Here is a 72089-nt window from a genome sequence, read left to right as displayed (position 1 = left end):
CTTAAACATTAGCATGTCCTCATGCTAAACTCAAGGAGACCAAATAAATGAGTAGGGAAAGGCAAGACTTATGCAATGCAACCTATGAATGTGAATGCAACTAGATGCAAAGATGATTCTACCTACTTGGTGAAAGAGTAAATAAATCTTTCAAGACAAATATGAATCAAATTCCACTAATTCAAATCATACAGTGAAAACAAGTAAACTTGTAAGAAGATAGCTCATGAAAGCAGGGAACATAGAATCAAGCACTGAACCCTCACTGGTAGTGTATATCACTCTAATCTCTCAAGTGTCTAGGGTCAATCACTCTATTCTTCCCTAATCATGCTTTCTAAACTCTGTCCTTCATCTAACTAATCAACAAATATTTAGTATACCCATGCACACATCATGAGGTCTTTTCAAGGTTGTAATGGGGCCAAGGCAAATGTGAGGATATATGTATGGCTAAGTGAGCTATAAATTGAATCTTTGAGTAACCTGAGCTATCACCTAACATACATACATGCTATATAATTTCTAAAATCATGCCTAGCTACCCATAATTCCCACTTTTATATCACATACCCATGTCTCAACTTTTCTTTTGATTTGTGTCACATATGCATTGATCTTTTATTAACTTAACATTGGGGTAATTTTGTCCCCTTATTTATTTATTTATATTATATTTTTTTTCTTTTTTTCTTTTTTTTCTTTTTTTATAGAGACATAAAAACTAAAATAACATATCAATGCCTATGGAATTTTTTTTTAATTTTCTGTTTTACATGAGTAGATACCCAAATTTCCCAATATTCAAAATTAGCAACATAATACATTCCCTTTATTAACCCATGTTCCCACAGTTTCCCCACGCTTAGTTGATACATAATCTCTATCTTAAGCTAACCAAAGATTCAATCTGGGATTTTTACTTTTGTTTTTCTACCTAAGGCTAGTGATGTGGTTATAGAACAGAAGGGGATTAAAAGGCTCAAGGTGGCTAACAAGGGTGATGTAAAGGGTAGGCTTATTTGGGATAAGTGAGCTAAAATCAATTAATGGCCTCAATCATATGCAAACATGTAAATACACTAAATATTGGACATATAGAATGGAACAAAATAAAGATTGCAATCATAGAGAAGAAAAACACTCAAGAATAAAATTTTATGGTTAAATAATGTAATCATACAATTAAGCTCAAAATCTCACAGGTTGTGTGTTCTTTGGCTCAAAAACCATGTTTCAAATACAACTTCAAACAAATTTAACACGAAAAATTTTGATTATTAAATTAGTAAAAATTTTTCAAAAATAGGGTCTTAAAAAGAAATTTATTATTTCTCAATCAAGTAGAATATGCATAAAATCAAACAAATATGCAATTAAACATGCAAATGCAACAATGAACTAACAAATAAAATAAAACATTGGTGTTGAGAAGAGAATAGCTAACTCGCGGAGATCGGTATCGACCTCCCCACACTTAAAGATTGCACCATCCTCGGTGCATGCTAAGATGTGCAGGTGGACGTGTTGTTTCAACTGATGCTTCTCTCCAAAGATTGTGCAGATGGACTTGTCTTGTCTCCCCATGTAAACGTCTTCCGGTTCCCCTCCGGGTGGCCATCCTGAAAGAAAAAGGGAAGAAAAGTAACCCAGAAATAAAGATAAGAAAATAAATGAAGTATGGATGGGTTAATGCCAAATGATAAGGGTCTCATTTAGATGGAAGCTTCAACATGTACGTGAGAAAACAATAGAAGCCATGGCATGCCAGTGGTACAAAATGTACAACAATGGGGAAGAAAGTGGGTAATAAAAGACAATGTAAGTTCATGTCAGTGCAAAAGGAATACAGGTATCATAAAAGATTGACATTGACAGAAAAATAGCATCACCCAACATTGTAAAACAAGTCACTAAAAATTATACCAGAAAAGATGCAACAGTTAAATAAGAAAATCAACACCAAAGGAAAAAATAATAAATTTAGAAAAGAAAAGAAAAATATGCACTAAATTAAAATGCAATGAATGAAATATGCAAATAAAAAAATGAAAGATAAGAAGAATGAGAAAGGGAAAGAAGTGAGTAAGAAAGGAGGGAGGAAAAATTAGGATTGGGGAAGAAAAGATAAGATATTTAGCAAATTAGGATAAGTTGTGCAGCGCAAGCGACGCAGACGCGTGGGGCAAGCAGTCGCGTGACTTGCGTTTGAAGTTAATCGACACGGTCGCGTCGGTCACGCGGTCACGTGACACGTTTTATGCTACTGGCGCGAGGGCAGCCTCGCGCTCGCACAACTCTCTGTTCAAAATCTTATTTTGCCAAATTTTGGGTGACGCGATCGCGTGAGTGGCCAATATGGGGATATGACGCGGACGCGTGAGCCATACGTCCGCGTGGTAAGGTTGTGCTTTCAGCACCAGTCCAGCACCACTCCAGCATAACTTTTGGCTGTGCACCCTTTTCACGTCGATTTTCATGGCACGCGGCCGCGTGGGTGACGCGGTCGCGTTGGAGGCCAAAGTTCCCACATGATGCGGTTGCGTGAGCAACGCGGTCGCGTGGGGTCAAATTATGCTAAAGGCGCGCCTCCAGCCACGCTCTTGCGTGACTCTCTGTTCAATGTTTTTCTTCCCAACGCACTAGTGACGCGGACGCGTCGGCGACGCTGTCGCGTCCCGTGCGTTTTTTTTATGCAGTATGCAGAATGCAAAATACAATGAATGTCATGCAAAAATTGCAAGTTCAATAAAAATTCAAAAAACAACAGATTAAAATTAAAACTAAAAAGAGAACGATCATACCATGGTGGGTTGTCTCCCACCTAGCACTTTGGGTTAAAGTCCTTAAGTTGGACATTTGATGAGCTTCCTGCTAGGGTGGCTTGTGCTTGAATTCGTCCAGGAATCTCCACCAGTGTTTGGAATGCCAGCATCCTCCGGGGTCCCAAACTAAGCATGTAAAGCTTCTGAGCAGCTTCAAACATATTCTCAGGCTTTCGGGGTGACGATTGTCGGAATAGATTCCAGGATCCCAAATTCTACTTTTACACCTGTTTTTGTCTTGATCTACATCTTTCCAGCTGATAAACCCCAATTTTAGGGTTTATCTTGTATCGATTTCAGGGTTTTATCGACGATTCCACACACTTTTCATATGAAAATACACGGTTTTGTGTTTCTTCCCTAGTTTTTGCTTTATGGATGAAAACATGCTTATTTTGCACTAAACTAGATATATTTCTATTCTCCTATTGGTGCCATTCGATGCCATGACCTGTGTGTTAAGTGGTTTTAGAATATAGGGCATGGATGACCCGGAGGAGAGAAGGAATGTGGGTGCAAAAGAGGGGAGCATGAGAAATTGAGCCTTGGGAACTTCAGCAACGGCGCGTGCGCGTACTTGGCGCGCCCGCATGGATTGCGCAGCCAGAAGCTAAAGTCAGAAGCCAAGCTACGAGCCGGCACATGTAGCGGCTAAGCCATGACCACCAGGGACGCGCACGCGTACGTCACGCGTCCGCTCGAATTGCGAGATGCCCCAGTGGCGCGCGCGCGTACTTTGCGCGAGCGTGCCGATGCTCGAATATGATTTTTTTAAAGGGGTCACGTGACCTGGGCGTGGAGACAGTTGGAGATCCCATTTTGGGGAAGTGCCTTGGCAGGAAAAGCTTAAAGAGACCAGGGGTTGAAGGGTTAAGGGACTTTTAGCTCATTTTACATTTTTCTAGATTTTTCTCCTTGTGGTAGTTACACTCTTAGGTAGAGAGAGAGATTCCAAGCTCTTATTAAGGTTCATCTTCCTCAATTTCTGAATTCTCGATCACTCTTTGGTGAGATCTATTGCAATTATCAATTTACTTTATCCATATTATAGATCTTCTTCTCTAATCTCAATTAGTGCTTGTAATTGATCAATTCTCATAGATCCTAGATTCAACTTTGTAGTTTTGGATTCTATCAATTTCTTGAGAAGTTCATTTCTATTGTTGTTCTTTGATAATTGTTGTTAATTTCTTGCGTTGAAGTACTTTTAATTCTAATTTCTTCTCATTCTTACTATGTCTTTCATCCTTGCTCATCAAGTGTTTGATAAAATGCCAACACTAGTTATGGAATAAAAGTTTCTTACTTGGCATAGGGGTTTGGACCATTAGAGAAAGTTGAATAATTTATGTCAATTGTTGATTGGGAATTAGGAATTGCTAATTGACTTGGAGTGCACTAAAGCTAGATTTCCCTAGGGTAAAACTAGGACTTGTGACTCAAGTTAGTTAATCTCATTTGACTTTCCTCTATACCTAGGGGTTAACTAAATGAAGCAAAGCCTAATTGTTATCATCATTGAGGAAACTATAATGATAGAATTTCTAATGCCAACCCTAGGCCAAGTCTTCTAATATTGATAGTTTGCCATCTATTCTAGCTAAACATCTAAAAGAAGCATAACAAAGCTTCCTAATCAATAATATGCATTCTCTAGCAATTCCAAGGGAGAACGACTCGGGAGACTAGTACTCTCGGTTATAGATTGTAAGATTGTTTGATGCGAAGTTTTGAATGTCGATTAGACTATACTCACGATCATATCCATTATTGAATTCTAAATCGGCATGCTAAATTTCGTTTATCAAAATGGCGCCATTGCCGGGGTGTTGCTTAGTGTGCCATGCTATTGTTTAGAGTAAATATGTGTATATGTACATAGTGCATTTCATTGTGATTCTTTGTTCAAGTGACTAAACCCCCCATCATTACCATGAGTTTTACTTCTCCTTCATTGCATGACGCGTTCACAACCGAATCCGAGCTTAGTCCCATTTGATCCGGAAATAGAACGAACTTTGCTTCATATTAGACAAGCTCGGAAGCGGTTAAGTTTTGGGGAAGGTGAAAAGGTTTTCACCACCTTACCCACCTTACTAAAAGTAAACATTGAACCGTCACTCGAAGAAGGCAATAACCATTCTCCCATCAATATCACTAACAACTCTTCTTTTGCTTTAGGTACTAACACCATGGCCGCTCCGAGGAGAGTTACTATAAAGGAAGCGGGTGCACCAGATTATGTCCTTCAACCCCTTCATGTAACCCATCCCAACTTGAATGCAAACTTTGAACTCAAGACCGCTTTGATCAACCTCCTACCTAAGTTCCATGGACTTCCCGCACAAGACCCTATTCGACATCTCAAAGATTTTCATCGTATATGCTCAACAACTAGACGGGAAGGATCCGATGAGGTTGCTATATGGTTGTTTGCTTTCCCTTTCTCTCTTGCGGACAAGGCTAAAGAATGGTTCTACACTCTATCTAGTGAAGTCATTTCCGATTGGGACTTGCTTAGAAGAGGATTTTTGGATAAATTCTTGCCACCGGAAAAGATGGATAGGCTAAGGAAGGAAATGTCATGTATTGTACAAGGTGAAACGGAACCACTATACGAATATTGGGAATGGTTTCGTAAGCTACTAGACGCATGCCCTAATCACATGATTGACACTCAAGTGTTGCTTGGATACATATGTCAAGGGATGCGAGAACAAGATAGAACTCTCTTGGACACCTCTAGCAATGGTTCTTTGTCTAAATATAAAACAGCAGAGGAGGCATGGCAACTTATCATCGACTTAGCCGAATCCAATTAACATATGAGACGAAGAGTCAACCATCCAAAAACCGTGAATGAGGTATCAACTAGTAGCGAAACCACCGCTCTAACCAAATCCTTGAGCGAAATGACATCCATCTTGAAGCAACTCCAATTGAGCCAACAACAACCACAACAACCTCAACCATATCAACAACCTCCACCCCCTCAACAATACAATCAACAATTGGTCCCTCAGAAAGTGTGTGGCATTTGTTCATGCTAAATTTCGTTTATCCCCAGTCGGGTGGTGAGTAGTCTGAATTCTCACTGGTGTGACCAATCAACTTCCGAGATCCTTGCAATTGAGCTTGACACCAATCCTTGCACCTCAAATTGGAGTGTGAAACCTTATTGAATCTTGCATACCAACTCTGAGTGCGAGTCAATTCCCTTTTACTCTTAAAGCCGCAAAGAGCTCTAAGCTGGCCATCTGTTTCAAGCAGACCATATTCAAGTGGAAAAATAAAGATAAGAGTCAAGGATTTTACCCACTTAAAAGTCTGTGTTGGTTGGTAGTGGCCTTGGGATCGGTGTTTTTTGTGGTTCTGCAAGCTTTACTCCCTTGTGATCTACTGTGAATTCCTCCACTTCTTTGCAAATTTCTTCAACTTCAACCATGTCTTGATCAAAGTCATTGATATCTTCCTCATCACTTGAGTCATACATAGGAGGTTGAGAAAAGTCGACCTCTGCATCATATTCGAATTCACTTGGGGAAGATTCTTCAGTCTCAAAGAATTCACTTGCGGATGCAAGTTCGTTACTAAGAGAACTCGACTCGTGATCATCGTCATCAAGGAAACTTGGTTCTTGGGTTATTCCGTCCAGTACTTCATAAGATATCTGCATTGGAGGCTGCGCAACATCCTCTTTAGCATCAATTGTAACATCCTTGACGGAATTTTCCACAACTCTGGATTCAGGTGGCGGTTCGGCATCTCCTAAATCTTCAACCAACTCTTCTTCTTCTACCATGACAACTTCCTCTATTTGTTTCAGTACGAAGTTATGCTCTATGTTGTCCACTGGAGCGTCTCGTGTCTTCTTCACAACACATTCTTCATTAGATTCTCTACATGAAGCCATGGGAGTCTGTTGAGTGTCTGAACGTCTGGAAGATAATTGATTTATTGCTTACTCCAATTGATGAAGGGTTACATTAAATCGGTTTACTGGCGAACCTGTGATTCTGGCTTTGATGGATATATGCATGGTGTATGGGGGAGTGGTGGTTCTTGGGAGTAATTGGATTGGTGTTGTGGTGGATAAGGATCATATGGTGGCGAATGGTGAAAAGAAGCTTGTGAGTATGGTAGGTCGAGGTTGTGTTGAAAGGATGATCTCTGAGCATAGGGTGGGGCTTGTTGGTAGCTACAAGGCGGTCCACCATATCTATCAGCTTGGTATGCATTGTAGACTGGTCTCTGTCCATGATATCTAGGAGGATGTTGTTGCTTAAAGGGTTGATCAGATCCTCTTGGCTCCATCCATCTTTGATTGCCTAGACCTTGATGCATAGTCCTGTTATAGCTTCCATCCTTGCAACAAAATTAGAACCAAACTCAAAGCGAGAAGGGTGAGAATTTATAATAGCTATCAGAAATAAGAGGGAAGAGAAAAAACAAATAAACAAGTAAAAGAAAAATATTTTTTTTTTGAAAACTATTTACAATAACCAATAATAAGGCACACGTTTGCAATTCCCCGGCAACGGCGCCATTTTGAAGAACTGAAGATTGACGGTTTAGAAGTTATAGTAAACTCTCGTTGTAAGTATAGTTACTAAACCAAGCAATCAACCTTTCTTACAAACGTTTTGGTTGTCACAAGTAACAAACCCTTTTGAAATTGATAACCGAGTATTCAAACCTCGGGTCGTCTTCTCAAGGAATTGCAAGGAGGTATGTTCTTATTATTGGGTATGGGTTTTGTAAATTGGGGTTTTGAGAGTGAGGAACAAGTAAATTAAATGACAAATAAAATAAATAATTAACTATAAAATAAACTCTTGGCAAGATATGAAAATTCGGAAGTCCTATCCTAGTTACTCCTATAAGAATGGAAGTTAATCCCACTTAGTTAACCTTTGCATAAGCAAGGGAAAGTCAAGTGAACCAATTGGTTAGATTTTCCAAGTCCTAGCCAATTCCTAAGGAAAGACTAGAGTTAGTGGAATTCCAGTTAATTAGCCAACATAACAATCACTCATGAATAGTTGATAACTCAAGAGCTTCCAGTTAATCAATTAAAGCCAATAATATAAAAAGCTAAATTAAAATCATAAATATCTGGAATACCTCAAATAACATACATTCAAAGCAATAAAATCTAACATGGACAACATTCATAAGCCAAATGGGCAACATAAATCAAATACAAATAAAAGCATTAAAGTATCTCAAAGTAGAAGAGAAACATAAATCATTGAACCTGGTATGAAGAGACAATCCTAATCCTAATAGAAATCCTAATCCTAAATCCTCAGAGAGAGGTGAAAGCCTCTCTCTCTAAAAACTACATATATAACTAAAAATTATGAATTATGAAAATCCTTTTTTGAGTCTCCGCAAGTTCCTTGACTTTAATCTATGTTTCTGGGCTGAAAACTGGGTTGAAATGCGGCCCAGAATTTCTGCCAGCGAATTTTGTAATTCTGCAGATCGTGCACGTGACGCGTCCATGTCGTTTACACATTCGCGTCACTTAGAATTTCTCGTACCACACGTGCGCATCGTCCACGCTTTTGCATCGTTTGTGCAGCTTTCAATCTGCGCGGTCGCGTCAGGCACGCGAACGCGTCACTCTGTTTTTTTCCATTTCACGCGGTCGCGTGAGCCATGCGACCGCGTGACTTCTCGCTGGTCATCTCCTCAATTCCTTGTATTCCTTCCATTTTTGCATGCTTCCTCTTCATTCTCTAAGCCATTCCTGCCCTATGAAGCCTGAAACACTTAACACACAGATCAAGGCATCGAATGGTAATAAGAGAGGATTAAGATTAGCTAAATTAAGACCAAAGAAGCATGTTTTCAATCATAGAACTAAACTAGGAAGGAATTGTAAAATCATGCAAATCCTATGAATAAGTGGGTGAAAAGCTTGATAAAATCACTCAATTGAATACAATATAAACCATGAAATAGTGGTTTATCAGTGACACTCATCACCATTCTTAACCTATGAACGTGTGCCTGACAACCACCTCCGTTCTACATTAGATTGAATAAGTATCTCTTGGATTCCTTAATCAGAGTCTTCGTGGTATAAGCTAGAATCCATTGGCATCATCCTTGAAAATCCGGAAAGTCTAAACTTTGTCTATGGTATTCTGAGTAGGATTCAGGGATTGGATGACTGTGACGAGCTTCAAACTCACGAGTGTTGGGCGTAGTGACAGACGCAAAAGGATCAATGGATCCTATTCCAGCATGAGTGAGAACCGACAGATGATTAGCCGTGCAGTGATAGTGCACCTGGACCATTTTCATTAAGAGGCTGGATGGTAGCCATTGACAATGGTGATCCACCAACACACAGCTTGCCATAGAAGGAACCTTGCGTGCGTGAAGAAGATGACAGCAGAGATTCAGAAGACAAAGCATCTCCAAAAAACTTCAACACATTCTCCATTATTGCGTAACAATTACTAATTTCATGCTCTTTTACTTCTTACAATTGAAACTAAAGAACCCTATTGGTATCCTGACTAAGAATAATAAGATAACCATGCTTGCTTCAAGCCAACAATCTCCGTGGGATCGACCCTTACTCACGTAAGGTATTACTTGGACGTCCCAGTGCACTTGCTGGTTAGTTGTGCGGAATTACATAGTGTGAGTGTGATTTTCGTGCACAACTGGCTAGTTTGGAAAGTGCATCAGCTCGAGCATTCTGTTCCCGAGGTATATGGTGGACCTCATATTCCCCGAGTTGTCCAAGGTGTTCTCTGGTTTTGTCCAGGTATTTTTTCATGGTCAAGTCATTGGCTTAGTAGCTCCCTTTTATTTATGAAGTGACCACTTGTGAATCGCTGAAGATGATAAGCCTTTGAACTCCAACCTGCTTTGCTAGCCTCAAACCTGCCAATAATGCCTCATACTCAGCCTGATTATTAAAAGCAGGGAACTCGAATTTTAAGGAGAGTTCGATTTGGGTTCCATGAACACTTTCTATTATCACCTCTGCTTCACTCCCAGTCTTGTTGGAAGAGCCGTCTACGTAGAGGCTCCACTTTGTCAGAGTTCCCGGGGTGTCAGTATACTCGGCAATGAAGTAGGCCAGGTACTGTGATTTAATGACTATCCAAGCTTCGTATTGAAGATCGAACTCGGATAACTCACTTGCCCACTGTAGGAATCTTCCTGCTAAGTCTGTTTTATGTAGAATGCTTTTTATGGGCTGGTTGGTTCGAACCCTGATGGTGTGGGCCTGGAAGTTTGGGCAGAGGCATCGAGAGGTTAATATGAGGACGTAGGCAAACTTTTCTATCTTTTGATAGTTTAGTTTGTCCCCTTGTAGAGCCTTGCTAATGAAGTAGATGGGTTGTTGCTCACGATCGTCCTCTCTAACTAGTGCTGAGGCTATTGCCCGACTTCCTACTGCGAGATATAATATGAGTGCTTCTCCTTCCCGTGGTCGAGTAAGAATGGGTGGTTGCCCCAAGAATTTTTTGAAATCTTAGAAGGCTTGCTCGCATTCTACTGTCCATTCAAACCTCTTTCCTTTCCTTAGTGTTGCGTAGAAGGGGAGAGATCTTATGGCCGATCCGGCTAAAAATCTAGACAGGGTGGCCAATCTTCCGTTGAGCTGTTGGACCTCTTTGACACAGGTAAGACTTTTCATGTTTAGTATGGCCTGGCATTTATCCAGGTTCGACTCAATTACTCTTTGTGTGAACATGAAGCCTAAGAATTTGCCAACCTCTACTGCAAAGGTGCACTTTGCAGGATTGAGTTGCATAACATGCTTTCTTATGGTGTCGAACACTTCGGTGAGGTTGGACAGTAACGATTCCTCATTTTGTGTTTTTACCAACATGTTTTCTACATACACTGCCATTAGTTTCCCAATATGATCTGCGAAGACTTTGTTCATCAATCTTTGGTAGGTAGCTCCTACGTTTTTGTGTCCGAACGGCATGACGACATAACAGTAATTTGCTTTTGGGGTTAGGAATGAGGTCTTTTCTTGATTGGGAGGGTACATCGGGATTTCATTGTATCCTGAATAAGTATCCATGAAGGAGAGGTACTTGTATCCGGAGGAGGCATCTACTAGGGTGTCTATACTGGGTAATGGATAGGGATCCTTTGGGCAAGCTTTATTGAGATCGGTGTAGTCGGTGCACATCTGCCACTTTCCATTTGACTTTTTTACCATAATAACATTGGCTAGCCATGATGGGTATTTGAATTATTGTATGAATCCTGCCTCCAATAAGGCTTGTATCTATTCTTCCACAGCTTGGGATCTTTTCGGTTCGAGCTTCCTACGCTTCTGATGTACGGACCGAGATCCTGGGTATACATCCAGTTTGTGGCACATTAATTTGGGGTCTATGCTCGGCATGTCTGCGACCTTCCATGCAAAGAGGTCGGCATTATCCTTTAAGAACTGTATTAGAGGCTTCTTTACATCTCTTTTTAGGGTTGCCCCAATATTTGTTGTTTTGTCCAGGATATCTCTGATCTGGACTTCTTCGATCTCACCTTCAAGTTGTGGACAAAGTTCCTCGCGACCTCGAACTCCCCCGAGTTCGATAGTGTTGATTTCTTCTCCTTTGCCTCTAAGGTTCAAACTTTCATTGTAACAGCGTCACACAATTTTCTGGTCTCCTTTTATTGTGGCGATCCCTTCTGGAGTTGGAAACATTATGCATAGATGTAAAGTTGATACTACTGCGGCGAGCTAGTTCAGTGTTGTCCGACCTATTAGGGCGTTGTAATCTGAGCTTACATCGACTACGATGTAGTCTATGTTGAGGGTCCTTGACCGGGCTCCCTTTCCAAACGTCATGTGTAGTGAGATATTATCCAAGTGGATGGACTGGGGTGTCTCCTTGTCCGAACAGGCTGTTCGGATATGCTCTGAGCTCTTTATCTTTTAGGTCGAGCTTGTCGAAGGTGGATTTAAACAAGATATTGCGGAGCTTCCTTGGTCTATCAGTGTTCTGTAGAGATTTGCAATGGCCAATATGATAGTAATGACCATGGGATCATCGTGTCTCGGGACAATGCCTGCCGGTCTTCTTGTGTAAATGTAATGGTGGGGAGGTCGGATGAATTTTCTCCTTCCCCAACATGATATACTTCTTTAAGGTGCCTTTTGCAAGATGATCTAGAGATCCATCCTCCTGCGAATCTTCCATCTATCCTATGAACATGTCTCTCTGGGGTGTGAGGTGGTCGTTCAGCTTTCCCAACCTCTTCGTCCCTTCTTCTTTTTCTAGGTTCCTCCGCTTTGCTGGCTAAATACCGATCTAGTCGCCCTTCTCTTACCAACTTCTCTATGACGTTTTTAAATTCGAAGCACTCGTTGGTAGGGTGTTCATAGATTCGGTGGTATTCACAGTATTCTGTCCGACTACCCTCCTATTTTGGTTTTGATTGGGCGAGGCAGTGGGATCTTCTCAGTATGGCATACTTCTCGGTAAACGTCTACAAAAGACACCCGAAGAGGGGTGTAGTTGTGGTATTTTCTAGACTTCTCTCTGGGTTGATCTTCTTTCTTTTTGGACTCTTTATCCTTGTCCCGAAAGGAGTAGGAGAATCCGGGTTTTGAGGTCCCTCCTAGTCGAGAATTCTCCTCCATGTTGATATACTTTTCTGCCCATTCTTGTACCTCGTTTAGAGATGTTGGGTGCATTTTTTATATGGAATGACTGAAAGGTTCTTCTCGTAGGCCATTGATGAGACCCATAATAGCTGCTTCTGTTGGCAGACTTTGTATATCCAAACACGCTTTGTTGAATCTTTCCATGTAATTGTGAAGACTCTCCCGATCTCCTTGCTTGATCCCTAATAGGCTTGGGGCGTGTTTGGCTTTGTCCTTTTGGATGGAGAATCTGGCAAGAAACTTTTTGGCTAAGTCGTCAAAATTTGTGATGGATCTAGGAGGCAAACAATCGAACCACTTTATTGGTGTCTTTGTTAGGGTAGTTGGGAAGGCTTTGCATCGAATAGCATCCGAGGTGTTAGTGAGATACATTCTGCTTCTGAAATTGCTGAGGTGATGGCTTGGATCCGATGTGCCATCGTATGGGGGCATGTCAGGAGCTTTGAAGTTGTTTGGCACTTTAGCTTTCATGACCTCTTTGGTGAATGGGTCTTGATCTTTGTGGGGGCTATCTTCATGACTAGATCGAGTGGTTTTGGTTTTAAAGTCGGCTTCGAGCTTTAGGAGCTTGTCCTCTAGCTCTCGACGTCATCTTGTTTCTCTCCGGAGGTCTCTTTCAGCTCCCCGTTGATGTTCGGCCTCTTTTTTTGAGCTGTTTGAGGCGATCCTGCTGAGCTTGTAAAGCCTCTAGAATTTCTGTGTTTGGGGGTTACTTATCTGTGCCGTTTTAAGGTGTGTCTTTGGAGGTGGCGTCCGCATTTTTAGGCGGCATCCTATTTTCTAGATCGGAATTGTTGTTGACATGGTTGTCCGCCATGGTGATGGGATGACATTCAGGTTCCCCGGCAACGGCGCTAATGTTCTGAGGGTTACCTGAAACTGTAGGTCGATCTCGGATGAGATCTGCGGTAGCAGCCAGAGCTGTTGCGTCTGACTTGTTGGACTGGGTGGTGCTGCTGATCCTTCGTCACCGGAGGGTGGTGGTACCTGTAAGAGACTCCGATGCTTAAGTTAGCATGTGCTTTAGGCAGGTTTTTAGTAGAATCAGAGTATGAGTTATTTCTGGGTGCTCCAGTATATTTATAGTAGTGTGGAGTGACTTTTCTGGAGATAAGATAGTTATCTTATCTTATCTTATCTTTTGAGGGAAACCGTCCTTATCTTTCTAGGCTTTGGCTGCCTTTGGATTGGGCTGTGTTCCCTTGTTTGGGCCTGCTTTAGGCTCTTCTGATGATTTGGCCGAACTCTTTACAAAAGAGGTCGGGAAACCTGACCTGAGGAGGTCGGTCGTTTTGTCTTTTAATCAGCCCGGATTGCGTTGCTCAACCCAGGGTATGAACAACTAGTGACAAAGAGGATTCAATAGATTATTAAACAATTATTATTAACCAATTATAGTTTTGAAAAATAAAACCCAAAAGCTAGAAGCACAAGACAGAGGGGGAATCAGACCAGTGGAACCAAGCTGACACCGGCGATGCTGGAACAGAGATGTGCGATGGAAGAAGGAACGGCGACGGTGGAACAGATTGTGCTTCCAGAGCTGAAATGATAACGATGGTGGAGAGCTGCAACAACAACGACTCAAATCGTCAAAGCTCCAACTTGCGTCGGAGACGGGAGTCGTTCAGCTCCTTGACGGAAGTCACAGAGATAGCTTGCCGGCGTTGACAAGAAGGACGAAAGCGAGCAAAGGTGAAGGAAGGAAGATAGATGCGCCATTGCGTGGGTTGCTAGAGTTCATGGGTTGGGAGGGCAGTATAATCTCGCAATACACAATGGGGAAATGGGGGGTTTAATGCATCTAAACGGCTGTGTTTTACAATATTTATAATTTTAATTATTTACATAATGATTTTAAAAATATTAATTTAGTTAACAACAAAGAATAAGATTGCTTACTGAAATATTTAGCAGGTTCTATATTATGTATACCAATTAAAAATATAATAATATCAATTCAAAATTTGAAACTACAACAAATTAAAAATATAAATGATAAAAAATAAAACAAAAAAATTATTTTTACTAATAGAAAATAAAATCTAGAAGATATGAAATGAAATTAATTATTGACTTTTCGTTTACTTTCAATTACCAGTAAATTAGCGTTGTTATGAACATATGAAAACTTTAGAATAAGAAGCTTTTAATAATCTATATTTTTTTTCTTAAATTGAACATATTTTCTCTAGATCCTGAAAAAAATATACTAAAATAAAAAAGTTTTTAGGTAGAAAAATCTAATACTAACATAGTAAATAAAAAAACTTTTGAAAGATATTTATTAAAACCAGCATCAATTTTTTTAGCCAAAATTAAATACTTTGTTCTTTGAATTTCTTCAACTTGGTTTGAAATATGAAATGAACAACAAAATAAAAAAAATTAACATAATCGAAGTTAGGTTTTAATTAGCTGCATTGTTACTTTTCTTTGTCTTTGGTTTCCATTGGACATCATCACCAACTACAATATAATCATGATCATTTTCATAAATACCACAATCTCATCTCTCGTAATTAAGAACTGATTGGTTCCAATCAAATAAATCTGATCGAATTTCACACTAATTCAAACTAAGTTATATGAAATAATAAATATATACTTTAATAGATAAATTCATGATAGATTACAATACAGTCATTTTCATGAGACAAAAATGAACATACATGTAAATATATATGACAAGGTTTCAAGTAGTCCACAAATGATATTATCTTGTGCAAATTAGAAACATAAAATTTAAAATCTTTTATGAAACATTAAGAATAAAAAATACACTTTATGTAAAAATAAATCAATTAATTAAAGTTAGAATTAGAACCTTGAAAAAATGAAATAATATCGTTTTAAGTTTTATGTATTATTTTTACTATCTATAAAATTAGTGATTAATTAATGAAAATTTTAGGCAATATAAAATTTATGATCATACAAATTATGAAAATTAAAAGAAAAAATAATTAAAAAATTATAAAATATTTATCAATTTATAACTTATTTTCATTGTAAAATTTGTTTCAACCACCAATTCACAATAGTTCGTTTTCGAATATTAAAGAAATTGTATTTAATGGGTCAATTCGTGTCTTCATCGTAACTAACCTATATTTTGCCCCTTTCTTTTAATCCATCTAAGTATTATCAAAAAAATGAATAGGGTATATGCTGTGTGATCCAAATAAAATTCACTCATTAATCAATTATTACATATAAAAAACATATTTAGTATCTTATAAAATTTTTATTATGTAACTGTAAATAAGTACAGTATATTATATATTTAATTATTTTATTGAAAAAATAATTATTTAATTGAAAAATATATAATATATTTATGCATAAAAATATAATAACATAATAATTAATTTAATAATTTATTTTTATTGTATCAATTTTAGTAAGATGTCAAGTACTAACTCTATTGCTTACAATATTTATTATTTTAATTATTTACATAATGATTTTAAAATTTTAAATTAATTAACAGCAAAGAATAAGGTTACTTACTAAAATATTAAGCAGCTTCTATATTATGTACACCAATTAAAAATATAATAATATCAATTCAAAATTTGAAATTACAAGAAATTAAAAATATAAAGTATAAAAAATAAAACAAAAAACATATTTTTACTGATAGAAAATAAATTGCAGAAAATATGGAACGAAATTAATTATTGATAGAAAATAAATTGCAGAAAATATGGAACGAAATTAATTATTGATTTTTTGTGTCTTTTCAATTACCAGTAAATCAGCGTTGTCACGAACATACAAAAACTTCATAACAAGAAAAAAGAACAAATTTTCAGTTTTCTAAAGAAGGTTTTAACCATTTATATCTTTTTCTTACATTGAACATGTTTTCTCTAGTTTTTGAAAAAAATAGACTAAAATAAAAATTATTTTAAGTAGAGAAATCTAATATTAACATAGTAAATAAAAAACTTTTAAAAGATATTCATTAAAAACTACATCAATTATTTTAACCAAAATTTAATACTTTGTTCTTTGAATTTCTTGAACTTGATCTAAAATATGAGTTGAATAACAAAATAAAAAAATTAACATAATTGAAGTTAAATTTTAATTAGCTGCATTGTTGGTTCTCTTTGTCTTTGGTTTCCTTTGGACATCATGAGCAACTACAATATAATAATGATCATGTTCATGAATAATACAATCTGATTCCTCATAATTAAGAACTATAATCTCATTCCTCATAATTAAAAACTGGTTGGTACCAAACCAAATACTTCATATTTGTTTAGAGCAACTATACACACCATATAACAAAAGATTACAACGACTAAGTCAAAAATTCACCCACTACACATATTTTTAAATTTCAGAGCATGAAAAGCCTAAGCTCCAAAATACAATACATATCTGAAAATAACATCAAAAATTTTCAAACCAGCTAATGTACTACTTCTTAATTACAGAAACTCGAATCAGCTTATCCTCTTTCGAAACCATCTCAAACACACATGAATCTCTGGTTTTAAATTTGGGCAATTTCACAAAATCTTTCCATTTAGGACTAATTTTGTATTCTCGTTCTTTGCCTTTACTTTTTAAAACATGCATTTTAAACTTTGTAGTAATCTTTGATTCCTCAACAATGAACTTCCAATTTTTTTATCCTTCTAGCTCAAGTAGTAACTTAGCAAACTGATACGGAATATACTGTAAAAAATTAAAAATGAAAAATATATAAACAAATAAATAAAATTAATTCCCAAAAAAATATAGTAACTAATAAATATGATATATTGCAAGCTTACAATTCCATCAAACTTCACATCATGCTTAGTCAATATCTTGCAATGATGTAGAATAACATATATGCTTGTTTCAATGATAATTTATAAAAAAATGTAATCAAATTAAAAATCAAAACAATCAAACATGTAAAATGATGTTATACAAAATATTCTGAAATAGAAAGTTATTTTTTTACCTAATACATTTTGATTGTAATAAATTGAATTACCAATTACTTTATACAGAGAATGACAAAATCAAGAACTTATATAACACTAGGATAATATTATATGAACATATCCTTTCCTTTTTGTTTTTGATCTATTCTGGACACCACTTGTTGTTGAATTCTTCTTGATAATTCTTTGTATCTCAGGCCTACAAGTGCAATTAATAAAAAAGAAAAAAAATTCAGAAATAATTGAAGAAAAATAGACAACCAAAGAAGCAAATAGCAACATGATATTATACAACGTATTATAGACATATTTAAAAATAAATATATTAATAAATATAATAATTGAAATATAACATGTACAAAATTAACAATAATTAAAAAAACTGTAAATTCTAACCTTTTCATATTCTCATGCATCCCACTATCCTCTATACCAGAAGCAACATCATCCAATGCATCAAAGTAATTTAACCCTAACTTATCCTGGATAACTTTTGATAAAGATATCCCAATAATATTTTTTACATAGTGAGATTCATAAAAATTTATATAGATTGGATTATTTCGCTTATCTAGAGGAGCCATAAAAAATATTTCATTTGTGACATACATTAAACAAATCCTCACCATGCTTCTGAAATTATAGAAAGCAAGTAATTTCTCTACTTCAGGTGAAGATATCCAGATTCTTTTTCCTCAAGTTTTTATTTTAAGCTTGATGCAATTGTCACAGAGATCAATTAGGACAATTTCATGTTTCAATTCAGCACCATATCTAGCAATTATTCTCTCTCGAACCAACACATCATCCTTAAAAAAAACATTTATCACATGCATTTATTTTATCATGATAGATTTTACAAATTCAATTATATGTAATTTATTTATTTTTTTCATGGTTACTAAAAAAAAGCACAAATTATATATTAATTTAAATCTATACCCGTCTTTTGTATGCACCGAATGTAATGCTTGATTCTTTATCAAGTGGCCAATATTGTTTTGTGCCAAAGAAATGCCTAAATCAACTCCATTCAGAATGTTTATAACACAACAAAAAAATCATTAAAAGAAAACACATAATATACTATCTACCCTTTGCGATCACTTCTACATGCAACAACACTAATGTTGGGAGAACAATTTTTAAAAAACTTCTTTAGTTTATCTACAAACAAACAGAAAGAAAGGAACAACATTTACTTTTTATTAATGTAACTTTTTTATAACAAAAAATGTGATGATATTAGTAACAGTACATATGAGTTATTTCAAAAAATAGCATTCCACCTTCTCACAAAATATTTTTGACCTCCGCATAATCAGATTTAAAAAATCAACTTATGAACTCAATCTTTTGAAAACCCAGTACTTAATCAAGTTAATGAAAGGAAAGATACCAATAGAGAAAAGACATGCAAAAGAAGAAACAAGGAATAAAAGGTTGTTAGTTGGGAGTATAATGATTAGAGTAAAACTTCACCTCGTTGTAGTCTCAATCTATCAACAACCCAAAAATAAATAAAAAATGATGTCTATGAAGAAGCTACTGGAAACATTGTTATCAGACAAGTCGTAGGTGCTGGCATGCACTGTAGTCGACGACTCCATCGTAGGAGGTTATGTAGATTTACTGTTAAAAAGTTGCATCTTTAGATTTTTTTGGTTGAATGAGGTAAAAAGTTAGAGAGAGATGAAGAAGGGCCACCAAATTCACTTTTGTTTCCTTTTTCCTTTTTGAAGGGGTGAGGGTCCGTGGCGTTTGGTTTTCTTCATCTGCTTTTGGGTTTTCACTTACAAAGTAATTTTTTAATTTTTATCTAATTAAGAAGACATTTAATATAAGGATCAATTTTTTATACTTAATTCTTAATAAATCTTCTAATAATTATAATGGATAAAAAGGTGTTTTAAATATATGAATTATTTTTAACTTATAAAATAAAATTTTACATTTTTCACTTATCAAATAAGATTTTACATTTTATATTTTATATTTTAAATACAAAAGTGTATATATTAAAATTCGTTAAATATTCAAAGAAACATTGAAATTAATGATTAGCTAAAAAAGGTTTAAACCTTTTTTCCAATAATAATAATAATAATAACTAGAAATTTTACCACTTTCTTTATGTTGTATTGAATGTTAATTATAGATACCACTATTTTCTTTATATCTTCCAAAACTGTGCAAATATTAACCATGAATGCGAAATTTATAAAATTAAATATCATAATAATAACAATGTCACATATTACCCATACTAAATTGGATATATTTTATTTTTAGATTATATGATAATATATTATATTATTTAAAATTGAATTTAAAATACTTCTTCAAAAAATTAATTTTCTATTTTTTGATAAAAATACTATATCGACAATATTTGAATATTTCTAACCTTTTAATAGTATAATTATTATTTTCCATTGTAATACTATTATTACCATTATTATTATTATTATTATTATTATTATTATTATTGTTGTTGTTGTTGTTGTTGTTTTGGTACTACTAGTTTAAAAAAACATTTGTTTACAGATAATTATAATGATATATATAATCTTTTTCATTGTATAAGAATATATACACTATATTAATAATAAAAAATGACAAACGTAATTTTTTTATGAAGATAAAAAGATCTCAATTAATTTGATGCACCACCGAGAAATTAAAATAGTATTAAAATGATTCAGAATGAAAAGAAAACCTATCATTGGGAAAATTTAAAACATAGGTTATCAAATATTCAAAGAAACAAAAAAGAAAACAAAAACATGTCCAGTACAATAGAACACATAAACAAAAATATCTGCTTCTGCATGATAATAGATAAATAGCCATTTTTAAGTAGAAATTAAAATATCTTGATCTTCAACTGTATGTGTGATGATAAGTCATCTTATGCTAGTTTTTCAAGCATTTTTCACTTGTTTCATTAGGTTTTATGTACTTTCTTGCATTATAAGTAAGTGATTTGGAGTGAAATTGCATGGTTTTGTTGAATCAATCAACCATCTTTTATTTGACACTAAATTATGAGGTTTAAGCTAAAATTAATTGGTTTTTGAATGATTTATAAACCTTGTGAATTTGGTGATACTTTGATTGGTTGTTTTGATTACTTGTAGGTGAAGAAAAGAAAGAAACAAGGAAAGCGTGGCCTAAGGAAGAAGAAAAGCGTGGCGCATCAAGAAACCAAGGAGCAGCGCTCTCTTAGTGAGCACAACGCTCTATATTTGAGTGCTACTCAAATCCAAGAAAGCAAAGGACAAGGAATGCTGCGCTCTCTCACTTAACCGAGCGCTACAAAGAACTAAGGAAACAAGGCAAAAAGCATAGCGCTCGGTTAACTCAGGTAACCTTTTCGGGCTCCCCCCAAAGAAAAACAAAGTGAAAAACCAAGGAGTGGAGGCCACAAGGTTCGAACCTTGCACCTAAGGAACAAGAGAAGCGCTACATTCCATTGTTTCACCAAGAAAAATTGCTCCACATAGGCTTCACCAGGATTTGAACAAGGGACCTTGTGCATCCAAGCTTGAAGCGCTACTTTATAATGAAATTTGGTGAGCAAATTGCATCACCCATGGTTCAAATTGGGGGCTCATTCAACAAGCCTGGGGCGCTCAGTTCACTCAATTAACTGAGTGCTATGGAGTGTGACACGGCCAAGGATTGGTGCGCACATGTTTTGGCAAGGCCAAGGCTCGATCAAGGAAGCTTCTCCCAAGGCCATGGAGCACTGCGCTCCTTTACTTAACTGAGCGCTATCGAAGCTGGCACTAGGAAGCTCGGCACGCAACAGATTGGAAGGCCAAGGAAATAAGGGGGAGTGCTGCGCTCAATTAGTTAACCAAGCACTCTACTGGGAGCAGCACCCATGGTCCAAATTCAATTAAAATTCTATTTAAATTCAATTCTTCACCAAATTGAAAGGCCTAATCCAAATTCTGAAATTCAAAAATAGGAAGTGTATAAATAGAAGTTAGTGTGATTTAGAGAGGACATTTTTTTGGACACTTTTACTTTTCATTTTTCATTTTTGAGCTCATTTTAGATTTTAACTTTGGGTTTGGGAATTGGGATTGAGAATTGAATTCTCTTCTTCTTTGTTCTTACTTCTACACTCTTTACTCTTTGTTTTGAATCTTGGATTGAGAATTGAAGGAATTCTGTTTCACTCTTGATCTGAAATCTCTCTTTGTTTACTTTCTACATAATTTCAAGGAATTGTGATTTGGATCTAAGTTCTCTTTATTGCTTTCATCTCTATTTCTTCTGCAATTATTCTCTATTGGATCAAGGAAGGAATTGAGATCTAGACTTGTTTTCTAGTCTCATTTAGTCCCTGAGATATATTGCTTCTTCAAGTAATTTTTCTTTTCTGTTTGAGATCTGCTGTATTTCAATTCATCTTTTACTTCTCTGATTGATTGCTATTTACATTCTCTTGTTTAATTTTAAATTCCCAGCTCCCAGATCCTTTTACTCTTTCAGCAATTTTACATTTCTTGCGTTCTAAGATGCTGCCATTTACATTTTTTGCAATCTAAGTTTCAGTTATTTACATTACTTGTTCTTTAAGATTCAGCTCTTTTACTTCTTCTGCTCTTTAATTTACTGTCAGTTCTCCCTCTCCTTTTAAATTTCATGCAATTTAGCTTCTGTTGAATACAAATTACTCAAATCAACACTTGATTGCTTGACTAAATCAACCACCTAACTAAAATTTCTCAATCCTTCAATCCCTGTGGGATCGACCTCACTCATGTGAGTAATTACTACTTGACCCAGTACACTTGCCGGTGAGTTTTGTGTTGGATTGTTTTCCGCACATCAAGTTTTTGGCGCCGTTGCCGGGGATTGAATTAGATTGACAATGATTAAGGTGGTGGTGGTCTAGATTAAGCATTTTTTTTACTTTTCTTTATTTTTTTAACTAAGACACTAACTGTTTGAATCTTTGCTTAAGCTAACCATAACCTCACTCTAGCAATAGAGTGCAGTGTTCTTGATTTTTCTAGTTTTGTGTATTTCTTGTTTTTTGTTTGTATGACAGAGGCAAGAAGAGAGACCCCTAGTTTTTGTGAGGCTGACGAAAGAACTCTTAGGAGAATAAGAAGAGAAGCCATAGGAAAGGGAGTCATTGGTGAAGAAGCTTCTGAAGAGGAATATCAAGAAATGGAAGGGAATCCTTCTAACTCTAACCCACCAGAAGGAATAGCCAATAACAATCCACCTTAGAGAAGAGTTTTAGCTTCCTACATGTTTGCTAATCCAAGGCATTGTGGGAGTAGCATCCTTACCCCAAATTTCAATGCAAACAACGTTGAACTAAAGCCACAGCTCATCACTTTGGTACAAAATAATTGTTCCTATGGAGGAAGGCCACTTGAAGATCCAAACCAACACTTATCCACTTTTCTGAGGATTTGTGATACTGTCAAAACCAATGGTGTGCATCCTGACATTTACAAGCAGTTGCTATTTTCATTTTCCCTCAAAGACAAAGCTACTCAATGGTTGGAGACATTTTCAAGAGAGAGCATCAACAATTGGAAAGATCTAGTGAGCAAGTTCCTAGCCAAGTTCTATCCTCCCCAAAGGATCATCAGACTTAAAATAGAGGTCCAAACATTCACTCAGACAGATAGAGAGACATTATATGAAGCATGGGAGCGATACAAAGCTTTACTCAGGAAGTGTCCACTAGACATGTTCATTGAATGGGATAAGCTTCAAAACTTCTATGAAGGACTAACTTTGAAGGCTCAAGAAGCACTAGATCACTCAGCAGAAGGCTCCTTATAATTGATGAAGATTATAGAAGAGGCCCAGAATCTCATTGATATGGTGGCAAATAATCAATATTTCATTTCTCATCAGAGACAATGCCAACCATCACAAAGGAAAGGAGTGCTAGAGTTAGAAGGAGTGGACTCAATCCTAGCTCAAAACAAGATGATGCAGCAGCAAATTCAGCAATAGTTTGAGCAAATGGCTAAGAGGATTGATAGCCTCCAAGTTGCAGCAGTGAATACAAGCCAACCATAAACCACATGGGGGCAGAATGAAAAAAACCAAGAAGATCAGTAGCAGGAACAAATTCAATATGTGCACAACCAAGGTTCTGGATTAAGTGAAGTGTATGGTGACACTTACAATCCATCCTGGAAGAACCACCCAAACCTTAGAGATGGGGAGATAACCACAATCAAAACCAACAGCCATGGCAAAGAAATTCAAACCAAAATAATTTAAGAAACACAAACCACAACAACCAGCAGAATAATAACCAAAATCCATATAGAAAACCCCAAAACAACTACCCCAGTTCCAACCATTATCCATCCAATAACCAAACCACCAACCAAAACAATTATCATCCACCCTCAACAGCTCACAACCAACCACAAATCTCACAAGACTCTCAGAGAATCTCCAACTTGGAGATATTGATAGAAAAAATGATAAAACAGCAAGAACTTACAAACAAGAACAATGAAGCTTCCATAAGAAACATAGAAAGGCAGATTGGACAGCTTTCCAAGCAAGCTGTGATTGAAAGGCCAACAAGTTCACTCCCAAGTGACACCATTCCAAATCCAAAAGAAGGATGTAAAGCTATATAGCTAAGGAGTGGAAGGACCTTGGTGAATGACAAAGAAACAACCAAGAAGCCAAAGGAGAATAACAAAAAGCCAACAGAGAAAGAGGAAGCCAGCAACAAAGAAGTGACAGCAAGCAAGCAAACTTTAGAGAAGCTCAAAGAGAAAGATGACCAGCCACAAAACTTAAGAAAAGGGAAGGAAGCAATAGAAGGACCATCTCAAGGACAGAAGCAAGAGGAGAAGATTTTCACACCTCCCTTGCCATATTTTCAAAGGTTCAACAAGGAAACCAAGGATCAACACTTCCCCAAATTCCTTGAAATCTTCAAGAAATTGGAGATTAATATCCCTCTGGCTGAGGCATTAGAGCAGATGCCTCTATATGCAAAGTTCTTGAAGGAACTTATCAATAAAAAGGGAAGTTGGCATGAAAAGAAAACAGTGCTTCTCACTGAAGAATACAGTGCTGTGATTCAAAGGGGCATTCCAACAAAGCTTAAAGATCCAGGGAGTTTTGTAGTTTCATGTACCATAGGCAAGATGACCTTAGAGAAAGCTCTCTGTGATCTTGGTGCTAGTATCAATTTGATGCCCCTATCAATGATGAGAAAGCTTGCCATAGAAAAACTCAAACCTACCAGGATGTCTTTGGTAATGGCCGAAAGATCAATCAAGACACCCAATGGCATTGTGAAAAATCTATTGGTAAAGGTTAGAGAGTTTATTTTCCTAGCAGACTTTGTAATTTTGGACACAGAAGAGGCTGCTACAACTAAATGAATTGGATGAGTTTAGGCTAGAAGCTTATGAAAGTGCTAAGATATACAAGGAAAAAGCAAAAAGGTGGCATGACAAGAAGACCTCAAAGAAGACGTTCAAACCAACACAGCAAGTACTCTTATATAACTCCAGGCTTAAGGTTTTCCCTGGCAAGCTCAAATCCAAATGGACTAGTCCATACTTGGTGACAAAGGTTTTTCCTTATGGAAGCCTTGAATTACTAGATGAAGTAACAAAGAGTCATTTCATAGCAAATAGTCACAGGGCAAAGCATTATTTGGGAGGCCAATGGGACAAAGAAAAGGAGGTTCAAAACCTGAATTGAGCAAGAATGAAAGATGTCAAGCTAGTGACAATAAAGAAGCGCTTGTTGGGAGGCAACCCAACCTAAGGTAGTTTTCTTTTCTACTTATTTCAATAAAAAGGCTAATTAGTTTTATCTGTATTGCGAGGAGCTAAGTTTGGTGTTGCACACTGATAAACCACTATTTTATGGTTTATATTGTGTTTAATTATGTGGTTTTATCATGATCCTTACCCACTTATTCATTAATTTAGCATGCATTTATATTTCCTTCCTGAAATTATTACATGGTTGAAAACTGCTTCCTATAGACTTTTTTATTATGCATTTTAGTTCTCCTTTATCCCATTCGATGCCGTGATCTGTGTGTTAAGTGTTTCAGGCTTTATAGGGCATGGATGAGTTGGAGATTGGAAAGGAAGCTAGCAAAAATGGAAGGAACACAAGAAATTGAGGAGATAACCAGCGAGAAGTGACGTAGCCGCATGGCTCACGCGACCGTGCGGAATGGAAAAGCACAAGTGACGCGGAGGCATGGACGACGCGAACACGTGGCATGGAAAAACGCGAACGATGCGTCCGCATGGACGATGCGATCGCGTGACGTGCGCGATCTGCAGAATCTGTAGATTTCATTGGGAGTGATTTTGGGCCCTATTTTGACCCAGTTCTCGGCCCAGAACAGCAGACTAGAGCCAAAGAACATGCAGAAACCAGAGACAACATTCATTCTACACAGTTTTAGTTTTTAGATCTAGTTTTTACTCCTCCTCTAGGTTTTTCTCTCTATACATTGATAATCTTAGGATTTTAATTTTCTACCACTTTTTGCATTGGGATATTGAGAAAAGTTATTATCTCATCAAGACTTCGTCATTCTAGTTCGTTTTCTTTACTTGGCTTTACTCTTCCATATCTTTTGCTTTGTTAATTTTACCATTGGAATATTATTAGGATTTATTTAATACAAGGATTACTTTTATTTTATCTGATTATTTTGATTTTATTTACAATGTCTTTCTTTAATTCCTTTTCATATGTCATGAATTTTACATTCACAATGAGCGAGTAGTTCCCTAACTTGATGGGGAGTTGATTGAAAGGAACCAATTGAGTTGGAAGGATTGAAAGAAAAATTGTAATTGGGTTATTGTTGGCTTGCCCTCTAGTCACTAACACCAATCCCTTTTAAGTAAGTGGATTGCAACTTGTGAATGGGGATAGCATCCCAACTTGTTTAACTTTCCCTTACCTAGTAAGAGATAACTAAACAGGATAACCTTTAATTATCAATTAATCTAGAGAGAAATCCAACAATAGTGGAACTTCCAACCAATCAACTCCCAATCAAGGCTTTTATTTACATTATTCAAATTCTCCAATTTTATTTCTTGTTTACTGATGAACGGATAATTTATACGCTTTTTGGCATTGTTTTTAGTATGTTTTAGGTAGTTTTTATTATATTTTTATTAGTTTTTACTTAAAATTAACTTTTCTAGACTTTACTATGAGTTTGTATGTTTTTCTGTGATTTCAGATATTTTCTGGCTGAAATTGAGGGACCTGAGCAAAAATCTGATTCAGAGGCTGAAAAGGACTGCAGATGCTATTGGATTATGACTTCCCTGCACTCGAAGTGGATTTTCTGGAGCTACAAAAGCCCAATTGGTGCGCTCTTAACTGCGTTTGAAAGTAAACATCCTGGGCTTTCCAGCAATGTATAATAGTCCATACTTTGCCCGAGATTTGATGGCCCAAACAGGCGTTCCAAGTCAGCTCAAGAATTCTGGCGTAAAACGCCGGAACTGGCACAAGAATGGGAGTTAAACGCCCAAACTGGCATAAAAGCTGGCGTTTAACTCCAAGAAGAGTCTCTACACATGAAAGCTTCAATGTTCAGCCCAAGCACACACCAAGTGGGCCCGGAAGTGGATTTTTATGTCATTTACTCATCTTTGTAAACCCTAAGCTACTAGTTCTCTATAAATAAGACCTTTTGCTATTGTATTTTCATCTTTGGACGTCTAGTTCTTAGATTTGGCCATGCTTAGACCTTGTTTTTATGTATTTTCAACGGTGGAGTTTCTACACACCATAGATTAAGGTGTGGAGCTTTGCTGTACCTCGAGTATTAATGCAATTACTATTGTTCTTCTATTCAATTTAGCTTATTCTTGTTCTAAGATATCACTTGCTCCTCAACTTGATGAATGTGATGATCTGTGACACTCATCATCATTCTCACTTATGAACGTGTGCCTGACAACCACCTCCGTTCTACCTTAGATTGAGTGGATATCTCTTGGATTCCTTAATTAGAATCTTCGTGGTATAAGCTAGAATTGATGGCGGCATTCAAGAGAATCCGGAAGGTCTAAACCTTGTCTGTGGTATTCTGAGTAGGATTCAAGGATTGAATGACTGTGACAAGCTTCAAACTCGCGATTGTGGGGCGTTAGTGACAGACGCAAAAGAATCACTGGATTCTATTCCGACATGATCGAGAACCGACAGCTGAATAGCCGTGCTGTGACAGAGCGCGTTGAACATTTTCACTGAGAGGACGGGACTGTAGCCATTGACAACGGTGATGCCCAACATACAGCTTGCCATGAAAAGGAGTAAGAAGAATTGGATGAAGACAGTAGGAAAGCAGAGAGACAGAAGGGACAAAGCATCTTCATACGCTTATCTGAAATTCTCACCAATGAATTACATAAGTATCTCTATCTTTATGTTTTATTCATCTTTTAATCATTAATCCTCCATTACCATTTGAATCCGCCTGACTGAGATTTACAAGATGACCATAGCTTGCTTCATACCAACAATCTCCGTGGGATCAACCCTTACTCGCGTAAGGTTTATTACTTGGACGACCCAGTGCACTTGCTGGTTAGTTGTGCGAAGTTGTGATAAAGAGTTGAGATTGCAATTGAGCGTACCATGTTGATGGCGCCATTGATGATCACAATTTCATGCACCATGTTTTTGGCGCCGTTGCCGGGGATTGTTCGAGTTTGGACAACTGACGATTCATCTTGTTGCTTAGATTAGGTATTTTTCTTCAGAATTTTTAAGAATGAATTCTAGAGTTTCAAGGTGATGTTCTTATCATCACCAAAGCTGATTGATCTTCATTAATTTAGCTCTTGAATGTAATGACCTGCTGAAACTTGGCTAGCCATGTCTAATTTCTTTAGACTGAAGCTTTAGACTAACATTGCATGATTCCTGGAATTCTTATTAAAAATTTTGAATCTCTTTATTTTCTTTTCCATATAATTTTCGAAAAATCCAAAAAAATTACAAAATCATAAAAACCAAAAATATTTTATGTTTCTTGTTTGAGTCTAGTGTCTCATTTTAAGTTTGGTGTCAATTGCATGCATTCTTTGAATTCATTGATCTTCAAGTTGTTCTTAATGATTTCATTGCTCTGATCTTTAAATTCTCTTGTCTTGAGTGTTTTGTTGTTTCTCATATGCATTCTCAATTTGTTAGTGTCAGTAGTATACAAACTTCTAAGTTTGGTGTCTTGCATGCATTGTTTATTTGATCTTAGTTTCATTTTGATTATTCATCATTATTAAAAATCTAAAAATTTTTTTTTGTGTCTTTTCAAGTCAATAATACAGAGAATTGAAGATTCAAAACATACAGCAGAGGAATTACACAGAAAAAGCTGGGCGTTCAAAATGCCCAGTGAGGAAGGAAAACTGGCGTTTAAACGCCAGCCAGGGTGCCTGGCTGGGCATTTAACACCCAAAAGGGTAGCATTTTGGGTGTTAAACGCCCAGAATGGTATCCATTCTGGGCGTTTAACGCCAGGATGGCACAAGAGGGAAGATTTTGTTTTTAATTCAAATTTTTTTCAAGTTTCCATAATTTTTCAAAATCAAATCTTTTTCAAATCATATCTTTTCAATCATATATTTTCAAAATCAATTTCATTCAATTTTCAAAAATACTTGCTAAAAATTAATGATTTGATTCAACATTTCAAGTATGTTGCCTTTTCTATTGAGAAAGGTTTAAATGTTTGAATCATATCTTTTCTTGTTAACCAAGTCATTGATTTTAAAAATCAAATCTTTTTAAATTATTTTTCAATCATATCTTTTTAAAACTATAACTTTTCAATCATATCTTTTTAATCACATATTTTTGAAAATAGTTTTCAATCATATCTCTTTGATTTCCAATTTCAAAATCTTTTTCAAAATCACTTTATTTCCCTCCCAATCATATTTTTCGAAAATCATTCTTCAATTTTTCAAAATGTTTTTAAAATCTTTTTAATTTATTTTCAAAAATTTCTTCCCCTCTTCTCACATCCTTCTATTTATGGACTAACACTACTCCTCAATGCACAATTCGAACTCTATCTTTCTTGATAAGTTCAAATTCTTCTACCTCTTCCTTCTATTTTTCTTTTCCTCTGACACCTCAAGGAATCTCTATACTGTGACATAGAGGATTCCATTCTTTCTTGTTCTCTTCTCTTTCATATGAGCAGGAGCAAAGACAAAGGCATTCTTGTTGAAGCTGACCCTGAACCTGAAAGGACCTTGAAGCGAAAGCTAAGAGAAGCTAAAGCACAATTCTCTGTAGAGGACCTAACAGAAATCTTCAAAGAAGAAGACATGGCAGCCGAAAACAACAACAATGCAAACAATGCAAGGAAGGTGCTGGGTGACTTTACTGCACCTACTCCCGACTTCTATGGGAGAAGCATCTCTATCCCTGCCATTGGAGCAAACAACTTTGAGCTTAAGCCTCAATTAGTTTCTCTAATGCAACAGAATTGCAAGTTTCATGGACTTCCATTGGAAGATCCTCATCAGTTTTTAGCTGAGTTCTTGCAAATCTGTGACACTGTCAAGACTAATGGGGTTGACCCTGAGGTCTACAGACTTATGCTATTTCCTTTTGTTGTAAGAGACAGAGCTAGAATATGGTTGGACTCACAACCTAAAGAAAGCCTGAACTCTTGGGAAAAGCTAGTCAATGCCTTCTTGGCAAAGTTCTTTCCACCTAAAAAATTGAGTAAGCTTAGAGTGGAAGTCCGAACCTTCAGACAGAAGGAAGGTGAATCCCTCTATGAAGCTTGGGAAAGATACAAATAATTGATCAGAAAGTGTCCCTCTGACATGCTTTCTGAATGGAGCATCATAGGTATCTTCTATGATGGTCTGTCTGAACTGTCCAAGATGTCATTGGATAGCTCTGCTGGAGGATCTCTTCATCTGAAGAAGATGCCTGCAGAAGCTCAAGAACTCATTGAAATGGTTGCAAATAACCAATTCATGTACACTTCTGAAAGGAATCCTGTGAACAATGGGACGAATCAGAAGAAATGAGTTCTTGAGATTGATACTCTGAATGCCATACTGGCTCAAAACAAAATATTGACTCAGCAAGTCAATATGATTTCTCAAAGTCTGTCTGGAATGCAAGCTACACCAGGCAGTACTAAGGATGCTTCATCTGAAGAAGAAGCTTATGATTCTGAGAACCCATCAATGGAAGAGGTGAATTACATGGGAGAACCCTATGGAAACACCTATAATCCTTCATGGAGAAATCATCCAAATCTCTCATGGAAGGACCAACAGAGACCTCAACAAGGTTTCAACAACAACAATGGTGGAAGAAACAGGTTTAGCAATGGCAAGCCTTTTCCATCATCTTCTCAGCAACAGACAGAGAATTCTAAGCAGAGCCACTCTGACTTAGCAACCATGGTCTCTGATCTAATCAGAACCACTCAAAGTTTCATGACTGAAACAAGGTCCTCCATTAGAAACTTGGAGGCACAAGTGGGTCAGCTAAGTAAGAAAGTTACTGAACTCCCTCCTAGTACTCTTCCAAGCAATACAGAAGAGAATCCAAAAGGAGAGTGTAAGGCCATCAACATGGCCGAATTTGGAGAGGAGGAAGAGGCAGTGATCGCCACTGAGGAAGACCTCAATGGACGTCCACTGGCCTCCAATGAGTTCCCTAATGAGGAACCATGGGAATCTGAGGCTCACACTGAGACCATAGAGATTCCATTGGATTTACTTCTGCCATTCATGAGATCTGATGAGTATTCTTCCTCTGAAGAGGACGAAGATGTCACTGAAGAGCAAGTTGCTAAATACCTTGGAGCAATCATGAAGCTAAATGACAAGTTATTTGGTAATGAGACTTGGGAGGATGAACCCCCTTTGCTCACCAAAGAACTGGATGACTTGTCTAGGCAGAAATTACCTTAAAAGAGACAGGACCCTGGAAAGTTCTTAATACCTTGTACCATAGGCACCATGACCTTTGAAAAGGCTCTATGTGACCTAGGGTCAAGCATAAACCTCATGCCTCTCTCTGTAATGGAGAAGCTAGGGATCTTTGAGGTGCAAGCTGCAAAAATCTCACTAGAGATGGCAGACAATTCAAGAAAACAAGCTTATGGACTTGTAGAGGATGTTTTGGTAAAAGTTGAAAACCATTACATCCCTGCTGATTTCATAGTCCTAGAGACTGGGAAGTGCATGGGTGAATCCATCATCCTTGGCAGACCCTTCCTAGCCACAGCAAAGGCTGCGATTGATGTTGACAGAGGAGAATTGATCATTCAAGTGAATGAAGAATCCTTTGTGTTTAAGGCTCAAGGATATCCCTCTGTAACCATGGAGAGGAAGCATGAAGAGCTTATCTCAAAACAGAGTCAAACAAAGGCCCCACAGTCAAACTCTAAGTTTGGTGTTGGGAGGCCACAACCAACTTCTAAGTTTGGTGTTGAACCCCCACATTCAAACTCTAAGTTTGGTGTTGGGAGGTTCCAACATTGCTCTGAGTATCTGTGAGGCTCCATGAGGGCCCACTGTCAAGCTATTGACATTAAAGAAGCGCTTGTTGGGAGGCAACCCAATGTTATATTTATCTATTTTCCTTTGTTATTTTATGTTTTCTACAGGTTGATGATCATGGGAAGTCACAAAATCAATGGAAAAAGCAAAAATAGAATGAAAAATAGAAAGAAAAATAGCACACCTTGGAGGAAAACTTGCTGGCGTTTAAACGCCAGTAAGGGCAGCAAATGGGCGTTTAACGCCCAATCTGGCACCATTCTAGGCGTTTAACGCCAGAAAGGGGCACCAGACTGGCGTTAAACGCTAGGAAGGTGCAAGAAGCTGGTGTTAAAAGCTAGAAATGGGCACCAGCCCGGCGTTTAACACCAGAATTGGCAGAAGAAGCATTTTTGCTCGCCACTTGGTGCAGGGATGAATTTTCCTTGACATTCAGGATCTGTGGACCCCACAGGATCCCCACCTACCCCACCATTCTCTCTCTTCTTCACCCATTCAACAATCACTTCAACACCTCTTCTCCAAAAACCCCTCACCTATCAAATCCCACTATTCTCTTCACCACTCACATCCATCCTTCATAAAACCACACCTACCTCACCATTCAAATTCAAACCACTTTCCCTCCCAAACCCACCCATAATGGCCGAACCATACAACCCCTCTCCACTCCTATATAAACCCATATTCATTCCTTCATTTTCACACAACCTAAACACTACTTCTCCCCCTTGGCTGAACCACAAAGCCTCCTCTATCTCCTCTATTTCTTCTTCTTCTTTTGCTCGAGGACGAGAAAACCTTCTAAGTTTAGTGTGGTAAAAGCATTGCTTTTTGTTTTTCTATAACCATTTATGGCATCTAAGGCCAGAGAAACCTCTAGAAAGAGGAAAGGGAAGGCAAAAGCTTCCACCTCCGAGTCGTGGGAGATGGAGAGATTCATCTCAAGGGTGCATCAAGACCACTTCTATGAAGTTGTGGCCATGAAAAAGGTGATTGGTGCACGAATTTGTAATCCGTACAACTAACCAACAAGTGCACTGGGTCGTCCAAGTAATACCTTACGTGAGTAAGGGTCGATCCCAAGGAGATTATTGGTTTGAAGCAAGCTATGTTTATTTTATTAATCTTAGTCAAGATGCCAATAAGGTTATTTGGATTTAATTGTAAGAAGTAAAAGTATTTGGAATAAGGAATTGTTACTTTATTAATGAAGAATATGTTGGAGTTTTGGAGATGCCTTGTCCTCTGAATTTCTGCAATGTAATATTCAACTCAATTATTTGTAAAGTTTCATCCATGGCAAGCTGTATGTAGGGTGTCACCATTGTCAGTGGCTACTTCCCATCCTCTCAGTGAAAACGGTCCAGATGCTCTGTCACAGCACGGCTAATCAGCTGTTGGTTCTCGATCATGTTGGAATAGGATCCATTGATCCTTTTGCGTTTGTCATCACGCCCAGCAATCGCGAGGTTGAAGCTCGTCATAGCCATTCAATCCTTGAATCCTACTCGGAATACCACAGATAAGGTTTAGACTTTCCGGATCCTCAAGAATGGCCGCCATCAGTTCTAGCTTATACCACGAAGATTCTGATTAAGGAAGCTAAGAGATGCTCATTCAATCTAATGTAGAACGGAGGTGTTTGTCAGGCACACGTTCATGGGTTGAGGAAGGTGATGAGTGTCACTGATCATCAGCTCCTTCACAATTAAGCGCGAATGAACATCTTAGATAGGAACACACACACGTTTGAATGAAATAGAAACAATTGCATTAATTCATTGAGACGCTGCAGAGCTCCTCACCCCCAACAATGGAGTTTAGAGACTCATGCCGTCAAAGTGTATAAAATTCAGATCTGAAAATGTCATGAGGTACAAGGTAATCCTCTAAAAGTTGTTTAAATAGTAAACTAGTAACCTAGGTTTACAGAAATTAAGTGAACTAAGATAATTGGTGCATAAATCCACTTCTGGGGCCCACTTGGTGTGTACTGGGGCTGAGACTAAAGCTTCTCACGTGCTTGGGCTGTTTCTGGAGTTGAACGCCAGGTTGTGACGTGTTTTGGGCGTTGAACTCCAACTTGTAACCTGTTTCTAGCGCTGGATGCCAGACAGCAGCATGATACTGGCGTTGAACGCCAATTTACGTCATCTATCTTCGCGCAAAGTATGAACTATTATATATTGCTGGAAAGCCCTGGATGTCTACTTTCCAACTCCGTTAAGAGCGCGCCAATTGGACTCCAGTAGCTCCAAAAAATCTATTCCGAGTGCAGGGAGGTCAGGATCCAACAGCATCAGCAGTCCTTTTTCAGCCTGACTCAGATTTTTGCTCAGCTCCCTCAATTTCAGCCAGAAATTACCTGAAATCACAGAAAAATACAAAAAAATCATAGTAAAGTCCAGAAATATGATTTTTGCTTAAAAACTAATAAAATTCTATTAAAAACTAATTAAAACATACTAAAATCTACATGAAATTACCCCCAAAAAGCGTATAAAATATCCGCTCATCACAACACCAAACTTAAACTGTTGCTTGTCCTCAAGAAACTAGATAAATAAAATAGGATGAAAAGAATTTAAGAAGCAATAATATCTCAGAGTTTTAAGTGAAGCTCAGATTCTTATTAGATGAGCGGGGCTTGTAGCTTTTTGCTTCTGAACAGTTTTGGCATCTCACTTTATCCTTTGAAATTCAGAATGGTTGGCATCCATAGGAACTCAGAATTCAGATAGTATTATTGACTCTCCTAGTTTAGCATGTTGATTCTTGAACACAGCTACTTATTGAGTCTTGGCCGTGGCCCTAAGCATTTTGTTTTCCAGTATTACCACCGGATACATAAATGCCACAGACACATAACTGGGTGAACCTTTTCAGATTGTGACTTAGCTTTGCTAAAGTCCCCAATTAGAGGTGTCCAGAGTTCTTAAGCACAATCTTTTTGCTTTGGATCACGACTTTAACCACTCAGTCTCAAGCTTTTCACTTGGACTTGCATGCCACAAGCACATGGTTAGGGACAGCTTGATTTAGCCGCTTAGGCCTGGATTTATTTCCTTGGGTCCTCCTATCCATTAATGCTCAAAGCCTTGGATCCTTTTTACCCTTGCCTTTTGGTTTTAAGGGCTATTGGCTTGTTCTGCTTGCTTTTTCTTTCTCTCTCTTTTTTTTTTCAAAATTTTTTTTATTTTTTCACTGCTTTTTCTTGCTTCAAGAATCAATTTCTTTTGATTTTTCAGATCATCAATAACATTTCTCTTTTTCATCATTCTTTCAAGAGCCAACAATTTTAACATTCATAAACAACAAGATCAAAAATATGCATTGTTCAAGCATTCATTCAGAAGACAAAAAGTATTGCCACCACATATAAATAATTAGAATTTTTCTTATTAAGAACTCGAAAAAAATATTGCCTCTTTATTCTAAAAATCTACTATTTTATTCATGTTTGATGATGATGAGAAAAATAAATTATAACTTAATTGGAATTAAAATTAAAGTAGAGATACTAATTACTACTACTAATATATAACTTCTAAGGTAAATTTCTAATAAGAACAGTTATCACAGAGTTAAGGTAAAGATTAGAACTCAACGACCTTTATTTTGGGAAGTGGATGTTCCTGTAGTCTGTGGGGTGCTTGGTCCTTCAAGATATAATTTATGACGCTTCAGTTCCTTCAAGTCACATCATTGCTCTTCCTGTCCCCTTAGGTGCCATGATCTTGATGAATTTACATAGCTCAGTGATTATGGCAAATCACACCAAACTTAGAGGTTTGCTTGTCCTCAAGCAAAAGAAAGGATAGGAGAGGAATAGAGGGAGAGGCAATTTCGAAATTCAAAAGATATGATGAGTTTGAAAAAGATTTGAAAAAGAGTTGGATTGGAAAAAGATTTGTGTTTATGGATTAAGATATATTTGTTATTTTTTAAAAAAAGGGATTTTAGAAATTAGGGTTTTCATAAATTAGGATTAAATTTTTTTGGAATTGAAGGATGATATTTTGAAACATGTTTATGCAAGAAATCATTAATTGAAACATAAAAATTAGAAAATTTGTGAAGAAAAACGAATTTTACCTCCTCCCCACCATCCTGGCGTTAAACGCCCAACTGCTGCATGTTTTGGGCGTTTAACGCCCAATTGTTGCTTCTCCTGGGCGATCAATGCCCAGCTGTTGCTTCTTTCTGGCGTTGAACACCAGGAAGTCCTTTGTCACTGGGCGTTTTTCTGAACGCCCAGGACGCTGTCAATCTAGCGTTAAACGCCCAGAAGGTGCTTCTTTCTGGCGTTCAACGCCCAGAAGATGCTCCTTTCTGGCGTTTAACGCCCAGATGGCTACCCTTACTGGCGTTGAACGCCCAGTGGGTGCTTCTTTTGGGCGTTCAACGCCCAAAACGTTTCTTACTGGCTTTTTCACGCCAGTGAGCTTCCAAATTTCCCTGTAACTCTGTGAATTCAATCAATTGCTATTTTACCTTTGAAGATACTCTGACATATACCTGTAAAAATTAATTAGCAGAAACAAATAAAATTAAATTTTGTGAGTGGCTGGGTTGCCTCCCAGCAAGCGCTTTTTTAATGTCGTTAGCTAGACTATTACTGGGCTTTTAATCAAGTCTCAGTTTTGAGCATCCTTGCTCAAAATATCTTTCAAGATAATGTTTAACTCTCTGTCCATTAACAATGAACTTTTTGTTAGATTCATTATCCTGAAGCTCTACGTATCCATATGGTGATACACTTGTAATCACATTGGACCTCTCCACCGGGATTTTAATTTCCCGGGGAATAATTTGAGCCTAGAATTAAATAGCAAAACTTTCTGCCCCGGCTCAAAGACTCTGGATGACAATTTCTTATCATGCCATCTTTTGGCTTTCTCTTTGTAAATTTTTGCATTCTCGAAAGCATTGAGTCTAAATTCCTCTAGCTCATTTAACTGGAGCAATCATTTTTTGCCAGCTAACTTGGCATCAAGGTTTAGGAATCTGGTTGCCCAGAAGGCCTTGTGTTCCAGTTCCACTGGCAAGTGACATGCCTTTCCATACACAAGCTGGTATGGAGAGGTCCCTATAGGGGTCTTGAATGCTGTTCTGTATGCCCACAGAGCATCATCCAAGCTTCCTGCCCAATCCCTTCTACGGTTAATTACAGTCCGTTCCAGGATTCTTTTAAGTTCTCTATTTGAGACTTCAGCTTGCCCATTAGTCTGTGGGTGATATGGAGTAGCTACCCTGTGGCTAACTTCATAACGAACCAAAGCAGAGTAAAGCTGTTTATTGCAGAAATGAGTTCCCCCATCACTGATTAATACTCTAGGGGTACCAAATCTGCTGAAGATGTGTTTCTGGAGAAATTTTAACACTATTTTAGTGTCATTAGTGGGTGTTGCAATAGCCTCCACCCATTTGGATACATAATCCACTGCCACCAGAATATAAGTGTTTGAGTATGATGGTGGGAAAGGTCCCATGAAGTCAATACCCCATACATCAAACAACTCAATCTCCAAGATCCCTTGTTGAGGCATGGCATAACTGTGAGGCAGATTGCCAGATCTTTGGCAACTGTCACAATTAAGCACAAACACTCGGGAATCTTTATAGAGAGTAGGCCAGTAGAAGCCGCATTGGAGGACTCTTGTGGCTGTTCGCTCACTTCTAAAATGTCCTCCATACTGTGATCCATGGCAGTGCCATAGGATCTTCTGCGCTTCTTCCTTAGGCACACATCTACGGATTACTCCGTCTGCACATCTCTTGAAGAGATATGGTTCATCCCAAAGATAGTACTTTGCATCTGTGATCAATTTCTTTGATTGCTGCCTACTGTACTCTTTGGGTATGAACCTCACTGCCTTGTAGTTTGCAATATCTGCAAACCATGGCACTTTATGGATGGCAAAGAGTTGCTCATCCAGAAAGGTTTCAGAGATCTTAGTAAGAGGGAGGGACACCCCTTCTACTGGTTCTATTCGGGACAGGTGATCTGCTACTTGATTCTCTGTCCCTTTTCTGTCTCTTATTTCTATATCAAACTCATGCAGAAGCAACACCCATCTTATAAGTCTGGGTTTTGAATCTTGCTTTGTGAGTAGATATTTAAGAGCAGCATGATCAGTGTACACAATCACTTTTGATCCTACTAAATAGGATCTGAATTTGTCAATGGCGTAAACCACTGCAAGTAGCTCTTTTTCTGTGGTTGTGTAATTCTTCTGTGCGTCATTTAGAACACGGCTGGCATAGTAAATGACGTGCAGAAGCTTGTCATGCCTTTGTCCCAACACTGCACCAATGGCATGGTCACTGGCATCACACATTAGTTCAAATGGCAATGTCCAGTTTGGTGCAGAAATGATTGGTGCTGTGACCAATTTAGCTTTCAGAGTCTCAAATCCTTGCAGACACTCCTTATCAAAGATGAATGGCGTGTCAACAGCTAGCAGGTTGCTCAGAGGTTTGGCGATTTTTGAAAAATCCTTTATAAACCTTCTATAGAATCCTGCATGCCCCAGAAAGCTTCTGATTGCCTTAACATTGGCAGGTGGTGGTAATTTTTCAATTACCTCTACCTTAGCTTGATCCACCTCTATTCCCTTGTTTGAAATTTTGTGCCTAAGGACAATACCTTCAGTCACCATAAAGTGACATTTTTCCCAGTTTAAAACCAGGTTAGTCTCTTGGCATCTTTTCAGAACAAGTTCTAAATGGTTAAGGTAGGAGATGAATGAGTCTCCAAATACTGAAAAGTCATCCATGAAGACTTCCAGAAACTTCTCTACCATATCAGAAAAGATAGAGAGCATGCACCTTTGAAAGGTTGCAAGTGCATTGCACAAGCCAAATGGCATCCTTCTGTATGCAAATACTCCAGATGGACATGTGAATGTTGTTTTCTCTTGATCTTTTGGATCTACTGCAATTTGATTATAACCTGAATATCCATCCATGAAGCAGTAGAATTCATGACCTGCCAGTCGTTCTAGCATCTGGTCTATGAACGGTAAAGGAAAATGATCCTTTCTGGTAGCTGTATTGAGCCTTCTATAATCAATACACATACGCCACCCTGTAACTGTTCTTGTAGGAACCAGTTCAATTTTTTTCATTGTGAACCACTGTCATGCCACCTTTCTTAAGGACAACTTGGACAGGGCTCACCCAGGGGCTGTCAGAAATAGGATAAATAATCCCAGCCTCTAGTAATTTAGTGACCTCCTTCTGCACCACTTCCTTCATGGCTGGATTCAGCCGCCTTTGTGGTTGAACCACTGGCTTGGCGTCACCCTCCACTAGGATCTTGTGCATGCATCTGGCTGGGCTAATGCCCTTAAGATCACTGATGGACCACCCAAGAGCTGTCTTGCGTGTCCTTAGCACTTGAATTAGTGCTTCCTCTTCCTGTGGCTCTGGGGTAGAGCTTATGATTACAGGAAAGGTATCACCTTCTCCCAAAAATGCATATTTCAGAGATGGTGGTAATGGTTTGAGCTCAGGTTTAGGAGGTTTCTCCTCTTCCTGAGGGATTTTCAGAGGTTCTATTATTCTCTCTGATTCCTCCAGATCAGGCTGAACATCTTTAAAGATGTCTTCTAGCTCTGATTCGAGACTCTCAGCCATATTGACCTCTGATAGCGCGAAATTGTGATCAATGCTTTTCACAACTCAATTAATCCCCGGTGATGAAACCAAAAACTTGGTGTTCAATACCATGGCATAAACACAACTTCGCACAACTAACCAGCAAGTGTACTGGGTCATCCAAGTAATAAACCTTACGTGAGTAAGGGTCGATCCCACAGAGATTGTTGGTATGAAGCAAGCTATGGTCACCTTGTAAATCTTAGTCAGGCAAACTCAAATGGATATGAATGATATACGAATAAAACATAAAGATAAAGATAGAGATACTTATGTAATTCATTGGTGGGAATTTCAGATAAGCGTATGGAGATGCTGTGTTCCTTCCGTCTCTCTGCTTTCCTACTGTCTTCATCCAATCCTTCTTACTCCTTTCCATGGCAAGCTTATGCAAGGGTTTCACCGTTGTCAGTGGCTACCTCCCATCCTCTCAGTGGAAATGTTCAACGCACCCTGTTACGGCACGGCTATCCATCTGTCGGTTCTCAATCAGGCCAGAATAGAATCCAGTGATTCTTTTGCGTCTGTCACTAACGCCCCGCCTTCAGGAGTTTGAAGCACGTCACAGTCATTCAATCATTGAATCCTACTCAGAATACCAAAGACAAGGTTAGACCTTCCGGATTCTCTTGAATGCCGCCATCAGTTCTAGCCTATACCACGAAGACTCGGATCTCACGGAATGGCTGGCTCGGTTGTCAGGCGAGCGCTCGGTTGTCAGGCGATCAACCATGCATCGTGTATCAGGAATCCAAGAGATATTCACCCAATCTAAGGTAGAACGGAGGTGGTTGTCAGTCACACGTTCATAGGTGAGAATGATGATGAGTGTCACGGATCATCACATTCATCAAATTGAAGAACAAGTGATATCTTAGAACAAGAACAAGCGGAATTGAATAGAAGAACAATAGTAATTGCATTAATACTCGAGGTACAGCAGAGCTCTACACCTTAATCTATGGTGTGTAGAAACTCCACCGTTGAAAATACATAAGAACAAGGTCTAGGCATGGCCGAATGGCCAGCCTCCCAAAGAGGGTTCAATCATAAAAACATGATCAAAAGCTCTCAATACAATAGTAAAAGGTCCTACTTATAGAGAACTAGTAGCCTAGGGTTTACAGAGATGAGTAAATGACATAAAAATCCACTTCCGGGCCCACTTGGTGTGTGCTTGGGCTGAGCATTGAAGCATTTTCGTGTAGAGACTCTTCTTGGAGTTAAATGCCAGCTTTTATGCCAGTTTGGGCGTTTAACTCCCATCCTTGTGCCAGTTCCGGCGTTTAACGCTGGAAATTCTGAGGGTGACTTTGAACGCCGGTTTGGGCCATCAAATCTTAGGCAAAGTATGGACTATCATATATTGCTGGAAAGCCCAGGATGTCTACTTTCCAACGCCGTTGAAAGCGCGGCAATTGGGCTTCTGTAGCTCCCGAAAATCCACTTCTAGTGCAGGGAGGTCAGAATCCAACAGCATCTGCAGTCCTTTTCAGTCTCTGAATCAGATTTTTGCTCAGGTCCCTCAATTTCAGCCAGAAAATATCTGAAATCACAGAAAAACACACAAACTCATAGTAAAGTCCAGAAAAGTGAATTTTTAACTAAAAACTAATAAAAATATACTAAAAACTAACTAGATCATACTAAAAACAATGCCAAAAAGCGTACAAATTATCCGCTCATCACAACACCAAACTTAAATTGTTGCTTGTCCTCAAGCAACTGAAAATCAAATAAGATAAGAAGAAGAGAATGTGCAATGAAGTCCAAAAACATCTATGAAGATCAGTATTAATTAGATGAGCGGGGCTTTTAGCTTTTTGCCTCTGAATAGTTTTGGCATCTCACTCTATCCTTTGAAATTCAGAATGATTGGCTTCTTTAGGAACTTAGAATCCAGATAGTGTCATTGATTCTCTTAGTTAAGTATGATGATTCTTGAACACAGCTACTTATTGAGTCTTGGCCGTGGCCCAAAGCACTCTGTCTTCCAGTATTACCACCGGATACATACATGCCACAGACACATAATTGGGTGAACCTTTTCAGATTGTGACTCAGCTTTGCTAGAGTCCCCAATTAGAGGTGTCCAAGGTTCTTAAGCACACTCTTTTTGCCTTGGATCACAACTTTATTTCTTTCTTTTTCTTTTTCTCTCTTTTTTTTCAAAATTTTTTTTTGTATTCACTGCTTTTCCTTGCTTCAAGAATCATTTTTATGATTTTTCAGATCCTCAGTAACATTTCTCCTTTTTCATCATTCTTTCAAGAGCCAACATTCATGAACCACAAATTCAAAAGACATATGCACTGTTTAAGCATACATTCAGAAAACAAAAGTATTGCCACCACATCAAAATAATTAAACTATTATAAAATTCAAAATTCATGCAATTCTTTTCTTTTTCAATTAAGAACATTTTTTTATTCAAGAAAGGTGATGGATTCATAGGACATTCATAACTTTAAGGCATAGACAATAAGACACTAATGATCACAAGACACAAACATAGATAAACACAAGCATAATTTTCGAAAAACAGGAAAATAAAGAACAAGGAAATTAAAGAACGGGTCCACCTTAGTGATGGCGGCTTGTTCTTCCTCTTGAAGATCCTATGGAGTGCTTAGGCTCCTCAATTTCTCTTCCTTGTCTTTGTTGCTCCTCTCTCATGATTCTTTGATCTTCTCTAATTTCATGGAGGAGAATGGAATGTTCTTGGTGCTCCACCCTTAGTTGTCCCATGTTGGAACTCAATTCTCCTAGGGAGGTGTTTAGTTGCTCCCAATAGTTTTGTGGAGGAAAGTGCATCCCTTGAGGCATCTCAGGGATCTCATGATGAGAGGGGTCTCTTGTTTGCTCCATCCTTTTCTTAGTAATGGGCTTGTCCTCATCAATGGGTATGTCTCCCTCTATGTCAACACCAACCGAATAACAGAGGTGACAAATGAGATGAGGAAAGGCTAACCTTGCCAAGGTAGAGGACTTGTCCGCCACCTTATAGAGTTCTTGGGATATCACCTCATGAACTTCTATTTCTTCTCCAATCATGATGCTATGAATCATGATAGCCCGGTCTATAGTAACTTCGGACCGGTTGCTAGTGGGAATGATTGAGCGTTGGATAAACTCCAACCATCCTCTAGCCACGGGTTTGAGGTCATGCCTTCTCAATTGAACCGGCTTCCCTCTTGAATCTCTCTTCCATTGGGCGCCCTCTTCACATATGACTGTGAGGACTTGGTCCAACCTTTGATCAAAGTTGACCCTTCTAGTGTAAGGATGTTCATCTCCTTGCATCATGGGCAAGTTGAATGCCAACCTTACATTTTCCGGACTAAAAACCAAGTATTTCCCCCGAACCATAGTAAGCCAATTCTTTGGATCCGGGTTCACACTTTGATCATGGTTCTTGGAGATCCATGCATTGGCATAGAACTCTTGAACCATTAAGATTCCGACTTGTTGAATGGGGTTGGTAAGAACTTCCCAACCTCTTCTTCGGATCTCATGTCGGATCTCTGGATATTCACTCTTTTTGAGTGAAAAAGGGACCTCGGGGATCACCTTCTTCAAGGCCACAACTTCATAGAAGTGGTCTTGATGCACCCTTGAGATGAATTTCTCCATCTCCCATGACTCGGAGGTGGAAGCTTTTGCCTTCCCTTTCCTCTTTCTAGAGGTTTCTCCGGCCTTGGATGCTATAAATGGTTATGGAAAAACAAAAAGCAATGCTTTTACCACACCAAACTTAAAAGGTTTGCTCGTCCTCGAGCAAAAGAAGAAAGAAGAGAGTAGAAGAAGAAGAAATGAGGGAGATGGGGATGGCTTTGTGTTCGGCCAAAAAGAGGAGAAAGAGCGTTTATGATGTGTGAAAATGAAGGAGTGAAGGAGGGTTTATATAGGAGTGGGGGGGGGGGGTGATGGTTCGGTCATGTATGGGGGGGTTTGGGTGGGAAAGTGGTTTGAATTTGAATGGTGAGGTAGGTGGGGTTTTATGAAGAATGGATGTGAGTGGTGAAGAGAAAGATGGGATTTGATAGGTGAAGGGTTTTTGGGGAAGAGGTGTTGAGGTGATTGGTGAATGGGTGAAGAAGAGAGAGAGTGGTAGGGTAGGTGGGGATCTTGTGGGGTCCACAGATCCTGAGGTGTCAAGGAAAAGTCATCCCTGCACCAAATGGTATGCAAAAATGCGTTTTGAGCCAATTCTGGCGTTAAACGCCGGGCTGGTGCCCATTTCTGGCGTTTAACGCCAGGTGCTTGCCCTTTTCTGGCGTTTAACGCCAGTCTGGTGCCCCTTTCTGGCGTTAAACGCCCAGAATGGTGCCAGACTGGGCGTTAAACGCTCATCTGCTAGCCTCACTGGCGTTTAAACGCCAGTGGGTTCTTCCTCCAGGGTGTGCTGTTTTTCTTTCTGTTTTTCATTCTGTTTTTGCTTTTTCCATTGATTTTGTGACTTCTCATGATCATCAACCTAAAAAAAAACATAAAATAACAAAAGAGAATAGATAAAATATAACATTGGGTTGCCTCCCAACAAGCGCTTTTTTAATGTCAGTAGCTTGACAGTGGGCTCTCATGGAGCCTCACAGGTGCTCAGAGCAATGTTGGAACCTCCCAACACCAAACTTAGAGTTTGAATGTGGGGGTTCAACACCAAATTTAGAAGTTGGTTGTGGCCTCCCAACACCAAACTTAGAATTTGACTGTGGGGGCTCTGTTTGGCTCTGTTTTGAGAGAAGCTCTTCATGCTTCCTCTCCATGATGACAGAGGGATATCCTTGAGCCTTAAACACCAAGGATTCTTCATTCACTTGAATGATCAATTCTCCTCTATCAACATCAATCACAGCCTTTGCCGTGGCTAGGAAGGGTCTGCCAAGGATGATGGATTCATCCATGCACTTCCCAGTCTCTAGGATTATGAAATCAGTAGGGATGTAATGGTCTTCAACTTTTACCAGAACATCCTCCACAAGTCCATAAGCTTGTTTTCTTGAGTTGTCTACCATCTCTAGTGAGATTTTTGCAGCTTGCACCTCAAAGATCCCTAGCTTCTCCATTACAGAGAGAGGCATGAGGTTTACACTTGACCCTAAGTCACACAAGGCCTTCTTGAAGGTCATGGTGCCTATGGTACAAGGTATTGAAAACTTCCCAGGATCCTGTCTCTTTTGAGGTAATTTCTGCCTAGACAAGTCATCCAGTTCTTTGGTGAGCAAAGGGGGTTCATCATCCCAAGTCTCATTTCCAAATAACTTGTCATTTAGCTTCATGATTGCTCCAAGGTATTTAGCAACTTGCTCTTCAGTGACATACTCATCCTCTTCAGAGGAAGAATACTCATCAGAGCTCATGAATGGCAGAAGTAAGTTCAATGGAATCTCTATGGTCTCATTTTGAGCCTCAGATTCCCATGGTTCCTCATTAGGGAACTCATTGGAGGCCAGTGGACGTCCATTGAGGTCTTCCTCAATGGCGTTCACTGCCTCTCCTTCCTCTCCAAATTCGGCCATGTTGATGGCCTTGCACTCTCCTTTTGGATTTTCTTCTGTATTGCTTGGAAGAGTACTAGGAGGGAGTTCAGTAATTTTCTTGCTCAGCTGTCCCACTTCTGCCTCCAAATTTCTAATGGAGGACCTTGTTTCAGTCATGAAACTTTGAGTGGTTTTAATAAGATCAGAGACCATGGTTGCTAAGTCAGAGGTGTTCTGCTTAGAACTCTCTGTCTGTTGCTGAGAAGATGATGGAAAAGGCTTGCTATTGCTAAACCTGTTTCTTCCACCATTATTGTTGTTGAAACCTTGTTGAGGTCTTTGTTGATCCTTCCATGAGAGATTTGGATGATTTCTCCATGAAGGATTATAGGTGTTTCCATAGGGTTCTCCCATGTAATTCACCTCTTCCATTGAAGGGTTCTCAGGATCATAAGCTTCTTCTTCAGATGAAGCCTCCTTAGTACTACCTGGTGCATTTTGCATTCCAGACAGACTTTGAGAAATCATATTGACTTGCTGAGTCAATATCTTGTTTTGAGCCAATATGGCATTCAGAGTGTCAATCTCAAGAACTCCTTTCTTCTGATTAGTCCCATTGTTCACAGGATTCCTTTCAGAAGTGTACATGAATTGGTTATTTGCAACCATTTCAAGCAGCTCTTGAGCTTTTGTAGGCGTCTTCTTCAGATGAAGAGATCCTCCAGCAGAGCTATCCAAAGACATCTTGGACAGTTCAGAGAGACCATCATAGAAAATACCTATGATGCTCCATTCAGAAAGCATATCAGAGGGACACTTTCTGATTAATTGTTTGTATCTTTCCCAAGCTTCATAGAGGGATTCTCCTTCCTTCTGTCTGAAGGTTTGGACTTCCACTCTAAGCTTACTCAATTTTTGAGGTGGAAAGAACTTTGCCAAGAAGGCATTGACTAGCTTTTCCCAAGAGTTCAGGCTTTCTTTAGGTTGTGAGTCCAACCATGTCCTAGCTCTGTCTCTTACAGCAAAAGGGAATAGCATAAGTCTGTAGACCTCAGGGTCAACCCCATTAGTCTTGACAGTGTCACATATTTGCAAGAACTCAGCTAAGAACTGATGAGGATCTTCCAATGGAAGTCCATGGAACTTGCAATTCTGTTGCATTAGAGAAACTAATTGAGGCTTAAGCTCAAAGTTGTTTGCTCCAATGGCAGGGATAGAGATGCTTCTCCCATAGAAGTCGGGAGTAGGTGCAGTAAAGTCACCCAGCACCTTCCTTGCATTGTTGGCATTGTTGTTGTTTTCGGCTGCCATGTGTTCTTCTTCTTTGAAGAATTCGGTTAGGTCCTCTACAGAGAGTTGTGCCTTAGCTTCTCTTAGCTTTCGCTTCAAGGTCCTTTCAGGTTCAGGATCAGCCTCAACAAGAATGCTTTTGTCTTTGCTCCTGCTCATATGAAAGAGAAGAGAACAAGAAAATGTGGAATCTTCTATGTCACAGTATAGAGATTCCTTGAGGTGTCAGAGGAAAAGAAAATTAGAAGGCAGAAGTAGAAAATTCGAACTTATCAAAGAAGATGGAGTTCGAATTTTGCATCAAGGAATAGTGTTAGTCCATAAATAGAAGGATGTGAAAAGGGGGGAAGTAATTTTCGAAAATTAAGTAAAAGATTTTGAAAACATTTTGAAAAACTTTAAGAATTTTTGAAAACCATGATTGAGAAAGAAATAAAGTGATTTTTGAAAAAAATTTGAAATTAGAAATCAAAAAGATTTGATTGAAAGCTATTTTGAAAAAGATGTGGTTAAGAAGATATGATTGATTTTAAAAAGATGTGATTGAGAAGATATGATTTGAAAAACATTCTAAAAAGATTTGACTTTGAAAATTAATGACCTGGCTATCAAGAAAAGATATGATTCAAACATTAAACCTTTCTCAACAGAAAAGGCAACATACTTGAAATGTTGAATCAAATCATTAATTGGTAGCAAGTATCTTTGAAAATAGAAAGAAATTGATTTTGAAAACATTTGATTGAAAAGATTTGATTTGAAAAAGATTTGATTTTGAAAAATTTTGAAAACTTGAAAAAAATTGGCATTGAAAACAAAATCTTCCCTCTTGTGCCATCCTGGCGTTAAACGCCCAGAATGGTGCACATTCTGGCGTTTAACGCCCAAAACTCTACCCTTTTGGGGTTAAACGCCCAGCCAGGCACCCTGGCTGGCGTTTAAACGCCAGTCTGTCTTCCTCACTGGGCGTTTTGAACGCCCAGCTTTTTCTGTGCAATTCCTCTGCTGAATGTTCTGAATCTTCAATTCTCTGTATTATTGACTTGAGAAGACACAAATTAAATTTTTTTTTGGATTTTTAATAGTGAGGAATAATCAAAATGCAACAAAAATCAAATAACAATGCATGCAAGACACCAAACTTAGCAGTTTGTATACTACTGACACTAATGAGAATGCATATGAGACACATAAACACTCAAGTCAAGAGAATTCAAAGATCAGAGTAAGAAATCATCAAGAACAACTTGAAGATTAAATGAAGACAAATGCATGAATGCAAAAAGAACAGAAACATGCAATTGACACCAAACTTAATATGAGACACTAGACTCAACAAGAAACATAAAATATTTTTGGATTTTATGATTTTGTAATTTTTTTTGTGCTTTTTCGAAAATTAAGTGGAAAAAGAAAATAAAGGTATCAAAATTCTTAATGAGAATTCCAGGAATCATGCAATGTTTAGTCTAAGACTCCGATCCAGGAATTAGACATGGCTTCACAGCCAGCCAAGCTTTCAAAGAAAGCTTCGGTCCAAAACATTAGACATGGCCAATGGCCAGCCAAGCCTTAGCAGATCACTGCTCCAACAGCAAGATTGATAGAAATCAACAAGCTCTTGTGATGATAAGTTGAAACCTCGGTCCAATGAAATTAGACATGGCTTCACAGCCAGCCAGATTTCAACAGATCATCATGAAACTCTAGAATTCATTCTTTAGAACTCTGAAGAAAAAATACCTAATCTAAGCAACAAGATGAACCGTCAGTTGTCCATACTCGAACAATCCCCGGCAACGGCGCCAAAAACTTGATAGCGCGAAATTGTGATCAATGCTTTTCACAACTCAATTAATCCCCGGTGATGAAATCAAAAACTTGGTGTTCAATACCATGGCATAAACACAACTTCGCACAACTAACCAGCAAGTGTACTGGGTCGTCCAAGTAATAAACCTTACGCGAGTAAGGGTCGATCCCACAGAGATTGTTGGTATGAAGCAAGCTATGGTCACCTTGTAAATCTTAGTCAGGCAAACTCAAATGGATATGAATGATATACGAATAAAACATAAAGATAAAGATAGAGATACTTATGTAATTCATTGGTGGGAATTTCAGATAAGCGTATGGAGATGCTGTGTTCCTTCCGTCTCTCTGCTTTCCTACTGTCTTCATCCAATCCTTCTTACTCCTTTCCATGGCAAGCTTATGCAAGGGTTTCACCGTTGTCAGTGGCTACCTCCCATCCTCTCAGTGGAAATGTTCAACGCACCCTGTCACGGCACGGCTATCCATCTGTCGGTTCTCAATCAGGCCGGAATAGAATCCAGTGATTCTTTTGCGTCTGTCACTAACGCCCCGCCTTCAGGAGTTTGAAGCACGTCACAGTCATTCAATCATTGAATCCTACTCAGAATACCACAGACAAGGTTAGACCTTCCGGATTCTCTTGAATGCCGCCATCAGTTCTAGCCTATACCACGAAGACTCTGATCTCACGGAATGGCTGGCTCGGTTGTCAGGCGAGCGCTCGGTTGTCAGGCGATCAACCATGCATCGTGTATCAGGAATCCAAGAGATATTCACCCAATCTAAGGTAGAACGGAGGTGGTTGTCAGTCACACGTTCATAGATGAGAATGATGATGAGTGTCACGGATCATCACATTCATCAAATTGAAGAACAAGTGATATCTTAGAACAAGAACAAGCGGAATTGAATAGAAGAACAATAGTAATTGCATTAATACTCGAGGTACAGCAGAGCTCCACACCTTAATCTATGGTGTGTAGAAACTCCACCGTTGAAAATACATAAGAACAAGGTCTAGGCATGGCCGAATGGCCAGCCTCCCAAAGAGGGTTCAATCATAAAAACATGATCAAAAGCTCTCAATACAATAGTAAAAGGTCCTACTTATAGAGAACTAGTAGCCTAGGGTTTACAGAGATGAGTAAATGACAAAAAAATCCACTTCCGGGCCCACTTGGTGTGTGCTTGGGCTGAGCATTGAAGCATTTTCGTGTAGAGACTCTTCTTGGAGTTAAACGCCAGCTTTTATGCCAGTTTGGGCGTTTAACTCCCATCCTTGTGCCAGTTCCGGCGTTTAACGCTGGAAATTCTGAGGGTGACTTTGAACGCCGGTTTGGGCCATCAAATCTTGGGCAAAGTATGGACTATCATATATTGCTGGAAAGCCCAGGATGTCTACTTTCCAACGCCGTTGAGAGCGCGCCAATTGGACTTCCGTAGCTCCAGAAAATCCACTTCGAGTGCAGGGAGGTCAGAATCCAACAGCATCTGCAGTCCTTTTCAGTCTCTGAATCAGATTTTTGCTCAGGTCCCTCAATTTCAGCCAGAAAATACCTGAAATCACAGAAAAACACACAAACTCATAGTAAAGTCCAGAAAAGTGAATTTTTAACTAAAAACTAATAAAAATATACTAAAAACTAACTAGATCATACTAAAAACATACTAAAAACAATGCCAAAAAGCGTACAAATTATCCGCTCATCAACCTCTCTTACCAGAGAGTCAATAATATCAACACTCATGCAGTCATTTGGGGTGTCTGGATGTTGCATAGCTTTAACAACATTCAACTTGAACTCCTCCTCATTGACTCTCAGGGTTACTTCCCCTTTTTGGATGTCAATGAGGGTTCGGCCAGTTGCTAGGAAAGGTCTTCCTAGAATGAGAGTTGCATTCTTGTGCTCCTCCATTTCCAGCACCACAAAGTCAGTGGGAAAGGCAAATGGCCCAACCTTGACAATCATGTCTTCAATCACGCCTGATGGGTATTTAATGGAGCCATCAGCAAGTTGAAGACATATGCGAGTTGGTTTGATTTCTTCAGTCAAACCAAGCTTTCTGATAGTAGATGCAGGTATTAGGTTGATACTTGCCCCAATATCACATAAAGCTTGCTTGGTACAAGTACCCTCTAATGTGCATGGTATCATAAAGCTCCCGGGATCTTTAAGCTTCTCAGGTAAGCTTTTCAGAATGACTGCACTGCATTCTTCAGTGAGGTAAACTTTTTCAGTCTCCCTCCAATCCTTCTTATGACTTAAGATCTCTTTCATGAACGTAGCATAAGAGGGTATTTGCTCAAGTGCTTTTGCAAACGGAATCTTTGTTTCAAGAGTTCTGAGATAGTTTGCAAAGCGGGCAAATTGCTTATCCTGTTCCGCTTGGCGGAGTTTTTGAGGATAAGGCATTTTGGCTTTATATTCCTCAACCTTAGTTGCTGCAGGTTTATTACTTACAGAAGTGGGTTGGGAAGCCTTTTTAGAAGGGTTGTTATCAGCACTTGTATGTGACTGATCCCCCACTGGCATTTGAATGCCAGGGGTGGAAGCTGGAGTGGCGTTAAATGCCAACTCATTATCTGTTACTGGCGTCTGAACGCCAGAACTATGCTCCCTTTGGGCGTTCAACGCCGAATTCATGCTTGTTTCTAGCGTTGAATGCCAGGAATGAGCGTGGTCTGGGCGTTCAGCGCCAGCATTATTCCTCTCTGGGCTCTGATTGTCCTCAGAGGGATTTTGAGTAACCATTTGTTCATTTTTTGGCTTCCTGCTGCTTTGAAGTGAGGTATTTAATATTTTTCCACTTCTTAATTGAACTGCTTGGCATTCTTCTGCTATTTGTTTTGACAGTTGCTTTTCTGTTTGCTTTAATTGAACTTCCATATTCATGTTAGCCATTCTTGTTTCCTGTAGTATTTCCTTGAATTCGGCTAGCTGCTGGGTTAGAAAGTCTAATTGCTGATTGAATTCATTAGCCTGATCCACAGGACTGAGTTCAGCAGTTATTGTTTTAGCTTCTTCTTTCATGGAAGATTCACTGCTTAGGTACATATGCTGATTTCTGGCAACTGTATCAATAAGCTCTTGAGCTTCTTCAATTGTTTTTCTCATATGTATAGATCCACCAGCTGAGTGGTCTAGAGAAATCTGAGCTTTTTCTGTAAGCCCATAGTAGAAGATGTCTAATTGCACCCACTCTGAAAACATTTCAGAGGGGCATTTTCTTAGCATCTCTCTGTATCTCTCCCAGGCATCATAAAGGGATTCATTATCTCCTTGTTTGAAGCCTTGGATGCTTAGCCTTAGCTGTGTTATCCGTTTTGGAGGGAAATAGTGATTCAGGAATTTTTTTGACAGCTGTTTCCATGTTTTTATGTTGTTCTTAGGTTGGTTATTTAACCACCTCTTAGCTTGATCTTTTACAGCAAATGGAAACAGTAGTAATCTGTAGACATCCTGATCTATTTCCTTATCATGTACTATGTCAGCAATTTGCAAAAATTGTGCCAGAAACTCTGTAGGTTCTTCCTGTGGAAGACCGGAATACTGGCAGCTTTGCTGCCCCATGATAATGGGCTGAGGATTCAACTCAAAGCTACTAACTCCAATGGAGGGTATACAGATACTACTCCCATATGAAGCAGTGGTGGGGTTAGCATATGACCCCAGAGACCTCCTGGACTGTTCATTTCCACTTAGTTCCATGATGGAATAAAGGAGATGGTATGTATGTTGATATTATTTATTTTATAAAAATTTATTTTATAAAATAAAATAAAAACGAAATAAATAAAAGAAATTGAGAATATTTTGAATTTGAAATCTGAATTTTTATATAGAATTTTCGAAAATGTAGTTCAAAATTAGTTAGAAAAGATATTTTTTTTTTGAATTTTGAATTTTATGATGAAAGAGAAAAACACACAAAACACACAAGACTTAAAATTTTTAGATCCAATGCTCCTTATTTTCGAAAATTTTGGACGGAAAACACCAAGGAACACCAAACTTAAAAATTTTAAGATCAAAACACAAGAAAGACTCAAGAACACCTTGAAGATTCACAAGAACACCAAGAACAAAAGAAAGAACACCAAACTTAAAATTTTTAGAAAACCAAGACAAATTTTCGAAAATTAAAGAAAAATTAACAAGAAAACACCAAACTTAAAGTTTGGCACAAGATTCAATCAAAGAAAAATTATTTTTGAAAAAGATTTTTAAAAGAAGATGCCCAATTGCCAAGAACATAAGCCAACGCTATAACCAACTGAGCAAAAAATGTAATGTATTTTAAAGATGTATTATTTTTGTGGATAAAAGTATAATTTTTGAAAGTTAATGTTTTGAAAAAGCACAAGAAAAACAAGAAAAGACACAAAACAAGAAAAACTCAAGATCAAACAAGAAAAATAAACAAGAACAAGTTGAAGATCAATGAAGAACAAAGAATACAAGTTCAAAAATTTTAAAGAAAAATATAAAATATGCAATTGACACCAAACTTAGAACAAGACACTAAACTCACGAAAAAAATTAAAAATTGATAAAGAAAAATAATATTTTTGAAAAATTTTTTTAAAAAGGGATAATAAAAGATGCAATTCTAGTGAAAAAAAAGGATAAATTATTCCTAATCTAAGCAACAAAATAAACCTTTAGTTGTTCAAACTTGAATAATCCCTGGCAACGGCAACAAAAACTTGGTGCACGAATTTGTAATCCGTACAACTAACCAGCAAGTGCACTGGGTCGTCCAAGTAATACCTTACGTGAGTAAGGGTCGATCCCACGGAGATTATTGGTTTGAAGCAAGCTATGTTTATTTTATTAATCTTAGTCAGGATGCCAATAAGGTTATTTGGATTTAATTGTAAGAAGTAAAAGTATTTGGAATAAGGAATTGTTACTTTATTAATGAAGAATATGTTGGAGTTTTGGAGATGCCTTGTCCTCTGAATTTCTGCAATGTAATATTCAACTCAATTATTTGTAAAGTTCCATCCATGGCAAGCTGTATGTAGGGTGTCACCATTGTCAGTGGCTACTTTCCATCCTCTCAGTGAAAACGGTCCAGATGCTCTGTCACAGCACGGCTAATCAGCTGTTGGTTCTCGATCATGTTGGAATAGGATTCATTGATCCTTTTGCGTTTGTCATCATGCCTAGCAATCGCGAGTTTGAAGCTCGTCACATCCATTCAATCCTTGAATCCTACTCGGAATACCACAGACAAGGTTTAGACTTTTCGGATCCTCAAGAATGGCCGCCATCAGTTCTAGCTTATACCACGAAGATTCTGATTAAGGAAGCTAAGAGATGCTCATTCAATCTGATGTAGAACGGAGGTGTTTGTCAGGCACACGTTCATGGGTTGAGGAAGGTGATGAGTGTCACGGATCATCACCTCCTTCACAATTAAGCGCGAATGAACATCTTAGATAGGAACACACACACGTTTGAATGAAATAGAAACAATTGCATTAATTCATTGAGACGCTGCAGAGCTCCTCACCCCCAACAATGGAGTTTAGAGACTCATGCCGTCAAAGTGTATAAAATTCAGATCTGAAAATGTCATGAGGTACAAGGTAATCCTCTAAAAGTTGTTTAAATAGTAAACTAGTAACCTAGGTTTACAGAAATTAAGTGAACTAAGATAATTGGTGCATAAATCCACTTCTGGGGCCCGCTTGGTGTGTACTGGGGCTGAGACTAAAGCTTCTCACGTGCTTGGGCTGTTTCTGGAGTTGAACGCCAGGTTGTGACGTGTTTTGGGCGTTGAACTCCAACTTGTAACCTGTTTCTGGCGCTGGACGCCAGACAGCAGCATGATACTGGCTTTGAACGCCAGTTTACATCATCTATCTTCGCGCAAAGTATGGACTATTATATATTGCTGGAAAGCCCTGGATGTCTACTTTCCAACGCCGTTGAGAGGGTGTCAATTGGACTCCTATAGCTCCAAAATATCCATTCCGAGTACAGGGAGGTCAGGATCCAACAGCATCAGCAGTCCTTTTTCAGCCTAACTCAGATTTTTGCTGAGCTCCCTCAATTTCAGCTAGAAATTACCTGAAATCACAGAAAAATACACAAACTCATAGTAAAGTCCAGAAATATGATTTTTGCTTAAAAACTAATAAAATTCTATTAAAAACTAATTAAAACATACTAAAATCTACATGAAATTACCCCCAAAAAGCGTATAAAATATCCGCTCATCAGTGATTCCTGAGGTCCCTTTCAAACTCAAAAAGAGTGAATAGCCAGAGATCCGACATGAGATCTGAAGGAGAGGTTGGGAAGTTCTTACCAACCCCATTCAACAAGTCGGAATCTTAATGGTTCAAGAGTTCTATGCTAATGCATGGATCAGCAAAAACCATGATCAAGGTGTGAACCCGGACCCAAAGAATTGGCTTACAATGGTTCGGGGGAAATGCTTAGATTTTAGTTCGGAAAATGTAAGGTTGGCATTCAACTTGCCCATGAAGCAAGGAGATGAACACCCTTACACTAGAAGGGTCAACTTTGATCAAAGGTTGGACCAAGTCCTCATAGACATTTGTGAAGAGGGCACTCAATGGAAGAGAGATTCAAGAGGGAAGCCGGTTCAACTGAGAAGGCATGACCTCAAGCCCGTGGCTAGAGGATGGTTGGAGTTTATCCAACGCTCAATCATTCCCACTAGCAACCGGTCCGAAGTTACTATAGACTGAGCTATCATGATTCATAGCATCATGATTAGAGAGGAAGTAGAAGTTCATGAGGTTATATCCCAAGAACTTTATAAGGTGGCGGACAAGTCCTCTACCTTGGCAAGGTTAGCCTTCCCTCATCTCATTTGTCACCTCTGTTATTCAGTTGGAATTGACATAGAGGGAGACATCCTCATTGATGAAGACAAGCCCATCACTAAGAAGAGGATAGAGCAAACAAGAGATCCCACTCACCATGAAATCCCTGAGATGCCTCAAGGGATGCATTTTCCTCCACAAAACTATTGTGAGCAAATCAACACCTCCCTAGGAGAGTTGAGTTCCAACATGGGACAACTAAGGGTGGAGCACCAAGAACATTCCGTCCTCCTCCATGAAATTAGAGAAGATCAAAGAATCATGAGAGAGGAGCAACAAAGGCAAGGAAGAGACATTGAGGAGCTCAAGCACTCCATAAGATCTTCAAGAGGAAGAACAAGCCGCCATCACTAAGGTGGACCCGTTCTTTAATCTCCTTGTTCTTTATTTTTCTGTTTTTTTTTGAAAATTATGCTTTATGTTTTATTTATGTTTGTGTCTTATGATCATTAGTGTCTTAGTGTCTATGCCTTAAAGTTATGAATGTCCTATGAATCCATCACCTTTCTTAAATGAAAAATGTTCTTAATTGGAAAAGAGAAGAATTGCATGAATTTTGAATTTTATAACAGATTAATTATTTTGATGTGGTGGCAATACTTTGACTTCTAAATGTATGCTTGAATAGTGCATATGTCTTTTGAATTTGTTGTTCATGAATGTTGGCTCTTGGAAGAATGATGAAAAAGGAGACATGTTACTGAGGATCTGAAAAATTATAAAAAATGATTCTTGAAACAAGAAAAAGCAGTGAATTTAAAAAAAAAGAGTGTGCTTAAGAACCCTGGACACCTCTAATTGGGAAATCTAGCAAAGCTGAGTCACAATCTGAAAAGGTTCACCCAGTTATGTGTCTGTGGCATGTATGTATCCGGTGGTAATACTGGAAGACAGAGTGCTTTGGGCCACGGCCAAGACTCATAAAGTAGCTGTGTTCAAGAATCATCATACTTAACTAGGAGAATCAATAACACTATCTGGATTCTGAGTTCCTATAGAAGCCAATCATTCTGAATTTCAAAGGATAAAGTGAGATGCCAAAACTGTTCAGAGGCAAAAAGCTAAAAGCCCCGCTCATCTAATTAATACTGATCTTCATAGATGTTTTTGGAATTCATTGCATATTCTCTTCTTTTTATCTTATTTGATTTTTAGTTGCTTGGGGACAAGCAACAATTTAAGTTTGGTGTTGTGATGAGCGGATAATTTATACGCTTTTTGGCATTGTTTTTAGTATGTTTTTAGTATGCTTTAGTTAGGTTTTATTATATTTTTATTAGTTTTTACTTAAAATTCACTTTTCTGGACTTTACTATGAGTTTGTGTATTTTTCTGTGATTTTAGGCATTTTCTGGCTGAAATTGAGGGACCTGAGCAAAAATCTGATTCAGAGGCTGAAAAGGACTGCAGATGCTGTTTGATTCTAACCTCCCTGCACTCGAAGTGAATTTTCTGGAGCTACAGAAGCCCAATTGGTGCGCTCTCAACTGCGTCGGAAAGTAGACATCCTGGGCTTTCCAGCAATATTTAATAGTCCATACTTTGCCCGAGATTTGATGGCTCAAACAGGCGTTCCAAGTCAGCTCAAGAATTCTGGCGTAAAACGCCGGAACTGGCACAAGAATGGGAGTTAAACGCCCAAACTGGCATAAAAGCTGGCGTTTAACTCCAAGAAGAGTCTCTACATATGAAAGCTTCAATGCTCAGCCAAGGACACACCAAGTGGGCCCGTAAGTGGATTTTTATGTCATTTACTCATCTTTGTAAACCCTAAGCTACTAGTTCTCTACAAATAGGACCTTTTGCTATTGTATTTTCATCTTTGGACGTCTAGTTCTTAGATCATGAGGGCTGGCCTCTTGGCCATGCCTAGACCTCGTTCTTATGTATTTTCAACGGTGGAGTTTCTACACACCATAGATTAAGGTGTGGAGCTCTGCTGTACCTCGAGTATTAATGCAATTACTATTGTTCTTCTATTCAATTCAGCTTATTCTTGTTCTAAGATATCACTTGTTCCTCAACTTGATGAATGTGATGATCTGTGACACTCATCATCATTCTCACTTATGAACGTGTGCCTGACAACCACCTCCGTTCTACCTTAGATTGAGTGGATATCTCTTGGATTCCTTAATCAGAATCTTCGTGGTATAAGCTAGAATTGATGGCGGCATTCAAGAGAATCCGAAAGGTCTAAATCTTGTTTGTGGTATTCTGAGTAGGATTCAAGGATTGAATGACTGTGATGAGCTTCAAACTCACGATTGTGGGGCGTTAGTGACAGACGCAAAAGAATCACTGGATTCTATTCCGACATGATCGAGAACCGACAGCTGAATAGCTGTGCTGTGACAGAGCGCGTTGAACATTTTCACTCAGAGGACGGGACTGTAGCCATTGACAACGGTGATGCCCAACATACAGCTTGCCATGGAAAGGAGTAAGAAGAATTGGATGAAGACAGTAGGAAAGCAGAGAGACGGAAGGGACAAAGCATCTTCATACGCTTATCTGAAATTCTCACAAATGAATTATATAAGTATCTCTATCTTTATGTTTTATTCATCTTTTAATCATTAATCCTCCATTACCATTTGAATCCGCCTGACTGAGATTTACAAGATGACCATAGCTTGCTTCATACCAACAATCTCCGTGGGATCGACCCTTACTCGCGTAAGGTTTATTACTTGGACGACCCAGTGCACTTGCTGGTTAGTTGTGCGAAGTTGTGATAAAGAGTTGAGATTGCAATTGAGCGTACCATGTTGATGGCGCCATTGATGATCACAATTTCGTGCACCATTTACTCAACTCAAACCTTTTTGAAAACATCTGATTAATAAAATAGCACACTTTTCTGCAACTCGTTGGGAGACGACCTGGGATTCATACTCCCAGTATTTAAAATTTAAATTTCTATGACACCGTTCTAAATTGATAAGTGGATTTCTGGTGAGTTAAGAACTATACTTGGAACGTACACATTTTGATAATTTTTAATTCACCAATTTCCGCCGCATCAATTTTTGGCGCCGTTGCTGGGGAGTTGCAACAGTGTGTTGATTTATTGATTGGTATTTATTTTTATTGCAATTTTTTTCTTTTCATTCTATCACTATGAACTGTACGTTTCTTTCGTTAAATGACGCGTTCGCTTCCTGATCCAAGCTTGCCTGCATTTGACCCTGAAATTGAAAGAACTCTTTCACATATAAGGCGAGCTAGGCGTAGGCGACTCCTCTTTGAGGACGAACCTGAACCATCATTTAAGGAAGAAACAAACCCCCTTTCTATTGATCCAGTTCATTTACGTGCAGGTGACATGGCAGCGCTCAGAAGAGTCACCATCTAGGAGGAAGGAGCCTCTGATTTTACGCTCCAACCATTCCAGGCACACCACCCAGCAGTAGCTGTAGATTTTGAAATAAAGTCTTCACTACTCAACTTGATGCCCAAATTTCATGGCTTACCTGCTCAAGAGCCTATCAAGCATCTTAGAGATTTCCAGACCGCTTGCTCTACTGTTAAGCGTGATGGCGCTGATGAAATTTCTATTCTATTAAAAGCCTTCCCGTTTTCTCTTGAGGGAAAGGCAAGAGAGTGGTGCTACACTCAACCTAGAGAAACTGTTTCCAACTGGGATACACTTAGGAGAGAATTTCTGGATAAATTCTTTCCAGCTGAAGTTACTGATAAGTTAAGGAAGGACATGTCTATGATCGTTCAGGATGAATCTGAGACCTTCTATGAATACTTGGAATGCTTCAATACACTTCGAGATGCATGTCCCTATCATATGATTGACAAGATAGTTTTGCTCGGTTACTTTACACAGGGTTTGAGATCTCAAGATAGGACCACACTGGAAGGTGCTTGCAATGGTTCTATGAAAAAGTACAAGACTACGGACGAAGCATGGCAATTGATCAGAGACTTAGCTGACTCTACTAGGAATCATAGGTAGAGACAAAGTCGGTCAAGAGCTGTTGCGGAGGTATCCACTAATACAGAGACTACTGCTATAGCCCAGAGTCTATGTGAAATGACTAACTTGCTGAAGCAGATGCAACTGAATCAACAACAAACTCAGCAAGTTCAGCCTTCCACACCACAGCACAGCCAGCAATTAGTTCCACAAAGAGTGTGTGGCATCTGTGCAGATTACAGTCACTATACCGATGAGTGTCCGCAGCTCCAACCAGAAGACAATACTGTAGCAACCACTCACAACTTTCATGACCGCCCCAATCAAGGGTACAATCAAGGTGGCAACTATAACCAAGGATGGCAGGATAACTCTAACCAAGGCTGGAGAGACAATTCTAACCTGGGTTGGAGGGACAATTCTAACAGAGGAGGCAAAGACAACAATGGAAATCAGAGGTGGAATAACAATAACAATTTTAGGCAGCAGAATCAGACTCAATCCTACAGAGCACCTCATTTAAGACAACCTCAAGCCTCTCAGCAAACTTCTCAGACCACTGGCATCTCTTCATCTCCTAATGATGAATTACTACAAGCCATTGATCAGAGACATCAGGCTATGGAGAATAGTATTAAAGCAACTATGAATGTTTTGACTTCTACTTTACAAACTCTTGTCTCACAGATTAGATCAATAAACAACTCCAACAACCAGTCCTCAAGCTCTGGTGGACTTCCCTCTCAACCATTACCCAACCCAAAGGGTGGTATTAATGCCATCACCCTAAGGTCTGGAACCACACTGCAGGAGAGAAATCAGGAGGAGCCAAGCCCACCAAAACATGCCTCAGCTGAAGAGGTAGTAGAAGTAGAAGATGTTGAAGAGGAAGAAGACATACAGGACATAACTGAGAAAAAAGAAGCTCAACCACAGGAGGAAGCACCAAAAGGCACAGACACTGCAGAAAATACCACCCCCATGCCATTTCCACAACTTGCAAGGAAGCCCAGGAAGCAGTTGGAACCTGACCCCAAAATGGTAGAAATCTTCAAAAAGGTTGAGGTAACTGTTCCCCTTTTTGATGTCATTCAACAGGTACCTAAATATGCAAAGTTTCTAAAAGATTTGTGCATACATAAAGACAAAATTAATGAATTAGAAACTATTCCCTTAGGAAGCTCTATATCTGCTTTAATGGGAAATTTACCTGAAAAATGTAGTGACCCAGGTCCTTGTATAGTTAGTTGTACAATTGGTGGTATAGTAATTTATGACTGCATGTGTGATTTAGAAGCATGTGTTAGTATAATGCCCTTATCTGTATATGATGTTTTAAGGCTCCCTCCCTTAAAAAGGTCAGCAGCTCGTTTTGTGTTGGCAGATAAAAGCATTATTACAGTAGCTGGAGTTGCTGAAGATGTTTTGGTGAACAATAAAGGGCTCACATTTCCCACTGATTTCTATATCTTGGAGATGCCCAATAATGACTCGGATAAGACATCATCAATCCTACTTGGCAGACCATTCCTGAAGACATCAAGATTCAAATTAGACACTTTTTCAGGAACATATTCTTTTGAAATAGATGGCCGAATAGTAATCTTCAATTTGAATGGAGTCACGAACAACCCTCCAGAAGATCATTCTATCTTCCAGTGTGATATCATAGATGAAACTGTAGCTGAAATTCACCAGGAAGAGCTGGAAGAAAAGTACACAGAACAAAGTCCAAGTGTGGGGACTCTATTAACTGACAATAAGGATACTTCGGCATTTTCACAAGCTCCAGACAATCCAGAGCCTGCCCATGACCAGAAGATAGAGTTGAAACCTCTCCCTCCACATCTCAAATACGCTTATCTTGAAGATGAGCAGAAGTTTCCAGTTATTATTGCACAGGACCTCACTCCTGAACAGGAAGAGCAGTTACTTAATGTGCTGAGGTAGCACAAGAAAGCAATTGGATGGAGTTTGGCAGACATAGTAGGCATCAACCCTCAAGTATGTGAGCACAGAATATTTTTAGAGGAAGGAGCAAGACCTGTCCGCCAACCCTAAAGAAGACTGAATCCCACTATTTTGGAAGTTGTCAAAAAGGAAGTGACCAGACTATTGGAAGCAGGTATCATCTATCCCATTTCAGACAGTAAATGGGTTAGCCCAGTACAAGTGGTGCCCAAGAAGTCTGGAGTCACTATAGTGAAGAATGAGCATGGAGAGCTCATAGCAACCAGAGTACAGAACGCTTGGAGAGTCTGCATTGATTACAGGCGTCTCAACCAAGCTACTCGCAAGGATCACTACCCACTTCCATTCATTGATCAAATGCTGGATCGCCTGTCAGGTAAATCACATTACTACTTTCTAGATGGTTACACAGGTTATTTCCAGATTCATATAGCTCCTGAGGATCAGGAAAAGACTACTTTTACATGTCCTTTTGGGACTTATGCTTACAAGAGAATGCCCATTGGCCTGTGCAATGCACCAGCTACTTTCCAGAGGTGCATGATGAGTCTTTTCTCTGATCTTATTGAGGACTGTATGGAGGTTTTTATGGATGATTTTAGCGTTTATGGTGATTCTTTTAGCCTTTGCTTAGATGGATTATCTAGAGTATTAGATAGATGTGTCAATACAAACCTTGTATTAAATTTTGAAAAATGTCATTTTATGGTTAAACAAGGGATTGTACTAGGACATGTTGTATCTAATACTGGTATTTCTGTAGACCCAGCAAAGGTGAATGTTATTTCTAGTTTACCTTACCCCTCCTCTATGAGAGAAGTCCGTTCGTTCCTTGGCCATGCAGGTTTTTACAGGAGATTTATTAAGGACTTTAGTAAGGTAGCACTTCCCTTATCCAGATTACTGTAGAAGGATATTGAGTTCATGTTCGGTGAGGATTGCAAACAAGCGTTTGATAAGCTGAAGACCAACCTGACTCAAGCTCCAATTGTGAGAGGACCAGACTGGAGCCAGCCGTTTGAAATTATGTGCGATGCTTCCAACCATGCAGTAGGAGCAGCGCTAGCTCAGCGTGAAGGTAAGGATCCATTTGTTATTGCTTATGCGTCTAAGACTTTAGACGCTGCCCAGTCCAATTATACTATTACTGAGAAAGAGCTTCTTGCTATTATTTTTGCTCTGGATAAATTCCGAGCTTATTTACTTGGTACTAGAGTAGTAGTGTATTCGGACCATGCAGCTTTAAAGTATCTATTAGCTAAAAAGGAGTCCAAACCAAGGCTCATATGTTGGATACTACTATTACAAGAATTTGATTTAGAAATAAAGGATAGTAGTGGTAACCAGAATCTAGTGGCAGACCACTTGAGTCACCTTGAGCACATTAAGGATGATTCTACTCCAATAGATGATAATTTCCCACTGGATAACCTGCAAGCATTATCTGAGTTAGCCCCTTGGTACGCACCTGTAGCTAATTATCTAGTTAGCCGCACATTCCCTCCACACTTTTATAAGCATCAAAGGGACAAGCTGAAAAGCGAGTCTAAATTCTATATATGGGATGACCCATATTTGTGGAGATGTGGCGCTGATCAGGTAATTAGACGTTGTGTGCCTCAATCAGAATTCCAGTCCATTTTAGAGGCATGTCGCTCGTCTGAGAGTGGAGGACATTTTGGCCCTCAAAGAACAGCTAGAAAGATTTTAGACTGTGGATTCTGGTGGCCTACTCTTTTTAGAGACGCTGCTGAGTTTTGTAAATCTTGTCTTCCATGCTAAAATTTGGTAATATATCCAGGAGGGGTGAGATGCCTCAACAAATTATGCTTTTCTGTGAAATTTTTGATGTTTGGGGCATTGACTTCATGCGTCCGTTCCCAAATTCTAATGGTCATTTTTATATATTGTTAGCTGTGGATTATGTTTCCAAATGGGTGGAAGCAATTCCTACCCCACTGATGATGCTAACACTGTTGTTTCCTTTGTGAGAAACCATATTATTTGCCGCTTTGGATCACCACGAGCAATCGTGAGCGATCAAGGCACCCATTTTTGTAACAGGAGACTAACAGGATTGATGAAGAAGCATGGGATAATTCATAAGGTTGCAACAGCATACCATCCTCAAACCAATGGGCAAGCCGAGGTGTCAAACAGAGAGATAAAGCTTATCTTGCAGAAGATAGTCAAACCTCATAGAAAAGACTGGAACACCAGGCTACAAGATGCACTATGGGCATACAGGACAGCATATAAAATACCCATTGGGATGAGTCGTTTCCACTTAGTTTATGGAAAAGCTTGTCATCTCCCAGTTGAAGTAGAGCACAGAGCCTTTTGGGCAGTCAAGGAGTGCAACATGGGAATTGAGCAAGCTAGAGCTGAAAGGAAGTTGTAACTGCAAGAACTGGAGATCTTTCGCCTAGAAGCTTATGAGAACTCAAGAATATACAAGGAGAAGATGAAGGCTGTACATGATCAGCACATCAAAAGAAAAGAGTTCCAACCTAGGGATTTAGTCCTCCTTTACAAATCTCGACTAAGGCTCATGCCAGGCAAGTTGAGATCAAGATGGGAAGGTCTATACAGAGTAGAAAAGGCCGAACCATACGGAGTTTATCACCTATGCCACCCTTCAAGCTCTGAACTTATCAAAGTTAATGGACAACGTCTGAAGCTGTACCATGGAGAGAAGATGCAGAAAAATAAGGAGCTCGAGATCTTCCTCTTGGAAGATCCCCACATAGCAGAAGTTTGAGCTAGTGGAGCGTCCAACTTACGGACGTTAAAGCAAAGCGCTAGGTGGGAGACAACCCACCATGGTATGATCGTTCTTTTCTTCCTATCTTTAGTTTTTCCTAGTCAATAACTCTTCTCTTTATCAGTACCTTCCTGCATCTGCATTCGCATATTTTTATAAAAAATAAAAAAAAGACCGCGTGACGCGACCGCATCAGCGACGTGTCTGCGTCGCAAGAAGAGGCGAGAAAATAAAAACGAACAGAGAGTTTCGCTGGTGCGTGGCTGGAGGCGTGCCAATGGCACAAATTATCCCACGCGACCGCGTCGCTGACGCGTCCGCATCACATGGCATTCCTGGCCTCCTACGCGACCGCGTGCCCCACGCGGCCGCGTGCCCTGATTTCCGACGTAAAAGGGTTGCACAACGAAATATTGTGCGAGAGTGGTGCTGGATTGGTGCTGGACGCACCATCCCTATCACGCGACCGCGTCGCTGACGCATCTGCGTCATCCCTTCTGAAGCCCACTCACGCGATCGCATGCCCCACGCTATCGCGTCACCCCAATTTTGGCAAATATATCAATTTGAACACGGAGTTGTGCAGGCACGAGGTTGCCCTCGTGCCAGAAGCACAATATGGGTCACGTGATCGCGTGGCCGACGCGACCGCGTCAACTGAACTAAAGCACAATCATGCGAACGCGTGCCCCACACGGCCGTGTCACTTGCACCGCACAGCTCAACCACAACTGCCAAAATATCTTATCTTTCTCTCCTCCAAATCCTAATTTTTCTTTTCCCTCCTTATTTCTTCATTCTCCCTTTTTCCTTCTATCTCACCTTTCACTCTCTCTCTCTCTCTCACCTCCATTAACAAGGTTTTATTTTCTTCTTCCCTCCTTCCTTTTCTATCATTCTTCTTATTTTCTATGTTATTTTTTTTCTTTTCTTTTTCTTTTCATTATCCATATTTTCTTTCTTCTTCTTTCCTTTTCACATGGTGCTAGAAAATTTATTTGAGTCATCATTCCTCATTATTTGTTTGTGGATTATTGCAAATTGTTTGGCAATTATATCTTATTTTCATAAAAGGATTGCTTGCATGTTTACTTTAATACTTTCTATGACTTATTTACCATGCATGCTATGTGTTTGTGAAAAAGCCCATATGGCATCATGCACTTTTCTACATTATCCTATTCTAGTACTGAATGCATGTTTTTCACAAATTTTCTTTACTATTTTATTAATTCAATTTAATTGCCAATACAAACATGTTAGTTTGTTACGAAGTGATGCTTGATCTATGCTACTCATGCCCTTGCCGGCATGCCAATAATCATCTTGCATCTACTTATCTTTTTATGCACCTATCCTATTTCCTTTAATGATCTTTTCACATGTTGTCATGACCATGTGTTTATTTCATTCATCTTTACCGTGCACTGTTTATTACTCACTCCATCTCCTTCCTTGCTTTGATTCTTTGGATCTAACTTACTTTCTCTCCCTTTTTTTTCAGAATGGCCACCAAGAAAGCAAAGAGAAAGCTACCCCTAAACCCACAGCAAGGAAAGGTATGAAGAGAGCATTAGTGGCAGAACCTTCTTCAATTGCAGTCAAGCCCTCAACAAAGAGAATTAAAAGGATTATCAAGGTTGATGAAAAGGAACGAGCCTTCCCAGCCAAGGACATTGCACGATTTCCAAATCGCTACTATGAGCAGCTGTTCCCCATTCTGGTAGCTCAAAATTACAACAATGAACACCTTCTTATCCTTCCGCCTCGTATCCCTGAATTTGTTGAGCCACAAATTGCACAAAGACATTGAGGATTTTTACAGAGATAGCCACGACAGGTTAATCTTTCTTGGGTTGTTGAGTTCTACTCCAACTTCCACCTGCCGACTCTGCAGTCCGTCTATTTACGCCAGAAGCAAGTCCCCATTAAAGAAGAAGCCATACACCAAGCCTTAGATCTCCCACCTGCTCCAGAAGGGTTGGACGCTTTTCAGAAAGCCGCAACTAAGCGCCAGGCATACACTTTTGACTGGGACGCTGTTCTCAGAGTTATTGCTCGCCCTGGAAGCAAATGGATCTTCGGATTCCATCGTTCTCGTCCTAAGGGAATCTCGGCTTCCGCACTTACCTTAGAGGCTCACGTATGGGCACAGATTATGTCCCATTACGTCTTTCCGAGTACTCATGAGTCCTCCTTCACCGCAGACATGGCTGTTCTACTATGGTTCATTCTCACAGACCAGCCTCTCAATTTACCGTGACATATCTGGAATGCTATGGAACATGTGCAGATCGGGGGCAACCTACCTTTCCCCGTATTGGTCTCTGATCTTATCTCAGCAGCCGGAGTATCCTACAGAGCTGGAGACACCAAAGCCATTCTTCCATGGGATGATCAGTATGTTCCTAACGGGAGATATCTCAGGCCACAACTTGCCACTACCAGCCAGTCCACAGAGGATGCTGCAGCTCCTCCACCATCTACTAGTCAACTGCTACATCAAATACTGAAGCGGTTGGACCAACATGAAAAGAAAGGAAAGATCCGAGAGTGCCGCAATCAACGCCGATTCAAACACCTCAGGAAGCTACTTAGAGGAGATTGCAGATACTCAAACACCCCGGACTCCACTTCCTTCACCAGCATAGGGAGCCATGACGGCCCCGACTGTAGAGACACTGCCACCAACCCGCCCTTGTTCCTGACAGATGGCACCGAGGACGGTGCAAAGTCTTAAGTGTGGGGAGGTCGGTCAATACCTGACTTCCGGAGGTAATTTCTCTTCCCTAGCACCAATAAATTAGGATATTTTAGTTAGATTTTCTTTCTTTTATAGAATAAAATAAATTGCATAGTAATAGGTTAGTTGTATGCATGTTCTACTTGATTGAAAAGACAATAAGTTTCTTTTAAAAAGATATCTTTGGAACAAAATTTCACTAATTTTAATCAAAACTTTTATGATAAATTTACTTGAAGCTGTATTTGGAACATGATTTTTGAGCTAAAGAACACACAACCTGTGAAAAATATGAGCCTTTATGCATGGTTACATTATTTAACCATAATTATTTTATTCTTGTGTGTTTACTTCTCTATAATTGTAATCTATATTTTGTTTCATCCTATATATCCAATAGTTATTATGTTTATATGCTTACATGTGATTGAGGCCATTATTTGTTTAAACTCACTTATCCAAATTAAGCCTACCCTTTTTAATTACCTTTGTTAACCACTTTGAGCCTTTAAATCCCATTTGTTCTATATTTTACCACATTACTAACCTTAAACAGAAAAACAATTGTATATCCCAAATTGAATCTTTAGTTAGCTTAAGATAGAATTGTGTATGCTAGTTAAGTATGGGAATTTGTGGGAACAAAAGTTATTAAGGGAATATGTCATGATAATACAATGGGAATTTGGATACCTACTCATGTGAAGCTATAAGAATTAAAAATCTATGTGCATTGATAAACTATGTTTATTTTGATTTAGGATATGAAAACTACTTTTATTTTTATAAAAAAAAAATCAATAAATAAATAAGGGGACAAAATCACCCCAAAGCTGAATAAAAAAATTCAAAGATCAATGCACATATGATAAAATTGATACATGAGTATGCAATGTAAAAGGGAATTCTGGGTAGCTAGGTATAAATTCTAAAGTTATATAAAATATATAGGTTGGGTTAAAGCTGGGTTAATTAAAGATTCAATTTATAAGCTCACTTAACCATATATGTATCCCTACCCTTACCTTGGCCCCATTACAACCTTGAAAAGACCTCATGATGTCTACATTGGCATATTAACTATTGTTGATTGGTTAGGAGAAAACAAAAGTTAGAGAGCATAATTAGAGAAGGATAGAGTGATTACCCTATACACTAGAGAGATTAGAGCGTACATACATCATCAGTGAGGGTTCAATGCTTGAATTTCCATGTTCCCTGCTTTCATGAGCTATCTTCTTGCACTTTTATCTGCCTTACTGTATAATGATAGAATTAGTGGAATTTGATTTGTAATTATTTTGAAGAGCTTATTTACTTTTGATCAAGTGGGCAAGAATCATATAGTTGCATTCATATATATAGGTTGCATTGCATTGCATGAGTTTCTACATGTTCATACTTATTTATCTTATCTCCTTCAATTAAGCATGAGGACATGCTAATGTCTAAGTGTCGGGAGGTTCATAAACCACTATTTTATGGTTTATATTGTGTTTAATTATGTGGTTTTATCATGATCCTTATCCACTATTCATTAATTTAGCATGCATTTATATTTCCTTCCTGAAATTATTACATGGTTGAAAACTGCTTCCTAGAGACTTTTTTATTATGCATTTTAGTTCTCCTTTATCCTATTCGATGTCGTGATCTGTGTGTTAAGTGTTTCAGGCCTTATAGGGCATGGATGAGTTGGAGATTGGAAAGGAAGCTAGCAAAAATGGAAGGAACACAAGAAATTGAGGAGATAACCAGCGAGAAGTGACGCGGCCGCATTGCTCACGCGTTCGCGCGAAAGAGGAGAAATCGCAATGACGCGGCCGCATGGCTCACGTGACCGTGCGGAATGGAAAAGCACAAGTGACGCGGAGGCGTGGACGACGCGAACGCGTGGCATGGAAAAACGCGAACGACGCGTCCACATGGACGACGCGATCGCGTGACGTGCGCGATCTGCAGAATCTGCAGATTTTGTTGGGAGCAATTTTGGGCCCTATTTTGACCCAGTTCTCGGCCCAGAACAGCAGACTAGAGCCAGAGAACATGCAGAAACCAGAGACAACATTCATTCTACACAGTTTTAGTTTTTAGATCTAGTTTTTACTCCTCCTCTAGGTTTTTCTCTCTACACATTGATAATCTTAGGATTTTATTTTTCTACCACTTTTTGCATTGGGTATTGAGAAGAGTTATTACCTCATCAAGACTTCGTCATTCTAATTTGTTTTCTTTACTTAGCTTTACTCTTCCATGTCCTTTGCTTTGTTAATTTTACCATTAGAATATTATTAGGATTTATTTAATACAAGGATTACTTTTATTTTTATCTGATTATTTTGATTTTATTTACAATGTCTTTCTTTAATTCCTTTTCATATGTCATGAATTTTACATTCACAATGAGCGAGTAGTTCCCTAACTTGATGGGGAGTTGATTGAAAAGAACCAATTGAGTTAGAAGGATTGAAAGAAAAATTGTAATTGGGTTATTGTTGGCTTGCCCTCTAGTCACTAACACCAATCCCTTTTAAGTAAGTGGATTGCAATTTGTGAATGGGCATAGCATCCCAACTTGTTTAACTTTCCCTTACCTAGTAAGAGATAACTAAACAGGATAACCTTTAATTATCAATTAATCTAGAGAGAAATCCAACAATAGCGGAACTTCCAACTAATCAACTCCCAATCAAGGCTTTTATTTACATTATTCAAAATTTCCAATTTTATTTCCTGTTTACTCAACTCAAACTTTTTTGAAAACATCTGATTAATAAAATAGCACACTTTTCTGCAACTCGTTGGGAGACGACCTGGGATTCATACTCCCAGTATTTAAAATTTAAATTTCTGTGACACCTTTCTAAATTGATAAGTGCATTTCTGGTGAGTTAAGAACTATACTTGCAACGTACACATTTTAATAATTTTTAATTCACCAATTTCCGCTGCATCACACACCAAAATAATTTAGGGAGACTGAAGAATTCTATGTTTGGTGGTCCACCAAAAATCTCATCTAAAAACACATTTTCACCTTCTGCATAATGCTAGCTCCAAGCAATCAGATAAACCATTTAACCAATTTGTTGTTTTCTAGTCTTTAGTTTTAGTACCTTTAGCAAAGACAAAAGGATTTTACATATGGTTAACTTGATGCATAAGAAACAATGGCAAGGGACTAAGTTTGGTGTTCACACACCAAAGTAAATTCAAAAGCCATACTCAATTCATGCATATTAACCAATTGCTTAAGGGCTTGAGAAGCAAGCAACTTCTAAGGATTATGCAGGGAAACATTTAATTTTTGAAAGGGATCTGCATCATCATCCAGGGGATACAACAGAAGGAAAGATGAGAGACATTCTCAACAGGTTGTATTGAGTACTTAATCCTTGTTAATGTAAAGTGTTTTAATTTAGAGATTCCTATATGTCTTGCTGAAGTGTTCAATTAGGTGAAAATGTTTGCTAAGAAATGCTGGGATCTGCATAATTTCTGTCATCCATCATTAGTTTGAATTTTGTTTTATTTCCGTGCTGCTTGAATAAAAGAAAAAAATGTTTGATTTAGAAAAGTGATTATCCAATGTTGTAGAAATTAGAATGAAAGTCAGTGGTGGTACTTGTTTGATTCAATTGTTAGTTCATAAAACAAAAAGCTGCATACTAACATGATTCTTTGAAGTGTGAGTTAGTTTGCTGCTACAATCTGTCAATTAATGAAATTCCCTTGAGAATGAATCAAAACAAAAAAAGAAAAGAAAGAGAAAAGCTAAGAAGTGGCAAAGAAACAAACAATAAAGCTAGACACCAATAGCTTGGACCTTAGGACATATGCCTGTGGTGTTTTTGTACTAGGATATGCTTGGACAAGAAGTTCTGAGGAGTATTTTGAAACTTGGCCCTTAGATCAACTGATTTGGGATTTCCAACCAAAAGTTCACTATCAAGAGCAACCTAGCTACAAAACATTTAGTGATCTAAAGAGATGCTGTGCATCAATGTTTCTAGGAAGAAAATGTGAGCCATGTGTCTGTAGTGAAGAGATGTTAAGCAAAAATTGAGCCAAAAAGGCTGCTGCAACATTTGCCACCAAGCCTTCATTAAGTAATAAGCTTTCTAAGCAAAATAAAGAAGGAAAAGCTAGCAAGGGATCAAGCAAAAGAAAGACAGTATAGCAGCAAGTCTAATGAACCTTTGAAGAAACATTTCTTATCTATCAGCAAAGAATAAATGAGCTACCATTGATCTGCATAAAACCCATGAACCAAGTTCAATTTTCTGCTAAATAAGGACATGCATACTTCTCTGCTTCATTTCATTTTCTCTTATGTTTAGTGCTTGCTTGGGGACAAGCAAGGTTTAAGTTTGGTGTTGTGATGACAAGCCATCTTATGCTAGCTTTTCAAGCATTTTTCACTTGTTTCATTAGGTTTCATGCACTTTCTTGCATTATAAGTAAGTGATTTAGAGTGGAATTGCATGGTTTTGCTGAATCAATTAACCATCCTTATTTGACACTAAATCATGAGGTTTAAGATAAAATTAATTGGTTTTTGAATGATTTATAAACCTTGTGAATTTGGTGATACTTTGATTGGTTGTTTTGATTACTTGTAGGTGAAGAAAAGAAAGAAACAAGGAAAGCGTGGCCTAAGGAAGAAGAAAAGCATGGTGCATCAAGAAACCAAGGAGCAACACTCTCTTAGTGAGCACAACACTCTCTATTTGAGCGCTACTCAAATCCAAGAAAGCAAAGAACAAGAAATGCTGCGCTCTCTCATTTAACCAAGCGCTACAAGGAACTAAGGAAACAAGGCAAAAAGCATAGCGCTCGGTTAACTCAGTTAACCTTTTCGGGCTCCCCCCCAAAGAAAAACAAAGTGAAAAACCAAGGAGTGGAGGCCACAAGGTTCAAACCTTGAACCTAAGGAACAAGAGAAGCGCTACATTCTATTGTTTCACCAAGAAAAATTGCTCCACAAAGGCTTCACCAGGATTCGAACAAGGGACCTTGTGCATCCAAGCTTAAAGCGCTACTTTATAATGAAATTCGGTGAGCAAATTGCATCACCCATGGTTCGAATTGGGGGCTCATTCAACAAGCAAGGGGCGCTCAGTTCACTCAATTAATTGAGCACTATGGAGTGTGACAAGATTTGGCAAAGCCCATGCTCGATCAAGGAAGCTTCTCCCAAGGCCATGGAGCAATGCCCTCCTTTACTTAACCGAGCACTATCGAAGCTGGAACTAGGAAGCTTGGCACGCAACAGATTGGAAGGCCAAGGAAACAAGGGGGAGTGTTGCGCTCAATTAGTTAACCGAGCACTCTACTGGGAGCAGCACCCATAGTCCAAATTCAATTAAAATTCCATTTAAATTCAATTCTTCACCAAATTGAAAGGCCCACTCCAAATTATGAAATTCAAAAATAGGAAGTGTATAAATAGAAGTTAGTTTGATTTAGAGAGGACCTTTTTTTTGGACACTTTTACTTTTCATTTTTCATTTTTGAGCTCATTTTAGATTTTAGCTTTGGGTTTGGGAATTGGGATTGAGAATTGAAT

General features: G+C 38.6%; 2 non-coding genes across 2 annotated transcripts; one reads left to right on the top strand and one right to left on the bottom strand.

Moving 5' to 3' along the window:
• Nucleotides 1–30196: 30196 nt before the first annotated feature.
• LOC112714682 (small nucleolar RNA R71) lies at nt 30197–30304 on the bottom strand. The gene has a single exon (XR_003159322.1). It is a non-coding gene; the product is annotated as a small nucleolar RNA R71 (small nucleolar RNA).
• Nucleotides 30305–45939: 15635 nt separating this feature from the next.
• On the top strand, nt 45940–46047 carry LOC112712422 (small nucleolar RNA R71). Its single transcript, XR_003157787.1, has one exon. It is a non-coding gene; the product is annotated as a small nucleolar RNA R71 (small nucleolar RNA).
• The last annotated feature ends 26042 nt before the right edge of the window (nt 46048–72089 follow it).

Source organism: Arachis hypogaea, chromosome 1, assembly GCF_003086295.3.
Source record: "Arachis hypogaea cultivar Tifrunner chromosome 1, arahy.Tifrunner.gnm2.J5K5, whole genome shotgun sequence".
NCBI lineage: Eukaryota > Viridiplantae > Streptophyta > Magnoliopsida > Fabales > Fabaceae > Arachis > Arachis hypogaea.
This window is presented reverse-complemented; position numbering and strand designations above follow the sequence as displayed.